The following is a 72,089-nucleotide window of genomic DNA, read 5'->3' on the forward strand; positions in this document are numbered from 1 at the left end:
ATATGAGCTGCATGACATTTGAAAGATTGGGGAGTTGTTTTTATTGTTATTTTACTTCACAAGTGCAATTTAATTTCTATAGCTTTTTTTAATTCACCACATTTCAAATGTCTGCCACCATGTATGAAAGCAGAGAGATATGTGGTGCCTACAAAGGAAGTCTTGGGCCGCCTGCCACTTGGAATGTGAAGACAGGCATAGTGGCTCTTTATTTCAAAGGGGTTTGGGCCACTTTCTGAAGTTTCTCATGAACATCTGCAGGATTGGGAAAAACAAAAGAAAAGAAAAGGAAGGATGAGGGAGGGCATACTGGAGCAAAGAAGGTAGGAAAGCTTGGTAAATCAGAGTGTTTAAAATGGTCAAAGTATTAAAGAGCTAAAGAATTTTGAACATTTGAGACTTTTTTTTTTTGTTTTTTTAGTTACTTAAGATGAGAGAGAATTCAAAACCTAGTGATTTTTACTAGACAGCTCATCACTTTTTTCTTCCAAATGACATCTGTTAGGCAGCTAGCATTCAGCACTGGAAGGAGTGATTAGCTTGGGCTTACTTCACTGTCATACAACTTTACCCATGGCTGGCATAACACCTATCAGGGAAACAGCAGCAGCAGCCCTGTCATCTCACTGAGGAAGGAGGAATGGTATTGGCTGATAAGTGACAGAAAGCTTGACATCTGGCCATTTATCATTTGAAAAACTCCAACAAACAAAAGAAAGTGCAATCCTAGGATAGGTGAAATAAACCATTAAACCTCCCCCTCCATATTCTATAGATGCACCCAGAACAATAGACCAGACACTACATTCTTCTGTGGTTTTCTCTTCCACACTGGAATCCTCCAAATGTCCTTATGGGCATGACTCACTTTTGCTGTGTCCTGGTAGTTAGGTGAATGGGCTTGCTCTCTCTTTTCCCACTCTCCTTTAAAGCTATGGCTTTACTTCAGGAGGCAGGAGAAACATCAGTCAAGAAATAGCTTTTCTATTAATCAAAATGTCTGTACATACAGGAAAATTCACCAGAATCCAAGGTAGTGTAGAAACAAGTGGTGAATATTTTTGGGAGAAAATTATCCATGGAATCTCACATTTCTGTAAAACTTACAAGCAGAGGCACTGGCAGTTTTTTTTGTTTTGGTTTGTTTGTTTGTTTTTAGATTATCTTTTTTAACAGGGTCTACAAAGTAAAGAGCCTTGGAAGATAAAGTTAATTTCTCTTTCTAGAGCAAAGGTAGGTTTGTCTACTGTCCACTATAATACAAATAATCTCTCCTCTGGGAAAAAGGTTGGGTGGGACTATTCACAGCCTAGTTATAAAAAATTTGGATTTCCTAATCTTGGAGTTATTCAGCTGTGACAAAATCCCATTGGTTGCTTTGCATTCCTTTGGCCCTTCTGCATAACCTCTGTGAGACTTGGATGGAAAGGGGAACCAATGCCAGCATGAAGTTGATAGTGTTTGTACAGCCATGAAAGTAAATTTCTTTGTTTCTGACCCAGTAATCTTGTGTTTTCTGCTTGTCTCCATGAAACTAATGCAGGATAACTTGTTGGGTTGCCAGTAGGGTAAAACTAAATCCTTCACAGTCTTGACAACCATCTCTCTGTAGTTTTGTTACAACTTAATTCAGATTGATCCCCAAAAGATTTTATTTTTCGAGGGAGGAGTCAAGATGGCGGAGAAGTAGCAAGCTGAGACTGCTTCAGCTAGCCGGAGATCAGCTAGATAGCTTATCTAAAGATTGCAAACACCTGAAAATCCATCGGCAGATCGAAGAGAAGAAGAACAGCAATTCTGGAAACAGAAAATCAGCCACTTTCTGAAAGGTAGGACCGGCGGAGAAGTGAATCCAAAGCGACGGGAAGATAGACCCCGGGGGGAGGGGCCGGCTCCCGGCAAGCGGCGGAGCAACCGCGCACAAAATCAGGACTTTTAAAAGTCTGTTCCGCTGAGGGACATCGCTCCAGAGGCTAAACCGGGGCGAAGCCCACGCGGGGTCAGCGTGGCCTCAGGTCCCGCAGGGTCACAGAAGGATCGGGGGTGTCTGAGTGTCGCAGAGCTTGCGGGTATTGGAACGGGAAAGCCGGCTACAGAGACAGAGCCGACAGTAATCTCGCAGCTCGGTGTTACCTTGAACCGGTCGCAGGCTCGGTGAGCTCGGAGCGCGGCCGGAGGACAGGCAGACGGGAGTAACTGGGCGCTGTTCTCTGAGGGCGCACTGAGGAGTGGGGCCCTGGGCTCTCGGCTCCTCCGGGCCGGAGACCAGGAGGCCGCCATTTGTATTCCCGTCCTCTGGAACTCTACGGAAAGCGCTCAGGGAACAAAAGCTCCTGAAAGCAAACCCGAGCGGATTACTCACCCCGGCCCCGGGTAAGGGCGGTGTAATTCCGCCTGGGGCAAAGACACTTGAGAATCACTACAACAGGCCCCTCCCCCAGAAGATCAACAAGAAATCCAGCCGAGACCAAGTTCACCTACCAAGGAGTGCGGTTTCAATACCAAGGAGAGCAGCAGAATTCCAGAGGAGGAGAAAGCCAAGCACGGAACTCATGGCTTTTTTCCTGTGATTTTTTTTTAGTCTTGCAGTTAATTTAATTTTTTCTTTTTCATTTTTTTTTTTTTTCTCGCCTTCGGGTAAAATTTTTTTTTTTTTTAACTGTTACCTTTTTCTTTTTTAACGATTTTTTACTAGTTTATCTAATATATATATATATATTTTTTTACATTTTTCTTAGGTGTTTTCTTTTTTAAAAATTCTTTTCTTTTCTTTTCTTTTTTTTTTTTTTTTTTTTTTTTCTTTTTTCTCTCTCTCCTTTTTGAACCTCTTTTTTATCCCCTTTCTCCCCACTCACGATTTTGGATCTCTTCTAATTTGGTTAAAGCATATTTTCCTGGGGTTGTTGCCACCCTTTTAGTATTTTACTTGCCCCTTCATTTACTCTTATCTGGACAAAATGACAAGACGTAAAAATTCAACACAAAAAAAAGAACAAGAGGCAGTACCGAAGGCTAGGGACCTAATCAATACAGACATCGGTAATATGTCAGATCTAGAGTTCAGAATGACAATTCTCAAGGTTCTAGCCGGGCTCGAAAAAGGCATGGAAGATATTAGAGAAACCCTCTCGAGAGATATAAAAGCCCTCTCTGGAGAAATAAAAGAACTAAAATCTAACCAAGTTGAAATCAAAAAAGCTATTAATGAGGTGCAATCAAAAATGGAGGCTCTCGCTGCTAGGATAAATGAGGCAGAAGAAAGAATTAGTGATATAGAAGACCAAATGACAGAGAATAAAGAAGCTGATCAAAAGAGGGACAAACAGCTACTGGACCACGAGGGGAGAATTCGAGAGATAAGTGACACCATAAGACGAAACAACATTAGAATAATTGGGATTCCAGAAAGAAGAAGAAAGTGAGAGGGGAGCAGAAGGTATACTGGAGAGAATTATTGGGGAGAATTTCCCCAATATGGCAAAGGGAACGAGCATCAAAATTCAGGAGGTTCAGAGAATGCCCCTCAAAATCAATAAGAATAGGCCCACACCCCGTCACCTAATAGTAAAATTTACAAGTCTCAATGACAAAGAGAAAATCCTGAAAGCAGCCCGGGAAAAGAAGTCTGTAACATACAATGGTAAAAATATTAGATTGGCAGCTGACTTATCCACAGAGACCTGGCAGGCCAGAAAGAGCTGGCATGATATTTTCAGAGCACTAAACGAGAAAAAACATGCAGCCCAGAATACTATATCCAGCTAGGCTATCATTGAAAATAGAAGGAGAGATTAAAAGCTTCCAGGACAAAACAACAACTGAAAGAATTTGCAAATACCAAACCAGCTCTACAGGAAATCTTGAAAGGGGTCCTCTAAGCAAAGAGAGAGCCTACAAGTGGTAGATCAGAAAGGAACAGAGACCATATACAGTAACAGTCACCTTACAGGCAATACAATGGCACTAAATTCATATCTCTCAATAGTTACCCTGAATGTGAATGGGCTAAATGCCCCTGTCAAAAGACACAGGGTATCAGAATGGATAAAAAAACAAAACCCATCTATATGTTGCCTCCAAGAAACACATTTTAAGCCCGAAGACACCTCCAGATTTAAAGTGAGAGGGGGTGGAAAAGAATTTACCATGCTAATGGACATCAGAAGAAAGCAGGAGTGGCAATCCTTATATCAGATCAATTAGATTTTAAGCCAAAGACTATAATAAGAGATGAGGAAGGACACTATATCATACTCAAAGGGTCTGTCCAACAAGAATATTTAACAATTTTAAATATCTATGCCCCCAATGTGGGAGCAGCCAACTATATAAACCAATTAATAACAAAATCAAAGAAACACATCAACAATAATACAATGATAGTAGGGGACTTTAACACTCCCCTCACTGAAATGGACAGGTCATCCAAGCAAAAGATCAGCAAGGATATAAAGGCCTTAAATGACACACTGGACCAGATGGACATCACAGATATATTCAGAATATTTCATCCCAAAGCAACAGAATACACATTCTTCTCTAGTGCACATGGAACATTCTCCAGAATAGATCACATCCTCGGTCCTAAATCAGGACTCAACCGGTATCAAAAGATTGGGATCATTCCCTGCATATTTTTCAGACCACAATGCTCTAAAGCTAGAACTCAACCACAAAAGGAAGTTTGGAAAGAACCCAAATACATGGAGTTTTAAACAGTATCCTTCTAAAGAATGAATGGGTCAACCGGGAAATTAAAGAAGAATTGAAAAAAATCATGGAAACAAATGATAATGAAAATACAACGGTTCAAAATCTGTGGGACACAACAAAGGCAGTCCTGAGAGGAAAAATATATAGCGGTACAAGCCTTTCTCAAGAAACAAGAAAGGTCTCAGGTACACAACCTAACCCTACACCTAAAGGAGCTGGAGAAAGAACAAGAAAGAAACCCTAAGCCCAGCAGGAGAAGAGAAATCATAAAGATCAGAGCAGAAATCAATGAAATAGAAACCAAAAAAACAATAGAACAAATCAACGAAACTAGGAGCTGGTTCTTTGAAAGAATTAATAAAATTGATAAAAACCCCTGGCCCGACTTATCAAAAAGAAAAGAGAAAGGACCCAAATAAATAAAATCATGAATGAAAGAGGAGAGATCACAACTAACACCAAAGAAATACAAACTATTATAAGAACATACTATGAGCAACTCTACGGCAATAAATTTGACAATCTGGAAGAAATGGATGCATTCCTAGAAACATATAAACTACCACAACTGAACCAGGAAGAAATAGAAAGCCTGAACAGACCCATAACCAGTAAGGAGATTGAAACAGTCATTAAAAATCTCCAAACAAACAAAAGCCCAGGGCCAGACGGCTTCCCGGGGGAATTCTACCAAACATTTAAAGAAGAACTAATTCCTATTCTCCTGAAACTGTTCCAAAAAATAGAAATGGAAGGAAAACTTCCAAACTCATTTTATGAGGCCAGCATCACCTTGATCCCAAAACCAGACAAGGATCCCACCAAAAAAGAGAGCTATAGACCGATATCCTTGATGAACACAGATGCGAAAATACTCAACAAAATACTAGCCAATAGGATTCAACAGTACATTTAAAAAGATTATTCACCATGACCAAGTGGGATTTATTCCAGGGCTGCAAGGTTGGTTCAACATCCGCAAATCAGTCAATGTGATACAACACATCAATAAAAGTAAGAACAAGAACCATATGATACTCTCAATAGATGCTGAAAAAGCATTTGACAAAGTACAACATCCCTTCTTGATCAAAACTCTTCAAAGTGTAGGGATAGAGGGCACATACCTCAATATCATCAAAGCCATCTATGAAAAACCCACCGCAAATATCATTCTCAATGGAGAAAAACTGAAAGCTTTTCCGCTAAGGTCAGGAACACGGCAGGGATGTCCATTATCACCACTGCTATTCAACATCGTACTAGAGGTCCTAGCCTCAGCAATCAGACAACAAAAGGAAATTAAAGGCATCCAAATCGGCAAAGAAGAAGTCAAATTATCACTCTTCGCAGATGATATGATACTATATGTGGAAAACCCAAAAGAATGCACTCCAAAACTGCTAGAACTTATACAGGAATTCAGTAAAGTGTCAGGATATAAAATCAATGCACAGAAATCAGTTGCATTTCTCTACACCAACAGCAAGACAGAAGAAAGGGAAATTAAGGAGTCCATCCCATTTACAATTGCACCCAAAACCATAAGATACCTAGGAATAAACCTAACCAAAGAGACACAGAATCTATACTCAGAAAACTATAAAGTACTCATGAAAGAAAATTGAGGAAGACACAAAGAAATGGAAAAATGTTCCATGCTCCTGGATTGGAAGAATAAATATTGTGAAAATGTCTATGCTACCTAAAGCAATCTACACATTTAATGCAATTCCTATCAAAGTACCATCCATCTTTTTCAAAGAAATGGAACAAATAATTCTAAAATTTATATGGAACCAGAAAAGACCTCGAATAGCCAAAGGGATATTGAAAAAGAAAGCCAACGTTGGTGGGCATCACAATTCCGGACTTCAAGCTCTATTACAAAGCTGTCATCATCAAGACAGCATGGTACTGGCACAAAAACAGACACATAGATCAATGGAACAGAATAGAGAGCCCAGAAATAGACCCTCAAATCTATGGTCAACTAATCTTCGACAAAGCAGGAAAGAATGTCCAATGGAAAAAAAGACAGCCTTTTCAATAAATGGTGCTGGGAAAATTGGACAGCCACATGCAGAAAAATGAAATTGGACCATTTCCTTACACCCACACACAAAAATAGACTCAAATGGATGAAGGACCTCAATGTACGAAAGGAATCCATCAAAATCCTTGAGGAGAACACGGGCAGCAACCTCTTCGACCTCTGCCGCAGCAACATCTTCCTAGGAACAACGCAAAAGGCAAGGGAAGCAAGGGAAAAAAATGAACTACTGGGATTTCATCAAGATCAAAAGCTTTTGCACAGCAAAGGAAACAGTTAACAAAATCAAAAGACAACTGACAGAATGGGAGAAGATATTTGCAAACGACATATCAGATAAAGGACTAGTGTCCAGAATCTATAAAGAACTTAGCAAACTCAACACCCAAAGAACAAATAATCCAATCAAGAAATGGGCAGAAGACATGAACAGACATTTCTGCAAAGAAGACATCCAGATGGCCAACAGACACATGAAAAAGTGCTCCATATCACTCGGCATCAGGGAAATACAAATCAAAACCACAATGAGATATCACCTCACACCAGTCAGAATGGCTAAAATCAACAAGTCAGGAAATGACAGATGCTGGCGAGGATGCGGAGAAAGGGGAACCCTCCTACACTGTTGGTGGGAATGCAAGCTGGTGCAGCCACTCTGGAAAACAGCATGGAGGTTCCTCAAAATGTTGAAAATAGAACTGCCCTATGACCCAGCAATTGCACTACTGGGTATTTACCCTAAAGATACAAATGTAGTGATCCAAAGGGACACATGCACCCGAATGTTTATAGCAGCAATGTCCACAATAGCCAAACTATGGAAAGAACCTAGATGTCCATCAACAGATGAATGGATCAAGAAGATGTGGTATATATACACAATGGAATACTATGCAGCCATCAAAAGAAATGAAATCTTGCCATTTGCAACAACATGGATGGAACTAGAGCGTATCATGCTTAGCGAAATAAGTCAAGCAGAGAAAGACAACTATCATATGATCTCCCTGATATGAGGAAGTGGTGATGCAACATGGAGGCTTAAGTGGGTAGAAGAAGAATAAATGAAACAAGATGGGATTGGGAGGGAGACAAACCATAAGTGACTCTTAATCTCACAAAACAAACTGAGGGTTGCCGGGGGGAGGGGGTTTGGGAGAAGGGGGTGGGATTATGGACATTGGGGAGGGTATGTGATTTGGTGAGTGCTGTGAAGTGTGTAAACCTGGTGATTCACAGACCTGTACCCCTGGGGATAAAAATATATGTTTATAAAAATAAAAAATTATAAAAAAAAAAAAAAAAAAAAAAAAAAAATAAAATAAAATAGCATATTCTGTGAATATGCTATAAATGGAAAAAAAAAAAAAAAAAAAAAAAAAGATTTTATTTTTCTTTCATCTATGTAGTCTTGATGTTTATACAAACCCTATTATGACACTTCTTGAAGGTTATTAGTCAAATAAATATCTTTCTCTCACTTGGCTTTGTGCCCCAAAGACAAAGGCCTTTGTCTTACTCATCTTTGAAACTTCAACTGCTAGTACAAAACAGATGCTTAATAAATTAATCAAAAAGGGTATTTGAAATAGCCAAATTGAATCCTTCAGATATTATTTGTCTTCTTGGCATGGTAAATTCTCCATCTGGTTCCTGTTTATAGATTCAGCCATCATGGTAATCTACCACAACCACTCAAGTACCCACAACTTCATCTGGTGATGGCAGTGCTATGAGAGTCATCTATGTCTGAGAGGCATAAAGAGGCTATTGCAGTGATCCTGATTGTTGGCAAATCCCCACAAAAAGTCCTGCCATAGTTGGTATTTTTCCAAACATCTTTGCCATCTTTACCTGGGGAAAATAAAGTCTGGGAACAAAAGGTTACCAAGAATACAGCATCTTTTCCAAGACTCAAATGTCCCTACCACAGGGAAGGTGAGTACCATAATTTCAAAGACAAATTGTATTTCTCCATAACTTTCCCAAGAGCTACAAATTCATTTTATTTTTTTAACTCTCCCATAGCTCTTGATTTTCCTCAGCAACTCCTTCCTCCAGCTAATGCATACATTTGAATGATAGATGTTCAAAAAGGCAATGGTGGTTCCCACTATTCCCACTAATAAAATGTGGTGTCATTTTCTAAAAGGGGAACTTAAGTATAAACAAATCTCTATGGGAAGAGATTTATAGCTAGAGTGAAATAGGATCCTTTTCCTTTCTCAAAATCTTTTTTTTTTTAAGGAAATAAAAATTCCCTCTATGCAAGCATAGTTTGATCATAACTGTTGTATTTGGCACAATTCAAAAACTCATTTTCCACAAAAGTGAAGAATATATTTGAAACAGCTTCCCCCTTCCTCGCACTCTCACTCTCAAGGAAAAGCAAAGGATATAAAATTTTGCAGCCTCTACAATATTCTTTAGTTTAGAGAAACTGGACACATGTGTAAAACAGATTTTTAAAGATGTATAGATAAGTGTTACAAAAATGAAATCAAAGAGTCCCGATAGCCTGTAAAAAATATTGATAAGTACTGAAGAAAGAGCATGTTTTTACTTCTACCTTTCAAGAGAGATTATGATTATGTTTTAATTAAGCAGCTCAACCCAGATTGCCATATTTTAAGAATTAATAATTCACCTTTATTGCTTCTTCTGTTCCTTACCTCTCACTGATAACACTATGTGATTTAAAGTAATTTGGGACACTGCTTTCTAATGTAAAAGAAGGAAGGAATAAAGAATATGCTATAATAACATAGAAGCCTATACTTGACTTTCTACTCAGCCACTTACTAGACTGAAGCAAGTTACTTAAGTTTAATTGGACTCACTCTCCTCATCTGCAAAGTTTAAAATATAATATGTCATCTTGAAGGGTTTTGTAAGGGTTAAATAAAACAATATAAAAGTGTTTTCATAGTCCTTGTTACAAGGTAGATGTTCAAAGATTAATACCAGTCACCACTTCGTGAAACTTGTGACATGCCAGGCACAATGCCAAACACTTTACTATATAATAGCTTATTTAATAAAATAGGTACTATTAAAAGTCTTATTTGGCTAATGAGGACTCTGGGCTCAGAGAAATTACATATCTTACTTGAGGCCATAAAACTAGTAATTAACAGCACAAGGAATATAAGCCCAGAAATAACTTCTGGCTCTGGGTCCAGTACTCTTTCCTGGATAACTGGGAACAGATATGAACTGGATCCTTTTCACACTCCAGTCTAGCTACACACAAACTGTCACTTGCTTTCCCACAAACATACCATCTTTAACAACAACAAAAAAAATTCATGAGTAAGTTTGAAATGCAATTATTTCTGCCAGGGGCTATTTATTGGTCTCTGCAGCCACTTTTGTTTCCTGGGGCAGAAGTTGATCAACAGTACCTATGATAATAGGAGATAATAACTATCCTTAGATATGACTTCAATAAAGCATCAAACCCCGCAAGGAAACCCCTTATCCTCAGCTCTCTGCCCTTGAGTCTTAGGAAGCGTCCAATGTGGACTTACTTTTCCCATTCACAGCATTAGCATAGTGAATCTTTTGTCCTCATAGTCACTCCTCTGAACACATTTCATGCTTCTTAAACATAAATGATGCTCTTCACAGTGGTTTTATGGCTCACGCTAATGCCATCCTAGTACCCTATCCCTTACTTGGGGCTCTATATTTTCACTGATGCTTATATCCAGCATCTAAACTCCAGCCTGATACCCCCATAACTGTGTGCATGTTCATATTCATATTTTTGCAGGTATTAAAATTGTTTAAAGGATTATTTACAGCAAAAATAATATATACTTCTTGGGATTTTTTTCAAACTGTACATATACAAAAATGGAAGTCTCCCTCCTGATCCTATTCTACTTCTTGAAGGTGAATACTATGAACAATTTAGTATGCATCCTTCTAGATGCTTCTGTATATAAAATCTATACAATTGTAAGCAAATATGTATATTGTATATGTGCGTGTATATATATATATATAAAATACATTGTATATGTATGTATGGTATATATAGTTATGCATACTATACAATATATTGTTCACATATATAATATCTTTAATTAAATGGAATCTTAGATTTTTAACTGTTTTGGTAAGCAATATATCATAGATACCTGTCCAATACATATTGATATATCTAATTTTTTTTGCCAACAGTATGATATTTACTATATTAGTGTACTATATTTAACCAATTTCTTTCCTATTGATGAATATTTTCCTTTCTAATCTCTAAAAGGCTCAAGTTATAGCCATGTGGCAATATGTCACATGGCCATATGGCAATATATCATATGCTAATACCACAATATGGAATCATGCTTATTCAAGGTCAACAGGAATATCTCTCTTAACCTACTATGGCAGTAATATGTAACATAAGGTAATCGTGAGAATGACCGTCACCTTTGTCCTATCATGTAACCTAAACAAAGGAGTGACTGCCCAGTCATATTCACAATTCCCATCCACATTCAAGGGGTTTATACAGAACATGAAATCCTGGCTGTGGAAATCTTGAGGATCATCTTAGAATTCTTCCTGCCACACAAATGTAGCAGATAGAAACTCAAAGTGACTCTGGTGAAATACACATGTTAATAGGCTCCATCTCATTAGCAATGTAGGAAATGGGAACCATAGGGCTACAAGTTGGAAAGATTTTTAAGAAGGGAGGAATATGATTAGAAAAGTTTGAATACATTTTCTGGTTTGAAGATGATCATCTATGTGTTGAAAATTCAGATTTTTCAAAATGTCAAATAATTTTTCTATTACATCAACATTAGTCTCAGCATTTAGTTACTTATATTATATAAATAAATATTATATATTTATTTAAATATTATTTAATTATTAATTAATTAATGATTAATTAATAATTATAATTATATTATTATTCAAAGTATATAAATAAATATCAGAATAGTAAAAACCAATATTGAAATTATGAAATGTCTCCTGAACTTGGGGAAACAAATCAACATCAAACTTTATAAATTATTCTTCTAGGAAAATGTTACCTAAGTATTAAATAAACTTACTCATTTTCTAAATATATGGGCCTTTTCATACCGATGAAAACTCTGGCCTATTTTCTTTACTTTTTTTTTTTTTTAGATTTTATTTATGTATCTATTTTGGAGAAAGAGAGAGAGAGTGAGCACACATGAGCAGGGGGAAAGGAAGAGAGAGAATTTCAAGCCAACTCTGTGCTCAGCATGGAGCCCAATGTGGGGCTTGATCTCAAAACCCTGAGATCATGACCTGAGCCAAAATCAGGAGTTGGATGTTTAACCAACTCAGCCACCCAGGTGCTTCTGGCCTATTTCCTAGTTAACATTCTTCTACAATTGACAATGGAACATTTCTTTTTGTTTTCTTTACTTTTTTTTTCCTTTTTCTGTTCTTCTACATCTCATTAAATCTGTACACTCCATTCTCCTTTCTTTGGTTTTTAATGAAGTCAGCCCTTCCCCTTTTCAGTTAATCTTTTAAATAGAATTTCACTGATGCTGAAACACCCAATGCCTGCTGTTACCTACAGGCAAAATCCTTGCCACCCATGGGAAATGAATGAATTGAATATTTCAAACAAATAGACATAAGCAGTTTAACCTTTTTTTTTTTTTAAGCAGCTTAACTTTAGACACATTCTGACTTTGAGTTACTAATTCATTAGTTCTGATACATTCTTGATTAGGCTGAGTGGAACTTAATTACTTAAACCTGTTGACCAGCAGAATAGAAATGGTAGTAGATGGTTTTGTAAGGCAAAATTAAGAGCTGCCAAAGATTGTTCCTTTATTTCCTTTTCCTCAAATTATGTCTTCTTATGGGGTATAAAAACATTCACCACTCATTTTTGTGAATTTTATTTTAAACTTTTATTATTGAGGTTTCAACTGTAAATACTAGTGGTAGCAATAGCAATATAAACTCAGTGTACCCATTTCATCACCCAGCTTCAACAACATTAATTATTTGGTTGCTGAGGTATAGTTATATAAGAATAGAAGACAAACTCTCAATTCTTTCTTTTTAGGAGTTTTCAAAAATAAGTAAATAAACAAATAAACAAATAAATGAATATCACCAAAGTCCTCTATGATGTGTTTTTAGTATCACTATAAACTCATGAAATTAAACATACTTGATGGGATTAACTCCATTATAGCTTTTGTCTTAACTGATGCTCAAATTATTTCATCTTTGACCAGTGGACTCTTATTCAGGTTGTTTCCTGAGTATTTTTGGCTTTTTTAAAGATTTTATTTATTTTCCTGACAGAGATCACAAGTAGGCAGAGAGGCAGGCAGAGAGAGAGAGGGAAGCAGGCTTCCTGCCGAGCCGAGAGCCGATGTGGGGCTTGATCCCAGGACTCCGGGATCATGACCGGAGCCGAAGGCAGAGGCTTTAACCCAGTGAACCACCCAGCCACCCCTCCTGAGTATTTTTTGACATGACTCAGTAGTCTTTGATAGTTACTTTCTTTTCCAGTACTAAATGATGTTTCAAGCTCACTTTACACATTTCTTGTCCTATATCGAGAGCCAGCCATTTCTTAAAAAAACACAATATCCTTTTAATGTAAGTGGAAGAGATCATAATCTGGGCATTAAGGGTAGACTTTGCTATTGGGCTAGTCATTATTTTAAAACATTTGCAGTGTACAAAGATAGGAAAAAGATTCTAAAGATAAAATACATCCCTGATTCATATTGGTAATTATAATTCAAACTGAAGTTTATAAAGTTTTGTATTTTTTTTAATAACAGCATTGTTAAGATCTAATTCACATCCATACAATTTATTCTTTTAAAGTGTACAATTCAATGTTTTGTTTAGTGTGTTCATAGTTGCATAATTTCACCATAATTTTAGAACATTGTCATTACCACACAAGAAATCCTGTACACCTCCCATATCTCCACACTTCTTCCCCTGCTCTAAGCAACAATCAATCTACTTTCTGTCACTATATATTTGTCTATCTTGGATATTTTATATAAGTGGAATTATAAAAAAATGTGGTCTTCTGTGGCTGGATTCTGTTACATAGTATCAGAATTTCAAGGCTCAACCATGTTACAGCACAATTGGTGCCTCATTCCTTTTTATGGTTGAATAACATTCCATTGTATGGGTATACTACGATTTGTTTATTCATCAGTTGATGAATATTTGTATTATTTCCTCTGTTGGGCTATCAGGAATAATGTTGCTATGAATATTCATATACAGGTTTTATTTGAACATATGTTTTCATTTCTCTTAGATATATACCTAGAAGTACAATTACTATATTAAATGGTAACTCTATATTTAACTTTCTGAATCACTATCAGATAGTTTTCCAAACAACTGCAGTAATTTACATTCCTACCCACAGTGTTCGAGGTACTTGACAACGTTTATTACTATCTGACTTTTTTGCTACATCTAACCTGATGAGTGTGAAATGGCTTCCCATTTGGATTTGCACTTCATTGATGACTAATGATGGTGATCATCTTTCCATATGCATATTGACCTATTTTATATGCTCCCTGGTAAAAATCTATTTATATTCCTTAACTTTTTTTTTTATAATTGGGTTATTTGTCTTTGTATAATTCAGTTTTAAGAAGTCTCTGTAGATTTTAAATATATATTCTTTATCAAATATATGATTGGCAAATATTTTCTCCTATTCTGTGGTTCATCTACAATCAGACCCAAACCTAAGTGCCAGATTTTCCTGCCTCTACTATGGTGAACTCTATGGTCTAGCGCATGGCTCACTTTCTGGTCTTCTATTTAGAGTCCATAAATTCTAACTGAAATTTCCCCTCTACTTCACAACTCTAACTAAACTTTCAAAACAATGAAACCTTTTCTGGATGACCTCTGGACAAAATCATCTTTCACATATGTATCTCCTGTATATCTAACCTGGTCTTTGTATGTAGTTGACACAAGTAAAACTTACCTAATTATGGAATATTTTGCATGCTATTGACTCTGAGGACAATGAAAGTTCTGAAAAAGATCATATAAATGTGGCTTATGGGAGTCAGAGAAAATATCATGCTGAAAGATGTAAAACTTGAGCTAGAATCCTATATAAATTAGAGGTTACATCTTTTTAAATGTATTTACACATTCCAATGGTGAGCAGTATGCATCCTCCTGCCAACCTCATTTAGAGTGTAAATGTATTTTCTGAAGTATAGTCTTAAAAAGAATAAATACATAGCCTGTTTATATAAAACCTTATTAAATTACTTGCAGTCAATGTCTTTACTCCAGGTTCAGGCTTACTTCTCCAATTCTCAATCATGTTTTTTAAAGAGCCTACTTGGATGTTCCTGCACCTGATCCTATAACACTTAATCACCCTAGGAATATTGAATTATGCTTAGATTATCTAAGAATTGAAAATAGCCATCTAACTAAACCTTGTCCATTTACAAAGGGGAGATAATATAGCATGATCATTCTTTGGAGTGTGTTATCAGATTTGTCAGGCTTTCCAGAATCTTATCTTTTCCAATTTCCATTTTTGAAATAACTATTGCTCATTAAGACTTATCCCAAACTGATTCTGAATTTATATCTGCAAAATCTTTCAAGGTCCTGATATGTAATTTTTACAATTCAAAAGAAATACACTAATTTATGGCATCTAAGTTCTCTCCCACATCTAATCTTGCTTGAACTTCAAATACCCTTTACCATGTCTGTTCTACTCCTTCCAGAGTTGAAAAAGGAAATGAAGGGATCTGTCATTAGTAAAAAGATCAGTTACCTTTTTTAGGCTTCTTTTGGGAAGATGGTGGAGTAGGAGGACCCTAAACTCACCTTGCCCCATGGATCCAACTACATAACACTCACAGCTGTGTAAATAATCCAGAAAATGACTGAAAGACTGGTGAAATAAACTCCACAACTAAATATAAAGAAGAGGCCACATTGAACAGTGTCAGAGCTGTAAGTTTGGCCACTGGAGGGAAAGAGTTGCAGGCAGAGAATGATGAGAAACAGACTCTCATACTAGGAAGTCTGCAGGGGGAAGATAAATCCCCATAGCATTTGTCTTTGGAAATCAAATTTTGTGAGTTCTTACAGCCAGCAGGACTTGAAGCTTGGAAGTTTAAAAATCAGTAGTTTCAACTCTGGAGGGCAATAAGAAGTGGAGTCCCTGCCCCTAAAGAGATAGTACAACAAACAGCCCATGAAGATAAAGCTTAAATGCTGCAGTTTGAAAAATGCCTGAGGCATACAGGAGGGAGAGTTAGTTACTAATCTCAGAGTTCACTGAACTCTCCATGAACAAAGGCATTTGTTCTCCATGAACAAAGGCTTGGCAGATGCCATTTCCCCACCCTGAACCCAGCAAAATCAAAGAACCACCTGTGAGAACCACCAAGGCATAGTTATTCATTACCCAACTTTCTTACACTGTGCCCCACCCCACCCAGATGGACCTGTCTCAGTCCCAGCACTACAGGTCATCTCTCCCAGAAGAATGACACAAATCTTGCTGATCCTGCATCTCCTGACCTCCTTCAGAGAACATGCACACTTTCTTAAAACTGCACCTTACCCACACAAGCTTAGCAAAGCAGCCCTGGCTGACCATAGTCTCTTCAGCATCTGTGAGCCCCCCTCAGTAGCTGTATTATCCACAGACAGCTTGTGAGCATGACACCCACACTGATGAGTGGTTTGCAGAGCAGCCAGCCAACTTAGTCTCAGCAGCAGCAGCATGTCCCTTGTGGAAGAGGACCAACATGAACTTGTTAAAAGTATGCACCTCACCCACTATTTTCAAGAACAAGAGACATAGAGGATTTTCCTAAAGAAAGAACAGGCACAGAGTTGAAAAAAAAAAAAAAAATGAGGTGAGAGAGGAATATGTCCCAAATGAAAGAATAGGCTGAAATCACAGCAAGAGACCTAAGTGAAACAGAGATAGTTAATATGCCTGATAGAGAATTTAAAGAAATGATCATAAAGATACTCACTGGGCCTGAGAAAAGAAGGGAAGACATCAATGAAACATTTAACAAAGAGATAAAAAAGAACCAATCAATGATGAAGTACAGAATACTTGAAATTTAAAAAAAAAAAAAAACAGAGGGAATAAATAACAGGCTACATAAAGCAGAAAAACAAATTAGTCATCTGGAAGACAGAGTAATGGAAAGTAATCAAGCCAAACAAGTGAGAGGAAAAAAATTATGCAAAATGAGAATAGACTTAGGGAACTCAGCGATTCTTCAAGGGAAATAAATAATGCATTATAGGGAATCCAGAAGAAGAGAAAGAAAATTTATTTGAACACACAATAGCTGAAAACTTCCTGAATCCAAGGAAGGAAACAGATATCCAGTCCAAGAGGCACAGAGCTACGTCAACAAAATCAACCCAAGGAGTTCCATACCAAGACACAAAGTAAATAAAATGGCAAAAAATAGAGATAAAAATAAAATTTAAAAACAGCAAAACAAAAGGAGACAGTTATAGCAAAGGGAAACCCCCATTAGGTTATCAGCAGATTTTTTTGCAGAAACTTTGCAGACCAGAGAGAGTGCCATGATATAGTCAAAGTGAAAAAAGGGGAAAATATGCAGCCAAGAATATTCTAACCAACAAGGCTATCATTCAAAATAGAAAGAGAGATAAAGAGTTTCTCACCAAACAAAAACTAAATGAGTTCATAACCATTAAGCCAACCATGCAAAAATATTAGGGAGGATATTTTGAGTAGAACAGAAAGACCATAAGTGAAAGTATGAAAAGTAGGAAACAGAATCAGTAAAATAAATATATTTATAAAAATCAGTCAAGGAATCCACAAAAATAAAAGAATTTTTAATATGACATCATATACCAAAAATATATACAAGGAAGAGGAGTAAAGATTGGTTTCAGTTGTAAGCAGCAATCAATTTCACATGCACAGCCATCTGCAGAAGATATTGTATTCAAACTTAGTGATAACCACAAATCAAAAACAAATAATAGATATGCAAAGAATAAAGAGAAAGAAATCCAAGTATATCACTAAAGAAAGCCAGCAAACCATGAAAAAGTGAAAGAGAAGACAGGATCAGAGAAAAGCTACAAAAACAACCACAAAACAAGTAACAAAATGTCAATAAATACACTTCTATCAATAATTACTTTGAATGTAAATGGAACAGATACTCCAATCAAAAGACATAAGGATAGACATAGTGGATTAATAAAAGACCATGCTTATGATGCTTATGAGATTTATTTAATACCTAAAGACATCTACAGACTGAAAGTGATGGAGAAACATTTGTTATGGAAATGGATGTTAAAAGAAAACCAAGGTAGCAATAATTTAATTAAACAAAATTAATTTTAAAACAAAGACTGTAATAAAAGATAAATAAAGGCACCATATTATAATAAAGGGGAAAATCCAACAAAAAGATATAACAAGTGTAAATATTTATGCACCAAAACATGGGAAGACCCAAATACATAAATAGTTATTAATAAATGTAAAGGAACTAATCAGTTGTAATACCATAATAGTGGGGAACACTCCACTTACATCAACAGACAGATCATCCAAACAGAGAACCAATAAAGAAACGGTGGCCGTGGATGGCACACTGAACAAGGTGGATTTCAAAGATATATTCAGGGTTCATGGCTGGCTCAGTCGGTTAATTGTCTGCCTTCAGCTCAGGTCATAAACCCAGGGTCTGGGAATTGAGTACCACAATGAGCTCCCTGCTTAGCAGGGAGTCTGCTTCTTTCAGTCCCTCTGCCCTTCCCTCCCACTCATGCTATCTGTCACTTGCTCACTATCTGTCAAAAATAAATAAAAAAATAAATCTTTAAAGACTAAGTAAAATATATTTGGAACATTTCTTCCTAAAATAGCAGAATACGAATTATTTTCAAGTGCACGTAGAGCAGTTTCCAGGATCAATCACAGATTAGGCCACAAGTCTCAACAAATAAAAAAAAATATATTAACTTTTGAGCTCATACCATGCATCTTTTCTGAATACAGTGCTATGAAACTAGAAATCAACCACAGGAAAAATCTGGAAAGAGCACAAATACATTAAGATTAAATAACATGCTATTAAACAATGAGTGGGTCAACCAAGAAAACAAAGATCAAAAACTTTATGGAAGCAAATGAAAATGAAAACACAATTATCCAAAATCTTTGGGATGCAACAAAAGTGTTTCTAAGAGGGAAGTTTATAGCAATACAGGTCTACCTCAAGAAGCAAGAAAAATCTCAAATGAACAATTTAACCTTATACCTAAAGGAGCTAGAAAAAGAACAACAAACAAAACTCCAAACCAGCAGAAGAAAGGAAATTGTAATAAAGTTTACAGCAGAAATAAATGATATAGAAACTAAAAAACAGGGGTGCCTGGGTGGCTCAGTGGGTTAAGCCGCTGTCTTCGGCTCAGGTCATGATCTCAGGGTCCTGGGATCGAGGCCCACATCGGGCTCTCTGCTCAGCAGGGAGCCTGCTTCCCTCTCTCTCTCTCTCCACCTGCCTCTCTGTCTACTGTGATCTCCCTCTGTCAAATAAATAAACAAAATCTTTAAAAAATAAAGAAAGAAAGAAAAAGAAAGAAAGAAAGAAAGAAAGAAAGAAAGAAAGAAAGAAACTAAAAAACAAGCAATAAAACAGATCAATGAAACCAGGAGCACATGTTTTGAAATCATCAACAAAGTTGATAAACTTTTAGTCAGCCTCATTAAAAAAGTGAGAGAGAGAGAGGACTCAAACAAACAAAATCACAAATGGGAGAGGAGAAATAACAAACAACATTGCAGAAATACAAATGATTATAGGATAATATTATGAAAAAATACACCAACAAAATAGACAATATAGAAGAAATGCACAAATTCCTAGAAACATATAACCTCCCAAAACTGAGTAAGGAAGAAATATAGTATTTGCACAGACCAATAATCAACAATGAAATTGAATCAGTAATCAAAAACCTCCCAACAAACAAAAGTCCAGGACTAGACAGCTTCACAGGCAAATTCTCCAAAGTATTTAAGGAAGAATTAATGCCTATTTTTCTCAAAGTAGTCCAAAAATTAGAGGAAGAAGGAAAACTTTCAAGTTGGTTCTATGAGACCAGCCTTACCCTAATACCCAAAACAGATATAGAAACCAACAAACAGAAACTACAGGCTGCTATCTCCGAAGAACATAGGTGCAAAAATCCTCAACAAAAATACTAGCAAACAGGATCTGACAATACATTAAAAAAAAAAATCATTGACCATATTCAAGTGAGATTTATTCCCAGGAGCGTTTCAATATTTATGAATAAATCAACCTGTTCATCATACAAATGAGAGAAAGGATAAAAAACATGATCATTTCAATAGCTGCAGAAAATGCATTTCACAAAGTACAACATCTATTCATAATAAAAATCCTCAACAAAGAACGTTTAGAGGGAACATACCTCAACATAATAAAGGTCTTATATAAAAAACCCACAGGTAATGTTAGCCTAAAGAAGAAAAACTGAGATCTTTTCTCATAAAGTCAGGAACAAGACAAGATATCCACTCTTTCCACTTTTATTCAATATGGTACTGGAGGTCTAAGACATAGCAATCAGACAAGAAAAGAAATAAAATCCATTCAAACTGGCAGGGAGAAATAAAACTTTCACTATTTGCAGATGACATAGTACTATATATAGAAAGCCTGAAAGACCACCAAAAAACTACTAGAACTGTTAAGTAAATTCAGTAAGGTCACAGGATACAAAATCAATGTACAGAACTCTGCTGCATTTCTATATATTAACAATGAAGCAGCAGAAAGAGAAATTAAGAAAACAATTCCATTTACAATTGCACCCAAGATAACAAATACTTAGGAATAAACTTAACCAAAGAAGAGAATGACCTGTACTCTGAAAACTACAATACATTGATGTGCAAAATTAAAGATGACCCAAAGAAAAGGAAAGAGATTCTATTTAATGGATCAGAAGAACAAATATTGTTAAAAATTTTATATTTCTCAAAGAGATCTTAGATTTAAGGCAATCTCCATCAAAACACCAATAGAATTTTTCACAGAATTAGAACAAATAGTCCTAAAGTTTGTATGGAACCACAGATGACTCCAAATTGAAATCTTGAAAAAGAAAAATAAAACTGGAGGGATAACAATTCCAGACTTCAAGTTTTATTACAAATCTGTATTAATTAAAACAGTATGGTACTGGCACAAAGATAAACACATAGATCAAGAGAATAGACTAGAAAGCCCAGAAATAAACCCACAATTATATGGTCAACTGATCTTCAATAAAGTAGGAAAGAATATGCAATGGGAAAAAGTCTATTCAACAAATAGTGTTGGGAAAACTGGGCAGCTACATGGAAAATAATAAAACTACACCACTTTCTTGCACTATACATAAAAATAAACTCAAAGTGGATTAAGGACCTAAATGTGAGACCTGAAATAATAAAATCCTAGAAGAGAGCACAAGCAGTAATATCTACCACACCCACCATAGCAATGTCTTTCTTGATGTGTCTCCTGAGTCAAGGAAAACAAAAGCCAAAATAAGATATTGGGGCTATATCAAAATCAAAAGCTTCTGCACATCAAGGGAAACAATCAACAAAACTAAAAGATAGTATACTGAATGGAAAAAGAAATTTGAAAATGACATATCGGATAAAGGGTTAATATCCAAAATATATAAAGACTTTATACAACTTAACACACAAAAAGCAAGTATTCCAACTAAAAATGAGCAGAAGACTTTTTTTTTTTTCCCAAAGAAGACATACAGATGGCAACAGATACATGAAATCATGCTCCAGATCACTCATCACCAGGGAAATCCAAATCAAAACCACAATGAAATATCACCTCACATTTGTCAGAAAGGCTAAAATCAAAAACTCAAGAAACAACAAGTGTTGGTAAGGATGTGGAAAAAAAGGAAATCTCAGGCCGTGTCGGTAGGAATGCAAACTGGTGCAGCCATTGTGGAAAATAGTATGGAGTTTTCTCACAAAGTTAAAAATACAACCACTCTACCATCCAGTAGTCTCTCTCCTGAATATTTATCTCCAAAAGACAAAAACACCAATTCAATGGGATACATGCACCTCTATGTTTACTGCACTGTTTATAATAGCAAAATTATGGAAGCAGTTCAAGTGTTCATCAACAGAAGAATAGATAGAGAAATGACATATACACAATGGACATAAAAAAGAATGAAATCTTGCCATTTGCAACAACATGGATGGAGCTAGATAGTATAATACTAAAGTAAGTCAGTCAGAGAAAGACAAATACCATAATACTTTCCTCATATGTAGAATTTAATAAAGAAAACAAATGAACAAAGGAATAAAAAAGAGAGAGATGCAAACCAAGACACAGACTCTAAACTGTAGAGAATAAACTGTGCTCACCAGAAGGGAGGTGGGTGAGGATAAGAGTGAAATAGGTAATGGGGAATAAAGAGTAAAAGCATTGAATCACTGTGTTGTACACCTGAACTGTATGTTAACTAACTGGAATTAAAATAAATCTTGATTTAAAAAAAAGAGCAGTTAAAAAAGCATATAGTTGAGAACCGGATAAACGAGGGGTGTGTGTGTGTGTGTGTGTGTGTGTGTGTGTGTGTTGTTTGTTTTTGTTTTGTTAATTCAGGCAGTCCCACCATGTAACTAACTTTAGGCAAAGCTCACAATCAGTATTGACTATTTCCTGATGTATATAAAGAGTCAGGAATAGGCAGCTCATAGATCCTTCTTCCATGTTTGTCCTCAGAAAATGTACTTCCCACTTTCCAGTTTAGTCACATCCCTTTTTTTTTAAATTTTTTTAAAGATTTTATTTATTTGACAGAGATCACAAGTAGGCAGAGAGGCAGGCAGAGAGAGAGAGAGGAGGAAGCAGGCTCCCTGCTGAGCAGAGAGCCCAATGCGGGACTCGATCCCAGGACCCTGAGATCATGACCTGAGCCGAAGGCAGCGGCTTAACCCACTGAGCCACCCAGGCACCCACGTTAGACATTTCTAAATCAAAAAGATTCAAGGCACTACAAAGCGTGCCATTTCTTGAACAAAAGCCAAGCTATTTATTCTTCATCTAATCAATACCAGTATCCAGACCAAAGGAAATATACTGCTTAATAGGCCATATACAACTCCTTGAACTTGACAAATGTAAACAGTAGTAGTAGTAGAGTGGATTCATCTTCTAAGAAGAGAATTTACTTGAACAACATTTTGAGTGACATGTTTAATTTTCGATTCTGGTGAAGTGAGATGCCGCAAGGAGTCAATGTCAGTAGATGGAAGCAATGTGGAGAATGTACTCGCTGCCATTTTGTATGATATAAACATCCTAGATATAGGTATACAATCATAAGTTAAGAAGGAATCAGTGGGAAATTGTCAAAATTTTTAGTAAACCCCAATTTTAACGCCTTTAACACTCACTACTATTCAGGTTTTAGTTATATAAACCATCTGTGAATAATAATACACCATATGAATAATATATGTAACAGCACTCTTTAACTGAAAACATTTTACCAACGTTAGTTACTATACCTCTTAACCTCCTAGGACAATGGAATCCGTGATATTTACATATCAATCCATGGTCCACACATTAAGCTGCTTGTCAGCCTCAACTTAAAGTATTTTTCCTCCTAACTTTAATTTGCCTCCATCCAATTAGAAACAATCTTATTTTTTGTACATTCCTTCTAAACTCATCATGGTCTCTGTTCTAATATTTGCCACAGTCTACAGGTATTTGATTTGTTTATGTATATGTTCACTTTCCATATAAGACTCATAAAACCTGGAAGGCAGTTCCTATATCCTGCTCATCTTTGTGTAAGCTTCCCAGCTACTTCTCTATACTGGGAGTTTTCACCTAGCTGGTATTTAACTAATTTTTTTAATGATTAAAAAAAATGTTGCTCATTATGTCAGTTATATTTTCTGATGGTGCTACTTATTTTCTGATCCTTAAAGTGAGAAAATTATGCAACCCACCCTTCTCCCTATAAAACATATGGTTATCTACGAGGTGGACACATGCAACCAGATTTATTTTGTGCCTTTTTCTCAGCTACACAGGACATTCCCTCCTGCAGTTCTTAGGGTGATACTTTCTCTCCATGCTGCCTGTGGTAAGTGGCAAGCAGCGCTTTTCCCTAGTGAGAAGGAAGTCAATAGGCTGTATTTTACTGTGACAGGTAGGCCATTTGACTTGAGTCTTATTACACTTGATGGCTACCTTTAGGGAATGTCTTTTTCAATTGTTTATTTTCCAAGCCTCTTGTCAGTTCAAACTATAGAAAACAAAAGGGGTACCCACATTTCACTAATCTTCACATATCTGTACAGTATGGAATTTATGGAATTCACTTCATCAATCCTGGGCCCAAGAAGATACTTCAGTCAAATAAAATCTAGAGATATTTACTGAGTACCAATAACTTTATGAAAATGATATAAAAATTAATAAGCTCTAACAGCCCACTCATGGATATTATATTTAGGAGATAATAAGTACATACAGAAAAATTTAAAATTATCTGAAAAAAAAATAGAAGATTTAAAAAAGCCAAAAAATATCCAGTTTGGGTAAGGTTTTAGTAATGGGCACTCATTTCAGGAAGGCAATTTGGCTGTACTTGTCAAGCCATTTACTGAGTTTTTCAAAGGGGAAACTATTGACATTTCAGCAAAGCAAACATTATTGCAAAGAACTGTTGCAAACATTACCAGAGGTTTAGTATCCCTGCCCTTTGGAAGCTGTCATTGTGACATCCAGAAGTGCCCTCCTTATATTTCCAAATGCCCTGGAATAGCACCCCCAGTTGTGAACAAACTGTATCAGTCAAAATAGGCTAGGTTTTGCTATGTGACAAATAGCCTCATATCTCAGAAGCTTTATACAACAAAGGTTTATTTCTCTTTTATCCTACATATACATATGCATATACAAAGCAGGTCAAGAAGAATGTTCTGCTCATTATAATGACCAGGGACCAAAGCTGATGAGGCTCATACAATACGTACATGGGCAATAACTATGACAGTAGTGACCATGCAAGGGTGGGTATGTTGCAGAGAAGGGAGAGTGGAGTACAGGTATTGCAGGTGCAGATGTCAGAAGGAGTCAACAAAGTGCAATTCTTTAATGGTGTTGGCAGAGCTTAAATCCCTGCATTCTATGGACCTTCTTTTGCTACATGAAAAAAAGAAGGTTAAGTGACATAAAGAAAACCACCAAAAAGCCATGTATGTAGGAAGCACCCTGCCAATCAATATAGGTTTAAAAAAATACTCTGAATTAAAAAAGAAACCTCCAAAGTTGTCTATTCCATTTGATGAAGGAAAAGAAGGGTACATGAACTCTTAAAAGATTTCTTGAGCTAAGACAATAATCCCAACTGGTCTATAACTCAGTTTTGGCTTGGTCCTGATGTAAACTGATCTTATTATAAATGGGAAAACCCACCCTTTCAAAGATGCTTAATAAACAGGAGATCAAAACAGGATGTTCAAGATACACTAAAGAAAAAAGGGGAAAGAATGGAAGACACAAGAAAAATAAATGGTACATTCATGATAACATCTGGAAATATATTATCATGGGGCATATAAAAGTCATGACCAAATATTGCTTGACAAATTTTAAAAATTTAAAAAACAGTCAATTCTATCAAGTAGGAGCTCAAAACACAAATAAAAGAATTTGCATGCAAGATAACTAAACAGTAGGAAAAGATAAAATATAAGTTGTCAGAACTCAACTGAAGCAATGAGAGAAGAAAACGAGAGTATCAAAGGATTTTAAGTACAAAAGTAGAGGAATACAAGAGAGAACAGACATTGCAATAAATACATTAAGGAGCAAAGCTAAAATAAATAAGAAAACAAATGGAAAGAATTTGTAAGAAAGTTAAAGAAGATTCAACAGGGTATATATTTGGAATCCTTGAGAAAAAAAAAAAAAACAACAAATACTAAAGAACAGGTCCATATTGGCAATGGCACAAGAGGAAGTCCTGTAATGGTTACTTTGCTGACCCCACACCAGACTCCTAGGGCACAGGTGAGGTGTTACAGGCAGCATGTCACGCTGCCTTGTCATTCTCCACGTGTCGATGCTACAGCCCATTGCTCTCTTGTCACTGCCCTTCCCAAGGTCTATGGAAGTAATGACAACATCAATAAAGAGAGCCCATTGCTAGCTGCAGAAAAATATGTGGAGTCTATTTCTCGTCATGAAAAGGCAAACATAGCTTTCTAAATCCCTGAGCTGACATGGCCTGGATAGGTCCATTTATCATTGGAATTGCAAATGGACTATAGCACAAAGCAGCTACTGCTCATTCTAGAGAGAGGGAAAAGAGAGAAACACGTGAAAGTATGAAATTCCAGCAGAATATGGACGAAGGTGTTACTCCTCAGGCATCTCCAACTCTCTACAGTGGAATTCAAAAGCCCAGGTCCTTTTTATTTTTATATTTTCCAGGAATAGAATGGAGGCTTCCCACAAAGACATACCTCCAGAAACTAAGGGGGAGGGTGGTTATACAAACCTATTTTTTAGATGTAGCAATAGAGTAAGCCAACAGAGGCAAGCTTTAGAAACAAAGTTCCAAAAGATGATCAAACACTTACAAATAAGCAGATAACCAAAATTGTATATCTAAAGAGGCATGTGGCATTCCTTGAGGTTAAAACTAAAAAATGGTCAGTCCTCAAAAAGGCCCAATAAAAAAGGAACCATAGATGTTGATTTTCTAGGGAAAAATCAGAGGTATGGAGCTTGTAATAACATGTAAAAACACATCATCAATCTAGCAGAAGTGTGAAGCAAATATAGGGGTTATCCAAGGACATGCTGATACCCAGTCTTATTTAATTTTCCATCTCTAAAACTTCCTTAGAGGAACATTCCTCTTTTGATACAGAGAGAGAGAGAGAGCGAGAGAGAGCGCACAAAAATGCAGAGTGGCAGGCAGAGGGAGTGCTCCCACTGAACAAGAAGCCAGTCATGGCACAGGATCTCAGGATTCTGAAATCATAACCTGAGCCAAAGGCAGATGCTTAACTGACTGAGCCACCCAGGCACCACAAGAATGTTCTTCTTGAGGTGTTCTGAAAGGACTTATATTTAAGTAAAATAGAAGAGCACATAAAGGAGGAAAAGAAGGGAAATAATGTAGTTCACACACAATAACAAAGTTGCCTTGCCAAGGTACTCCCCAGAAGTGTTAGTATTTCAGAAGAAAAAGCAGACCCCTGCTTTATATTCACACATATTTTCAGTGTATTTGAAAATATATTCATATATTCAGTGTATCTGATTTGGTAAAAACTAAAGTCTTAGCAGTTCAGTTTATCCTATTGTAAACCAAATAGCTACTAGGAGATCTTTAAAAAAAAAAATTCTTTTCTTAGGGTTAAAATGTATTAAAATGTATTTTATGTACTAATCTATAATATCATAAAGGGTCATTCAACATCCAATTTTTAATGAAAGCCTAGGGCTATCTGTAATCATTTTGTTATGCAAATTTCATTCATTCATGTGATATGTTTAAATTGCATACATTTCTAGATTAAACTGCATGTACCACTCTTTGAGATTCGTTAACCATAAAGATTACATTAAGACTAACAGAACTCTTTATATTTCTATTTTATAAAGAAAGAAACAAATGATTAGTTTTTTTCTTAATTATCAGTTCACATAATTAATCAGGATGCCTTGGTAAATTTAACTTTTTTGGTTGTGTAGTGCATTATTTTGGAAAATATGCAATGAATTATCCTTTTGTCTTCAATGATGAATGAGTGAAAGTAACATTAATTGACTGTATTTGGTGGCAAGAAAACAATAAAATAATTAATTGTACCTTAAAAGGCATAATTCAGATAAACATTCTTGAAACAAAAATAAGTGTGTTTGTGTATGTGTGTGTGTGTGTGCATGTGTGTGCACACATATGTATATCTGTCTCTAAAATATGGTCTTACATAATATATAATAAATTATATACAACAACACAAGTATATAATAGTATGTATATCATTGTTTATGCCTGGAAAACTGAACTAGAATAGTCAACAAATATATATATCCTGGTAAAATGTTATTGGATTTCAACAACTTGGAAGAGATAGAAAGGGAAGGAAGGAGAAAAATCACACGGGCATCTAGGCAAAAAATCTAGTCACTTATGCAAGAGATTAAATTGATCTGGCCTCAGAATATTCCACAACAATATTCAATGTCAGAAAATTGTGGAGGACATAAACTTCTTAAGGAAAAAAAAGTGCTGGAGTGCCTGGGTGGTTCAGTCAGTTAAGCACCTGACTCAATTTTGGCTCAGGTCATGATTTCAGGGTCAGGTTATCAAGCCCTGGGTCAGGCTCCATATTCAGCAGAGAATCTGCTTGGGATTCTCTCTTCCTTTGCCCACACCCCCCTCACAGTGCATGCCCTCATAAATGCACTCTCTCCTGAATAAATAAATCTTAAAAAAATAAAAAAAAGAAGAAGAGGAAGAAGTAGAAAAGAACATATTTCTAAAATACAAATAAAGAAATGTGTCAAAGTACCTCCTTCCCCACATCCTGTCCTTCCCCTACCAAAATAATAACGTCCCTGAATTAGACAATTTCTCAGGGAAATTCTAACAAAACTTTTTATTTTGTTTTATTTTATTTTTTTAAAGATTTTATTTATTTGTCAGAGACAGAGGGAGAGAGAGCGAGCGAGCACAGGCAGACAGGCAGGCAGGCAGAGGCAGAGGGAGAAGCAGGCTCCCTGCCGAGCAAGGAGCCCGATGTGGGACTCGATTCCAGGACCCTGGGATGATGACCTGAGCAGAAGGCAGCTGCTTCACCAACTGAGCCACCCAGGCATCCCAACAAAACTTTTTAAAAACAGATAATCTCAAAGGTATTTTAATTGTTCTAGAATACAAAGAAGGAATGCTTCCAAATTATGTTTATGAAATGGGTATAAAATGGTCCCCAAAGTCAATAAGAATTGCACAAAAAGAAAACCATCAATCACATTTGAAAAGTTCACCAGAAAGCACTAATAATTCAGTGTTGGGCTATATGGAAATTAATAGTCTTCTTGTTTTCTAACAACCACAGGTCAGAAGATACAACAGAAAGAAAAATTCCTTATTTTCAATAACAGCACAAAAGATAAAGTGTCTGAGAGGAAATGTGTGAGATCATTATAAAAAAGACTTTAAAATATTACAAAGGAACACAAAATAAGACACGAACAAAAGAAAAAGCATTCCATGTCCTTGCGTAGGATGACTCAACATCATAAAGCTGTCAATTCTCCCTAAATTAATCTACAATTTTCACACAAGTCTAATAAAAACGTCAGCATCATTTTGTCAGAATAATCAAGCTAAGTCAAAAGTTCATGGGGAAAAATAAACATGTAAAAATAACCAAGAAAATCTGGAACAGGGGGGAACCTGTCTCCAAGTATTAACACATTACAAAGCTTTAGTAATTAAAATATTATGATACTGGCACATAAATATATAGACAAATCATGGAGCAGAACATGAAGTCCAGGAATAGATACGCATCTATACATGGTATTTTAGAAAGCGGGGCATTTCTAACAGGTGGGGAAAGATGGATCATCTAAAAAATACAGTTGAGAAAAATGGATTGGGGGAAAGAAAATGGGAAAAAAAAGCTGATTCCATTCTAACATCTAATAATAGGATAAATTCCAAATATATTAAAATTTTAAGTGTTTAAAGAAAGATCAAAGTACCAGTAGAAGCCATGAAAGTAGAAGGTCTTTCTAACTATGATGTGAATCTCAGAAGCTATAGAAAGAAATATAGCTAAGTTCAATTAAATGTTTTTAAAATGTTCATGGTAAAAAATGTAATCTAAGTTAAAAGGTAAATACCAAATTATGAATTTAAAACACAGACTAAAAGTTAATCTCTCTAGGGTATAAAAAATTCTTAGAAGCCAATGAGAAAAAGACAATTCAATTCAAAAAATGAGCAAAAAATGGGGACAGTTCATAGAAAAAGAAGTATGGATTGTCCCTGAGCATATATTAAGATCACTAATAATAAGAAAAAGTAAATTAAACCACTTTTACCTATCACATTAGCAGAGATCAAAGTTATTAAATTCATTGTTTGAGGGAATAGGATAGAGAAAGAGATCTCACGCTTGTTGATGAGAGTGTAAGTTGGTACATCTGTGAAGGGCAATTCAGTAATGTCTATCAAGTTGATAAACACTATAGTCTTTCAGATATATATTCGAAGATACATGTTTGAGATATGACGTATGTACAAGGTTATTTACTGTAACACTATTTGTAATACCAAAAGACCGGAAGCAGCCTAAATGTCTATTAATGTTCATGAATATGAGACCACTTAAATCCAGTATAGTACAGTCATACAATGGAATATTACAGAGCCCTAGAAACACATAGAGAAGCTCTTTACATATTGGCTGAAATGGAATGACCTTTCAAGTCACTGGAGGAAAGAATATACACATAAACATGGACATCTCTGAAAAGAGATACAAAAAGTTGATAGAAAAGTTGATAAAACTGATTGTGAAAAAAGTTGATAAAACTGTCTGTGTTAGGGAAGGAGAAGTGGGTGCCTGGGGGACAAGTGCCTGGGGGACACTTTTTAAGACTTTTGCATTTTTAAAATTTATAAATAAATAGGAGCGGTCATAAGGCTTTGTTCATAAGTGCCAAAATGATCTAAAGAGATTATATGTAGTTTAAAATATAATTAATTAATTAATTAATTAATTACAGTAGACAGAATGAAATAAAGTTATCTGTTGACCTTCCCCTACTATCTTTCCAGCAAAATGCACATGCCTTCCCACAATTATACTTTTGCCTGTTTTTATTAACCTCTATCCATATCCTCAGATCCTACTATTTCATTTATCTAAGATGAGTCAACATTTATAATAATTTTCCAATCAAAGTTATATCTCAATCTCATTTCAACAACTCAATTTCAACATGTGCTATATGCAGTAACAAACCTGAAATCATTTACTTCAGGCAATCATAAGCAAAGAAGCACATCTTTTGGAAAGTACTTTAAAAAAAGTAGTTAAAATCTTGCCTATTGTTTGGAAAATGTGTCATAGGCCATTTTAATAATGCTTGTTTAGAGAATTAAATATGCCCTCTCCTGGCATCTTTAACTGTAATATGCACAATGAAGAAGGTAAGCTTTTAGATAAAAGATTACTTAATAAAGTCACACGTTAGATAGTCATGCTGTCCATAGAGATGCACAAGTCTATATATCAAGATATGAGAAAATATTAAAATTTATATTTTTATCATTTTTATCCTCATAATGTATAAAGTAATGTGTAATTTATAAATAATAAGTAGGCATGCATAAATGTTATTGTGTGCTTAAACATTTTTTGTGTGTGTGCTCAACCTTTTTATCCATGAAAGTGTATAATTAAAATATTTGGTAATGCTGTCAAATTATCTTTTTTTTTTTTTCACATAAATAAGGAGAAATCACATGCACTATAGAATGCTGAATCAAGGGGTGCCTGGATGGCTCAGTGGGTTAAAGTCTCTGCCTTTGGCTTAGGTCATGATTCCAGGGTCCTGGGAACGAGCTCCACATTGGGCTCTCTTCTCAGCAGGGAGCCTGCTTCCCCCTCTCTCTCTACCTGCTTCTCTGCCTACTTGTGATCTTCGTCTGTCAAATAAATTAATAAAATCTTAAAAAAAAATGAATGCTGAATCAAGCATAGTGAACAGCAACAACTACAAATTGTGAATTTCTAAGTGAAATGCTATTAAATTCACTTGGCACAGTGCTAACGGAAAAGAGATATATAGTAAATAACAGAACTTTACAGTTAGGAAAAAGTGTTAGGTATCACCTATTCCAAATATCTTAATTACAAGCATGAGATAAATACAGGCTAGAGAGAATAAATAATGTTCTCTATGTCATATGACTGACTCATTGTGAAAAAGCCTGTTATAGAACCCAAATTTTCAAACCCTCTGTCTTACTGGAAAACGCATAGAAAGAAAGAGAGAGAGAAAATGAAATGGACAGTGTCTTTGAAATTAAACAGCAGGCCAATCTATGTTCTCATTATTGTATTTTTTTCCCATTATTTTCTTTTCACCTATTTATCCATACCTTTATTTTTATCTTTTTGTAAGCTTTCCCAAAATCACATCCCATTGTAGAAAATGGAAAGGTGAGTTTATTTTTTATCATGCTAATTTTTAAGCCACTCTAAAGGAGAAAAATTAAAATCTGAAGTTAATCTTGTTCTCACCCATCTCCTCTAACAGAAATGACGTCTGAACTCTATGCGTTTTTTTTTTTACCAGTAATCCTCTAAGTACACCCCCCCACACACACACACATGCAACTCTACCCAAAAGAAATGAAAAAGTGAAATGGGTTAGGAATGGAGGCTATAGAAGTTGAATTGTAAAGAAGCAATCAAAATTTTTAAGTCTCTTCTTTAGGAATGGTAATAATGTAAACCTGCAAGAACAGATCCTATATTAACTCTTTGAGTCCATTAGCCTGATTCTGAGTTTATCTCCCAGGCTCTCAGAGTCGAAACAATACCATGAGCATGACAAAATTGAGATCATGATGTTAGGGGGAGAAAATTAAAAAATAAAACTTAAGAGAAATGAAAAGTATTTATCCAGGTAATTCAAACCCATTTTTAATACCTTGATTATATTTATGTACTCCCCTCTCAATATTGATAAAGGAAATTTCCAACTTTGAATGTTTCCTGGTCTTGAGCTTCCAGGGAAGCTATACTTGGTTCATTTTGCATGGACGATATGTATAGGTGGCATAAAAAAACTTTGCATTGACACAGGCATTGGTTTCAACTATGGCAATGCCACTGTAAAGTTTTATTATTTATTGGGAAACTAATATCTCATTGGTTTGGGAAGATTAAATGGTATACTGCAGATAATTGCTTTAGCATATACTTAGGCACATATAAAACTTAGCTGAGTTAAACCCCTCCAGACAGGTCAAGTAACGTGCTCAAGGTCTCACTTTTTGTGTTAGGAAAGAAACTTAGCAATCCAGATTCCTCTAAGAACACTAAGAATTGAGACATTTAGGGGACTGGCTGAATCATAATCCTGAAAGTGATTGCAGCCAGATGTAGGGATACTCGGCCTGCACTGTCTATCAGGCCCACCACCATCTTTTTCCGTTGGAGGCAGGCTGGAACTACATTTCCCAGAGACCCTCAAGCTGCTTCCGGTGCAGCGCGCCGGGGCTCTGCTTTCCGGCTGTATCTTTTACGTCAGTTCTTCCAAAGAACTCCCACAGCAGAGGCCGAGCGTCTGAACATGGGTTCTTTAGTGACTAAGCCTCTGGAGCCAATTAAGGTCGCCGCGCCTCCTAAGGCCACCAGCTCCGTCGAGCCCGCGCCCGTCGCTGCACCTGGAGCGCCGACCTCTCCAGCGGAAGCCCCTGTATTTAATAACTGCTGGAGCTGTCGCGTGCTTTCAGGGGCGGGGCTGATAGGGGCGGGCGGGTACGTCTACTGGGTGGCGCGGAAGCCCATGAAGCTGGGATACCCCCCGGGCCCAGGGACCATTACGCAGATGGTCATCGGCATCAGTGAGAGTCGGGGCAATGCGGGGCCTTTGGGCAGTGGGAGAGGGAGGGGCGGGTGGCAGCCGCGTGGGCGGGTTGCGGGCTGGTCACGTGGCGGAGGTACGCCAACCGAGAAGCAGGGGCGGGGAGGAAGTTGTTGGGAAGCTGCTCTCGTTTCAGACTGATGAATCACAGTATTGAGAACTCTTACTAGCTTCACTCTTTTTAATCCTAACAATAGTTATTAAAGATAAGTACGATCATAGCCATACTTTTATCACCGCTGAGCACACTAAGGCTTAAAGACTAAGAAATACTGTGTTCAAGGTCAGATAATCAGGATGTGGTACAGCGAGCACCAGACCCAATTTTTTTTTCCTCCCCGCTCCAGATCCTGGAGAAAGTCTGAGTGAGGGTACATAATTTTGGTTTAAGAAATAGGGCTTTGAAGTCTCATTTTAGACATGAATTGTGAGCCCACATTCTGTGTGTACCACAGGTAAAGTGGCCCACAGTCCTTATCTGTACAATAATAATGTATTATTATTATAAATGATTGTTAAACTGTCTTACAGTAAAATGCAGTAATTCATTTTACTCTTCAAGCCAGTTGAATGGGTTTTCAGATCCCTTACTTCTTAATTAGATTTCCCAAATCAATTCTCCTTAAGAAACTCTTGCTTGGGGAGGTAACCGATTTTTTTTTTTCCTCTTAACTTTCTTTTCTTTTTCTGAGTTTCACTCTTAAGAGAGAAATGTAATGGCAGTGTATCTCGGAGTGTTGTGAGAATTAAATAAGATGGCATTTACAGAAGCACCTAGTAAACTGAGGTGTAATGTGCATGTAAGGTACAGTTTGTTTTTGTTTTCTTTTTCTTTCTTAGGCATTGCTTGTTGGGGTGTAGTCATCCTTTCAGACCCCAAAGGAAAGGCCTTCCGTGTTGATTGAAAGTACTACCAGTGAATTTCTCATCTGTCCATGTCCCAGGACGCCAGAACAAGTATGGGACTTAGGGATATACTGGACAAATGGACATTGACAGACTTTATTCCTGAGGATACCACAAGACTGAAGAAAGGAGGAAATGATAAACCAAGTTGGAAAATGAACTAAACTATTATTTTAAATAGTTCTCTTTACTTTTTCTATAATTGGGTCAATGCCTGTTAATAATCTAACACTGGATTGGCATCATGCAATGTGCAGAAGTACATAAAACTTTTTTATCTGTGTACTGCTCATAATTTTTTCATTGGTGGTAAGTGAAACTTTAAAAATAGTCCTGGTGGTTTGCCCAGGGTCATTCAGCAAGTCCTTGGTGCATCTAGGATTGTTCAGTTCTCGTTCTAATCTTTCAGAACTAGGATGATTTCAAACAGGCAAGAATTACCTTTATGAAATAAAAATCAGTAAGTAATTAAAAGTACCAAAAAATTTGAGAGCAATTCACATTTATCATTAAAAACAATAACATTTGGTTCTTTGTCTACAACTGCTGGAAGTGATTCTGTGATGAAATTGACATGCATTTGAGATAATGACTTAAAATTTGACAGTTCATTTCTGTGCTTCCTACCAGTCTTTTTCACTTCTGATATATACCCCAGCTTTTTCATAAAATTATACTTAACAGTTTTTCAGAGCAGAAAGATAGTTAAGTTCAGCTGCCAATCACAGTGTGTAAGTTTTCAAAGATTGGTTGAGCAACTCCCATCAGACCTGTTGCTCTCTAGTATGTAGAAGTGCCTGGATCTAATGCAGAGTGACTATTCCCAACATTTTCTTAGGTTAAAACAAAGTACATGAATCTAACTTTTGGTCTTGGATTGACCTAATGGGTAAATATAAATATTAATATTATATTATAAATATTAATATTATATAAATATATAATATTATATATTATATAAATATTAATATAATTTTAATATCTCAGAATTTGTACTAGTGTGTAAGCAAATAAGAGCCTTTTCCAAATATACTTGTCTGTTCACTAGAATATTGCCAACATATATTTGGTTCTTCCCAACCTGGGGCTGTTTAACTAGGTTTGAGTAAAATAATTCTTTACTATGTCTATGGGAAGTTTAGTGGGAATAACACCCTCCCCACCCCCAAAAAAATAACGCTTGTTATGTTAAATTTGAAACTAACAGTTTTATTTCTTTTTCTTTTTTTTTAAACTTTGGAAAAGTTGCTTTGACTTCTGCAAGTGCAAAGTCAGAAATCTAGTTTGTTTTAGAGATTTAGTTTCATCTTCAGAGACAAAAGGGATATGCCACTTTAGTCCTGCAGTACGGGAAGTACACACAGTACTCCTATTATCTTCCCTTTTGTTGTGGTTGAAGTGGGGTGAGTAGGGTAAATAGGCTCAAAAATCAGTGGATTATAACTCACTAATTAAGAACACCTTTTTAATTATGGTTCATGGGCTTCAGAATCTCTTTATCATATGGAAATAAATTTGCAAAGGCTCATAATTACTTCTAGCAAAGGAGAGGGGATAAAGTACAAATAAGGGTAATTTAAAATGACCTTACAGTTCTCCTTAAAACACAAACCAAAATGTGAACATATATGTGGACACTAACAATGTGCATGATGTCCAAGGTATCTATTAACTAAACGTCTACATAGTACAGACTTAAGTATTGCAATGCAAGAAATTATTACACTGGGGCACTTAAGTGGCTCAGTTGGTTAAGTGGCCAACTCTTGATTTTGGCTCAGGTCATGATCCTCAGGATCACTAGCCCTGAGACTTGAGATTCTTTCCCTTTCCCCTTTCCCCAGCTCACACATGCTCTCATTCTCTAAATAAATAAAATCTTCAAAACAAAAGAAAACCATTGCAACATCTCTTGGTCCCTTTTTTTTTCCTTTCCTTCCTTTTTAGGTTTTATTCATTCATGAGATAGTGTGAGAATGAGAGCGGGGAGAGGAAGAAGCAGGCTCCCTCCTGAGCAGGGATCCTGATGTGGGGCTCAATCCTGGGACCTCAGGATCATGACCTGAGCCAAAGGCAGATGCTTAACCAATTGAGCCAGCCAGGTGCCCTCTTGTTCCTTTTGTGTATTGCATTAACTAGCCTGGAATCCTGTGACCAGCTACTACCAGTATGTCTTGAACATATGAAAGGACCCAAATAGAGATTGAGCCTCAGGATCTTGCTATATGTTAGGAAGGAGAGGTGAGGGCTTCTCTCTTCCCAAGCCAGTTGTTGAGACTGTTATTGCTGGGAGCACTGCAGTGTTCCAAGTCCAGATCAATCTAAAAAGTTACAGAGTTTCACCTGACTGAGACCAATTCTAAAGACCATACTTACAGGTTAAGCATCTCAGCGGTGATATGCACTTCAGCCTCAGCATTTGCTCCTTGTTCCTTTTTATTAGTGGCTTCTCAGCATGGTTGTGTCTGAATTAGGGGCCTCTTGAATGAAGCCAGCTGATTGGGTAACAAAATAAATTGCTCCTAAATTAAATATATGTTCAGGGCAAGCGTATGTTCAAGTACCCCCCCCCCCCTCACCAAACCAGCCTTGGCCTCAACTGATTTATTGCTGGGACTACATTGATCAAACCAACACTTCTCAAATCTTGCTCAGGAATAGTAAGCAATTTTGAGTCGAAAAGCCACTTTTATTTTCAATGGCAAATAAATCCTTGCCTTCACCCAATGGTTATATAGTTGTTAGGGGCACAGAGTCAGAGGTGAAAGACATAATTACACATCATTTATAAGTATCCTAAGAGTATGGCGAGGAAATATGTCACTCTTCTAAATTGGCCTTTCAGATACTCAGCAACATGTTCATTTGTAGGAGTGTAGAGAAATAACCCAAAGGGCAAATGTTAAGCAGCAATGCTGCTAAAAATCACTGCCCAGTCTTGTGACTGAAATTGCATGTGCTTCGGCAATGTGGTAGGCAAGATTGTTAAGATGGACTAGAAACGTGGTGTACACACACTTTCTCCCAGTTACTCAAATACCATTCTAGGTGCTGCTCTGAGGGAAATTTGTAGATGTAATTAAGGTCCCACATCAGCTGATCTGAAGACAGGGAGGTTATCTGGATGGGCTAATCACATAAGCTCATCAAATCTTGTTCTAGAGGTCAGAGATGGGAGAAGTTAGAGATTAGAAACAAGAGGAAGATTCAGTGTAAGGCCAAGATACTGTAGGACTAGAAGAAAGCAAACATCCCTGTGAGCTGCCACTGGGGGCCATGTGACTAGGAAGTGCAGGCCTCCTGGAGCTGTTGAGAGTGATAGCTACAAAGGAAACTGCGACCTCAGTTCTACAACTACAAGGAAATAAATGCTTCCAACAACTGTAAGCTGGGAAGAAGGTCTTATGAGACCAAAGAACAGACCCAACACCACCTTGGTTTCAACCCAAGGAGACTCCAAGCAGAGTATCTGGTCATGCTGTGAGATTGTGAAATAATACATTTGTTTCATTTAAAGTCTCCAGGTTTGTGGCAATTTATTACACAGCAATAAAAAACAAATACAATGAGTCAGGTGTGTTTTATGGTATCATAGTCATAGTAGATGGAATGCCAGACCAAATATGCACCCCCTATTCTGGATATTCAGGAATTAGCAAAAAAAATTCATCTAATAGCATTTGTCTTTACAATTACTGTCTTTACTTGTTCTTTTACTGGCAGCTTTCTTGGATAGTTTTTTCTTCTGTTTTCTAGCTAAATTGTTCCAAATTGTTCCACTGTTGAATACACATAGGCACGCAAGTGTGCACGCGCGCGCGCACACACACACACACACACACACACACACAATTACAGCACCCTTTTTATGTGCCAAGCGTTATGCTAAGTGCTTTGTAGGAATTGTTAAATACTCACAGCAAGCCCTGTTTTACAGTTGAGCTAACCAAGGCCTGGAGCAGGTAAGAAATTTCCCAAAGCCTCAGGAAACGAAGCAGTAGCGTCTTGGTGAAGAGCCTGAACTGGGAACTGGGGATTCATGTTGTTATAATTACTTTCTTAGCATTCATTCTCAAAATGTTCAGATGTCAAAACTGGAAATTTTGAACTCTGATTTTCCATTTTTAACTTGGTTATCTCTTAGTTTAACATGGATCATTAATCTCTTAGTTTCCTCTTTATAATTGAAATTCCATCATTTGTCACTCTGATAGCAATTTGAATATTAATCCAGGACAAGAAATTCACATCTCCCTGAGCAGGCTCATACATTTCCATGACTTTACCCTAATCTCTCTCCTGACTTTGGACGATTCTCCCTAACTTCACACTCTATTCTCCAGCCACAGTAGGGCATCGACTTGCCTGTCTACAGACACCAGCATCCCAACTCGACCCGGATGAATTTACTTCACCCCAACCTACTACTCCTATTTGCTATCTCTGTTCATGGCATTTCCACTTCATCAGCTGACCATGCTAGAAACTATAGAATAATGTATGGCTCTATTTACTCTCATTCTTCACCTCTGATCTGTTAGCAAGTCCTCCTTATTTAAACCATTTAATGCTCTTCCCTGGGCATTCCCATTGCTATTGTTTTGGATGCCTTATCATCATTCCTAATGTAGATTACTAGGATAGATTCTTAATTTATACTTGTTTCCAGGAAACCCCTCTCATCCTCCCTCACACACTAGTCAGAGTAACTTTAAAGCACATCCCACCTAAAAACCTTTCAGTATCCCTGCTGCACACAAGGGGAATTCCATCCAGACTCCTTCCCAGGAGAAGGAATGCCCTTCATTAGTTCACTTTCCATATCTTTCCACCTTCATCTTCTACTCCTTGACTTGTTCCGGCCCATGTTCCTGCCACTCTCATTTAGCCAACTCTTCCTAAAGATGTCACTCTCCATGCCTTTGCACCTTCTGTTCCTTCAACTGAAAAGGATATCCTTTTGTCTCTGATCCATTTGGAAAAATCCCACTTGCCCTTCCAAGCCCAGCCCAAATGTCACCTCTCCCGCAAAGCCATCCCTGAAAAGTCTTTTTGTCGTTATTTTCAGGACAGTGCAACCATTATACTTTGTATAAACTTCTAACACTACAATTAAAAGTTTGCTCAGTAATTATTTATGCATCTGTCCCTCCCCACTGTGAACTCAAAAAGAGGATTGAACTTTGTCATTTTCACGTTTCTGGTCTCCAGCACCAAACATTGTCAGGTACGTGGTTCATATACAGTAAATATTGATTAATAAAAAAGGATTGAGGGGCGCCTGGGTGGCTCAGTGGGTTAAAGCCTCTGCCTTCGGTTCAGGTCATAATCCCAGGGTCCTGAGATTGAGCCCCACATCGAGCTCTCTGCTCAGCAGTGAACCTGCTTCTCCCTCTCTCTCTGCCTGCCTCTCTGCCAGCTTGTGATCTCTTGCCTGTCAAATAAATAAAATTTAAATAATAATAAAAAAAATTAAAAAGGGTTGAAAAAACTAATGAGGAAGAAAAGGGCAATGTTTGTTCCATTTGACAACTTCAGTATATCTCAGGTATGATTCCAGACCCAGCAGCATGAGTGTCACCCATGATCTCGTTAGAAATGCACATTCTTAGCCCTGTGCCAGATCTACCACTCAATCAGAAACCCTGGGGGTGGATTCCCAATCTATATTTTAACAAGCCCTCAGGCTGATTCAAATGAATGTTAAATTTGAGAACTCCTGGTGTATTTGAACCTGACTGATGTGTACAGCAGATCTCAGATGTAATGTAATGAAAACAAACAAAACATCTAATGGAAGCCATGAGACCCAGGTTCTAATGTCAGTTCTGCCACCAGCTCCTAATTAGCTCTTGAGCAAGCCACTTAAACTTTTAGAACATGTTTCCCTCTGTGAAGGCAGAAGACTAGGCAATCTCTAAATTCCTTTTCCATCATGAAGTTTCTCTCGTTGTGTGGAAGAGATATACTCTCTGATGCTAAAGGACAGAGATGGCAGTAGAGAACAGAGAAAACTGAAATAGCACTCTCTGCTGTGATGGTGTGAGCCTGCCACAGAAGCTCAGACCTTTGGTCCTACAGGTTCACTCTCTAGTAATCTGAAGCAGCAAACGCTTCATGCTTCGCAGGAATTTAGTAGTCCCTCGCCTCAAGTAACGCACCAGCCAACCAAACAATTCTACAGGGAGGAACAGGGTGTTTTCTGACCCTCTTATGATCAGATCATTCTTGGAAGCATGACACATGTTTACCCTCTCCTCTTGTGTGTAAGTGCTCAAACATTCAAAATATGGGAAATCAGGAAGAGTTGGGGTTGGTCGTGGTGTGGTAGTATATGTGTGTGTGGTCTCTATTTCCCATGAACCCAAATAGGAAAATCCCTCCTTCAGTTTCACTCTGCATAATACTGGTTTAGTGATGTGAATTAAATTAAACATGTTATGTTATCCAGGCTGTGTCTAGAATAACAATAAGCCTCAGCAAAGGAAAATATTCTGTCAGTGAGTGGGCAAAGCAGACCAATAAAAAATGCATATTCTGCCCCATAGAGGCCAGAGACCAGAGGTACCAGATTTTATATATATATATATATTTGATATTGTTTAAAGAAATACATATTTCATAAATGTCATATATATGTATTTATTGTTTAAAGAAATATATATTCATAAATATATTATATCTATTTGACCATTATATATTAATTATTAAAAGAAATATGTTTTATAAATATGTATATAAACATATATATATGTGTATATATATATATGTTTTAAAGAATGTCCACCTATATGTGAAAGTAAGTGGACACAGTAAGTCCAACAAGTGATTTTATCACTCTAATGGCCAACTATAAAAATAGTCCTTTAGGCCTGGGACCTTAAGCCAGTACTGGTGAAAATGCTAGATATCAAAAACGTTTCAATAACTAGAAGAAATATGTCTTCATTTCCTTCAGCGGGATTATCATTTTCAGGTACCTCAGATACATTAGATTAAGATTCAGTCCAATATGCATTTCTTAGTCTTTGTTATATGCCAGAAACTCTGCTTGGTGTGTTAGGAATATTACAGGGTTCCTGTTCCTAGAAGTTGAGTATAGTTGGAGACACAGACACTTTAAAAAGTGATTATTATATAAGTAAGGATTATACACTGGGTACATGGGAGCAAGACAGAAGGATATTTTAGATCTTACTAAAGATATACAGAAATCAAGTCTGATATCTTACCTGGAGCAAAGCCCAATCAAGAGTCAGACATATTCTGGATCACCAGGAGGATGAATAAAGCAGACACATGTCAGGAGGAAGGACTACGAACACTCCTATCTAGGCATGTCATCGGCATCTACTCTAAGGGGAAATTCTCAAAGTTCCTTGACTTGGGGTTGCTTTGAGCAGCATGCTGTGCAGCCGTGCTTAGAACTGTGTGACAGGGAACTGCAAAATGCCTGTCAAAACCCTTGACAAGTGAAAGACAGGCAAACTAGGGAGGAAGCTTTATCTCCCTCCTCACCAGCCTGTGAACACCTGTTACTAACCGAGGAAGCTGAGACACACATTTGGCACATGTTGGCAGCACCATCAGAGTCAGCCCCTCCTCACAATTGAGTGAAAACGTGATCCTTTTTCTGTGGGTTCTGCTGCACAAAACCCAAGTTCCTTTTGCTGTATAGTTATCAGAAATGAGAGCAAGAGATGATAAAACTCAAGCTGGTTTTACCATGGCTGAATATGGGCTGGCCAAAAATTTTGGCAGCATTCTTTCTGAGAAAAATCACGCTAACACCATTTGCAGGGAGTTTTTCAATTGACAAACACCTTAATGAATTTATACAGTTGGCTCTATAACAACCTGAGAGAATGGGTACACCATCTCCTATAGTCCCCATTTTATAGAAAAAGAAATGAGGGTGGCTTCAGGCGTGTGAGGGACTGTACAATCACCAGTAAGAAGCAGATTTGATTGTGTGAGTACAGGTCTTTGGCATGTTTGCTGGACATTGGTTCTCAAAGAATTCAGAAAGATGTGTCTACTTGAATTCTAGCCTTCTGGGTAGAAAGTAGTTCAGGTTGCATCTTTCAAAGCAACAGAAATTCAATCGTCTCCCTCAAAGTGCAATAACTGTTTTTGGAAGCCTTGAGGCTCACAAGGACTGGAAAGATGCCAGCAGAAGGTGTGCTGTTAGCCAGTTGGGAGCCGTCTGCCCCTTATACAAGCTTATGAAATGTGAAAAGTCATTCTGACCAAGTTTTGTGAGGACTGAATACTTCATGAACATGATGCACCAGACAGTCAATGAAGATCAGTATCTTAGTTTTATAAAATACAAATAATATATGACTATTCCGCTTGCCTGCTGATTGAGGACTCTGGGTCTGGATGTAGGGAAGAGACTTCTCTCCTAGTGTTTGTGAAATTGAGTGTTTTTGGCCATATCATGGATTACAGACAGATGCCAGAAAGGCAGAATTTAAAAGCAAAACAAAACAAAACTTGATAACCTGCACATTGCACAAGGCATATTTGTACTTGCAATTGGGCTCAGTTCATTCCAATTTTTTTTTTTTTTACTTTAGAGTGTTTCATTTAATTAGAAATGTAATTTAAAATAAACAGCAAATTGAAAATAAAAAAAAAAGAAAAATGACAAATTCTTTCCAGAAAAAGTTCTTTTCAGAGAGGGCTCTAGAGTTGGCTCTACAAAATACCAGCTGCTGGTTTGTTTTATTATTACTTGGTTTAAATATATCCATGGCTGAGGGGGAGGAGGGCAACTGAGAGCAGCTTTGGCTTCCTGTGATGCTTGATGCTTATTTCACCAAGTTGTTTGTGGGACTGACAACATTTTCCATGAGGAAAATTTTCTATGAGGAAACCCCATTAGACATGAGGTCTAAATGAATATGTAGGTTGAGTTATTTCTCCAGCACCTATAGACAGTCTCACTTCCTTATTTGGAAAATAGGTATGATCTTACCCATCTTACCCATCTATGACTTTTTCACATAGATCAAATAAAATAAAGGGATATGCAAGTCTTTGAAACTGTGCATAGGACTGTACTAATTTTATTCGCATCTCTCATTCAGTTGTACTTTTTCAAAAATAGGCAGTGCAGCTCTTCAGAGTGGTGCTACCAGGCATTCTGAATTTAAAACCTTCCAAGCTATCCTATTCCTGTGCAATATTAGCTATTCTCCTTTGGAACCAATTTAGCTGTTCAAAAACACCACTCTGATACTGATTCTTGCATAAATAACATTATTTCTTGGAACTTGCTTTCTGAGAGATAATCTTACTAAGACTTGTAGCTTTGACTCCCTCAAATTAGAAGATGAAACATCATGTTTGCTCCTTCCTTCTCCAAATAGTTCACATACTGTCCTATGATGCCTCTTCCCTTTCCTCTGGTTTTTGATGTGAAATATAGCATTTCTTTCCACGAGGATGCCATTCAGAGTCCCAGCTGTTCAGGGCTATGGCCACTTCGTCTTAAAAATTGGAGTAAAGGGGCACCTGGGTGGCTCAGTCATTTGCCTCTTGGTTTCAGCTCAGGTCATATTTCATGGGTTGTGGGATCGGGCCCTAGGTCAGACTCCATGCTCAGCAGGGAGTCTACTTGAAGATTCACTCCCTCTTTTCCTTCCCCCACTCATGCACTTGTTCTCTCTCTCTCAAATAAATACAGATCTTAAAAAACCAAAACCAAAACAAAACGAACAAACAAAAACTAAAGCTCATTAATAAGATAACTTCATCTTAAAAAAATTGGAGTCAAATGGAACATCCCACCTGGGCCACTCTACTCCTAGTGCACTTTCATGAAGTTTTACTTACTAAAAAGCCTTATGTGGTATTTAGACCAGTTAACACTGATATTATTTCTTGAACTCAACTCTCTCCTAGGGTTTTGGCTGAGGAGCTCCATGTTGTACTCTCTCTCTATATATGAACTTTATCTGAAACATCATGTCTAGTTGAGGGCTTTTCTTTTGAGGTTTAGAAAACTCTGCTGATCTTTAAAGATTATTATAAGATCTTTGTACTCAGGGTTTTCTCTTACTGAATGTGGCTTTCACTTGTTTTCTTAAATGCAGATTATATATGTATGAGAAATATATATTACATATACTTTATAAAAGATATATATTTTTAATTAAAATAATACTCAAATAAGATGCCAGTTTCTAACAAGTCTGTTTTGTTTCATTTAGATATAACCGGTATGGAACAAAGAAGGAGGTCAAGGTTATTTTCTTTGTTTGGATTCCAGTTAACATACAGTGTAATATTAGCTTCAGGTGTACAATACTGTAATTCAACACTTCTGTACATCACTCAGTTCTCATCATAATAAGTGCACTCCTTAATCCCCACCACCCATTTAACCCACCCCGCAACCCCCTCCCCTCTGGTAACCATCAATATGTTCTCTATACTAAAGAGTCTGTTTCTTGGTTTGTCTTCCTCTGTCTCTTTTTTTCCTTTGCTTGTTTGTTTTATTTCTTAAATTCCACATATGACTCAAATCGTATGGTATTTGTCTTTCTCCGACTGATTTTGCTTAGCATCGTACTCTCTAGCTCCATCAATGTCGTTGCAAAAGGCAAGATTTCATTCTTTTTATGACTGAGTAATAATAGTCCATTGTGTGTACCACCTCTCTTTATCCATTCATCAGTCCCTGGACACTTGTGATGTTTCCATAATTGGGCTATTGTATATAATGCTGGGCTATTGCAGATAATGCTGGTAAAAACATCCAGGTGCATGTATCCTTTGAATTTGTTTATCCTCTGAGTAAATACCTAGAAGTGCAGTTGCTGGATTGTAGGATAGTTCTATTTTTAACTTGTTGAGGAAACTCCATACTATTTTCCAGTGTGGCTATGCCAGTTTGCATTCCTACCAACAGTGCAAGAGGGTTCTCTTTTTCCCACATCCACGCCAACACCTGTTGTTTTTTATGTTGCTGATTTTAGCCATTCTGACTGGTGTGAGGTAATATCTCCTTGTGTATTTTTTTGTTTTGTTTTTGTTTTTTTCATGCCCAGCAATGAAGCCAATCATGGGGCTTGAATTCATGACCTGAGTTAAAATCAAGAGTTGGATGCTTAACCTAATAGGCCACCCAAGTGCCCCATCTCACTGCAGTTTTGATTTGTACTTCCCTGATGATCACTGATGTTGAGCATCTTTTCATGTATCTATTGGCTATCTGGATGTCTTCTTTGGAAAAATATATATTTATGTCTTCTGTTCACTTTTAATTGGATTATTCATTTTTGGGGTGTTGAATTTTAGAAGTTCTTTATAAATTTTGGATACTAACCCTTTATTGGGTATGTCACTTACAAATATCTTCTCCTATTCTGTAGGTTGCCTTTATTTTTAATGACTGTTTCCTTCACTGTGCAGAAGCTTTTAATTTTGGCATAATCCCAATAGTTTATTTTTATGTATGATTCCCTTGCCTCAAGAGACATATCAAGAAGAAGTTGCTATGGCTGATGTCAAATAGATTACTGCCCATGTTACCTAGGATTTTTACAGTTTCATGTCTCATGTTTAGGCCTTTAATACATTTTGAATTTATTTTTGTGTGTGGTGTAAGGAAGTGGTCTGGTTTCATTAATTTGCATGTTGCCATCCAGTTTTCCCCACAACACGTTTTAAAAAGACTATCTCTCTTCCATGGATATTCTTTACTGCTTTGTTGAACAGTAATTGAACATATAGTTGTGAGTTCATTTCGAGGTTCTCTATTCTGGTCCATTGATTTATATGTCTCTTTTTGTACCAGTACCATACTGTTTTGATCAATACAGCTTTGTAATATAACTTGAAGTTCGGAATTATGATACCACATGCTTTGCTTTTCTTTTTCAAGGTTGCTTTCGCTATTTGGGGTCCTTTGTTGTTTTATACAAGTTTTAGGATTCTTTATTCTAATTCTGTGAAAAATGCAATTAGTATTTTGTTAGGGATTATATTAAGTATGTAGATTGCTTTGGGTAGTATAGACATTTTACATTATTTTTGTTTTTCCAACCCATGAGCATGAATGTCCTTCCATTTCTTGGTGTCATCTTTAATTTGTTCCATCAGTGTTTCATAGTTTTCAGAGGAAAGATCTTTCACCTCTTTGGTTAGGTTTATTCCTAAGCATTTTGGCACAGTTAAAAATGAGATTGATTCCCTAATTTCTTATTGGTGTATGGAAATGCAAGATTTCTGTACATTGATTTTGTATCCTGTAACTTTACTGAATTTGTGTATCAGTTCTTGCAATTTTGTGAAGTCTTTTCCAGGTTTGTATATAGCATATCATGTCATCTGCAAACAATAAAAGGTTTATTTCTTCCTTGCCAATAAGATGTCTTTTAAAAATTATTTTTATTAACATATAATGTATTATTTGCCCCAGGGGTACAGGTCTGTGAATCATCAGGCTTACACATTTCACAGCACTAGCCATAGCACATGCCCTCCCCAACGTCCATAACCCAACCACCCTCTCTCTCCCCCTACCCCCCAGCAACCCTCAGTTTGTTTTGTGAGATTAAGAGTCTCTTAGGGTTTGTCTCCCTCCAAATGTCCATCAACAGATGGATGGATAGAGAAGATGTGAAATTACATGTGTATGTGTGTGTGTGTGTAAAATTTCATATATGTATATATGTATGTAATCTCATACACACGCATACACACACACTCAGACACACACAATGGAATACTATGTACCCATCAAAAGAAATGAAATCTTTCCATTCGCAATGATGTGGATGGAACTAGAGGGTATCATGCTGAGTGAAATAAGTCAATCAGAGAAAGACAATTATGATATGATCTCCCTGAGGAATTTGAGAAGCAGAGTGGGGGGGTTGCCAATAAGATATCTTTTATTTCTTTTTGTTGTCTGATTGCTGTGGCTAAGACTTCCAGTATAATGTTAAATAACAGTAGCTAGAGTGGTCATCCTTGTCTTCTTCCTGACAGTAGAGGAAAAGCTCTCAACTTTTCCCCATTGAGGATAATATTAGCTGTGAGTTTTTCATATATGGCCTTTATTATGTTGAAGTTTGTTCTCTCTAAACCTGCTTTGTTGAGGGTTTTTATCATGAATGGGTGTTGTACTTTGTCAAATGCCTTTTCTGCATCTATTGAAATGATCATATTATTTGTGTCCTTTCTTTTATTAATGTAGTGTATAATGTGAATACTGAACCACCCTTGCAACACAGGAATAAATCCCATTTGATCATGATGAATGATTTTTTTAATGTATTGTTGAATTCAGTTTGCTAGCATTTTATTGAGAAATTTTGCATCCATATTCATCATGGTTATTGGCCCATAGTTCGTTGCCTTTTTTAGTGGAGTCTTTATCTGGTTTTGGTATCAGAGTGATACTGGCCTCATAGAATAAGTTTGGAAGCTTTTCTTCCCTTTCTATTTTTTAGAATAGTTTAAGAGGAATAGGTATTAAGTCTTCTTAAAATGCCTAATAGAATACATCTGTGAAAACATCTGCCCTGGATTTTGTTTGTTGGGAGTTTTTTTGATTACTGATTCAGTTTCTTTGCTGGTTATCAGTCTGTTCAAGTTTTCTATTTCTTCCTGTTTCAACTTTAGTAGTTATGTTTCTAGGAATCTGTCCATTTCTTCCATGTTGTCCAATTTGTTGGCCTATAGTTTTTCATAATATTCTCTTATATTTGTTTGTATTTCTATAGTGATGGTTGTTTTTTCTCCTCTCTCATTTGGGATTTTATTTGTTTGGATCCTCTCTCTCTCTCTCTCTCTCTTTTCTTTCTTTTTTCTTTTTCTTTTTTTTTTTTTTTGATAAGTCTGGCTAGAGGTCTATAAATATTATGAATCTTTCCAAAGAAACAGCTCCTGGTTTCATTTATCTGTTCTATTGCTTTTTTTTTTTTTTTTTTTTTTTTTCGTTTCTATATCTTGTATTTGTGCTCTGATTTTTATTATTTTCTTCATTCTGCTGGCTTTAGGTTTCATTTGTTTTTCTTTTCTAGGTCCTTTAGGTATAAGGTTAGGTTGTTTATTTGAGATTTTTCTTGATTCTTGAGGTGGACCTGTATTGCTATATATTTCCCTCTTTGGACTGCTCTACTGTATCCATCCCAAAGGTTTTGGACCATTGTGTTCTCATTTTCATTTGTTTCTATTTTTTTAAATTTCTTCTTTGATTTCCTGCATAACCCATTGATTGTTTAGTAATATACCACCTAACCTCCATGTATTTGTGGTCTTTCCAATTTTTTCTTTTTGGTTAACTTCTATTTCATAGTGTTATGGTCAGAAAAGTTGTATCCTATGGTTTTATTCTTTTTGTATCTGTTGAGGCCTGATTTGTGACCTAATATGTGATCTATTCTGGAGAATGATCCATTCTGGAGAATGTGCACTTGAAAACACTGTGTCTTTTGCTGTTTTTGAAAGGAATGTTTTGAATATATATTTTAAGTACATCTGGTTCAGTGTGTCATTCAAAATCATTGTTCTCTTACTGATGTTCTGTTTAGATGATCTGACCATTGATGCAAGTGGGGTGTTAAAGTCTCCCACTATTATTGTATTACTATCAATTCGTTCCTTTATGTTTGTTATTGTTTTATATATTTGGGATCTCCCATATTGGTGCATATTACTATTGTCATATCTTCTTGTTGGATTATCCCCTTCATTATGATATAGAGCTTTTCATTATCTCTTATTATAGTTTTTATTTTTCTTTCAAATTTTTATTTAAATTCTAGTGAACATATAGTGTAATATTGGTTTCAGGAGTCAAATTTAGTGATCCATCACTTACATATAACATCCAGTGCTCATCATAAGTGCCCTCTTTAATAACCACCCATCTAGCCCATCCCCCAACCCACCTCTTTTCATCAACCTTCAGTTTGTTCTCCATCATTAAGAGTCTCTTATGGTTTGCTTCCTTCTCTCTTTTTTTCCCTTCCCACATCTGTTTTGTTTCTTAAATTCCACATATAAGTGAAATCAGATGGTATTTTTTCTTTCTCTCACTGAATTATTTCACTGAGGTTAATGTACTTTAGCTCCATCCAGGTCATTGCAAATGGCAAGATTTTATTCTTTTTGTTGGCTGATCTATATCTATCTATCTATCTATCTATCTATCTATATATTTATATCTGCGTCTTCTTTATATCCATTCATCAGTCGATGAACATTTGGGCTCTTTCCATAGATTGACTATTGTTGATAGTCTCTGTTTTAAAGTCTAGTTTGTCCAATATAGGTGATGCTACTCTGGCTTTCTTGTGACATCCATTTACATGACAAATGTTTCTCCATACCCTCAATTTCAATCTGGAGGTGTTTTTAGGTCTAAAATGAATCATCTATAGGCAGCATATAGATGGGTCTCATTTTTTTATTCATTCTGATACCTGAGTCTTTTGGTTGAATCATTTAGTTCATTTCCATTCAAAGTAATTATTGATAGCTATGTATTTATTACCTCTTAAGCTATGTATTTATTACCTCTTATTACTTCTTTTGTTATTGTTTCTGGAGATTTTCTCTGATCCTGTCTTATCTTTGTCACTTTGGGTCTTTCTCACTCAAAGAGTTCCCTTTAATATTCTTGCATGGCTGATTTAGTGTTCACACATTCCTTTAATTTTTTTTTGTTTCCTATTTTTTTTTTTTCCTGGAAAACTCATCTCTCCTTCCATTCTGAATGATAAACTTAATGGATAGGGTATTCTCAGCTGCAGATTTTTCCCATTCAGCACATTGAATATATAATGTCACTTGCTTCTAGCCTGCAAAATTTCTGTTAAAAAAATCTCCAGCTAGACTTATGAGTCTTCTCTTATAAGTTAAGAACTTTTGTCTTGCTGCTCAAGATTTTTTCTTTATCACTATATTTTGTAAATTTAATTACAGTATGTCTTGGTGTTGGCTTGCTTTTGTAGATTTTAATGGGAGTTCTCTGTGCCTCATAGGATTAGGGAAGTTTTTACCTATTATCTCCTTAAATAAATTTTCTGCCCCCTTCTCTCTCTCTTTTTCTTCTGGGACTCTTATGATAAAAATGTCATCATATTTGATGGAGTCACTGATGTTCACTAAGTCTAGTCTCATGTTCCATAATTCTTCTTTCTCAGATCTTTGGTCAGTTTCATGGATTTCCTTTACTTTGCCTTCTAGGTCACTGATTCATTCCTGTTTTTCCGGCCTGCTGTTCATTGTATCAAACATGCTTCCAATCTCATTTATTGTATTCTTCATCTCTGATTCCTTTTTTAACTCATTTATCTTGGTGGTAAGAGTCTCCCTGATGTTTTCTATTCTTTTCTCAAGCCTAGTGACTGTCCTTGATTGGTGCTTTAAATTCTCCATCAGGCATGTTACTTATATCTGTTTTGCTTAGATCTCTTACCATGGCCTTATCTTATTCTTTCATTTGGGATAAATTCCTCCATTATGGCATTTTGTCTAAGTCTCTGCCTTCTTCTCTGTGTTGAGAGAGCAAGTTACGATTCCTGTTCCTGAAGGTAACAACTTTATGAAGAAGAGGTCATGTAGTGTTCAGGACCTGGCACTTCAGAAAATATCTCTGGCATGTCCTTCATGTGTTTTGCTTTTATTCTGGCTCCTCTATCCTTCAGGCCAGTCATCTGCAAAAGTTCTCCTTGCCTGTTGTGGGCAGTATTTGCTCTTTGCCCTTAATGTGGTGAGTTTTAACTAGGTGTGTTCTGGTCTCTTTGTAATGAGACCTGATACTACTTCCATGAGAACTGAGGCCCTGTAGAAGTCTCTGGTCAGGAGACATGTTGTGGGCAGTGGTTTGTCCTGGTCTTCTGGGGGAGGGGCCTGCCATGCTGGTACTGAGAAAAGCGTGACTGAGAGGGGCAGTCCCAACAGAGCACAAGGGTGTTGGGCTTGATGTAAGCAGTTAGGCAGGCAGTGTCAGCTCTGTGCTGCTCCCTGCAGGTGGCTCTGTGTTTATGCTGAGGGGTAGAAGAGGGAAGTGGTGTCAGCCAACTCCTTTGTTCCTGGAAAGGCATCTCCTTGAATGCAGCCTCTTAGGGAAGCCCTCTGAGAAGAGTGAATAAATCTCCCCTCTGTGTGCTCCAGGCATTCTTCAAATTGTTCTTTCCATGCTGCCTGCCCCCAGGAGCAGGACAGTGACCTCGGGCTCTATCCCAGCTAAGTCTGCTGACTTTTAAAACTCAAGGCTTTAAGCCCCATTGGTTGCAAGAACTCACAAAATTCAGCCCCCCTCAGTTTCCAGGCCAATGGCTTTGCGGAAGTGTTCTTGTGCATTTCCTTGTGTGCTCCTCTTTCTCTCCCTCTACTCCACAATCACAGTTCTCTCCCCTCTACAGCACCTGTGATCCCTTTCTCCTCTAAACCACTCCATTTGCACTTCCTACTTTCTTTCATGGGGCCTCTCCTCTCCCTTTAGTTGTGGAGTTTGTTCTGTACTTCTTCAGGTTGACTTCTGGGGTATTTAGGATGTTAGGATAATTATGTTTGTGGGACAAGACAAGACATGGGTCCTCCTACTCCACCACCATCTTTCTGCTGACCAACCAGGAAGTACAAGTTTAGACTAATTCTCAGTGATCTTAGATAAACCAATGGTAATGATTCTCAACTTTACACGTCTTGACCCAAAGTCTTCCTGAGCTCCAGATTCATATATTCAGTTGCCTTTTGACATAGCTGCTTGGATGACTAATAGGTGTCTTGAATTTAATACTCCCAAAACCGAACCAAAATCAAGAAATTCTCGATTTCTCCTTTTACTTTTCAAATTTGCTTTATCTCTTTGTCCCTTTCTTAAGAAGTGCATCACCATCCTCTCAGTGTTCATAACAAAAACCTAGAGATCATCTCTGACTCTTCCTTTTCTCTTTTATTACATACTTAAGAAGTTAATTAACAAAGAGATCATTCTACTGAGGTTGCTCTAATGTCATGGTAGCCTTCATAAACAAACGAAAATGTAAACTTGTAAGTGCCTCAAGGTAATGAAATCAAAATATGAAGGACAACCAGTCACAAGAAGCCAAATATGCTTTAAGCTATAGCCAATCAATAATTTCCTCTTTCTTCCCACACTTTCTATTATATGGATCTTCTCCCTGGCTTCTGTCCAGAGTGCTCCTAATCACTTCTGGTTTAGCGCTGCCTGATTCAAATAAATTTTTACTCAAATAAACTCTTAAAAATTTTAATAGGCCACAACTTATCTTTTAATACACTCAACCCACAGCAAATCCTGTTAGTTCTATCTTCAGAATATTCCTAAAGTTTGACCCCTATACCTACATCATCCTGCTTCAGGTCACCACAGCTGTTACCTGGCCTATTATAATCCTCTCCTGACTGATTTTCCTTCTTGTCTTCTACCTCCTACACTTTCACCCCACATAGCAGGCAGAATGACCAATTCAAATGTAAATTGGATCATGTCATATTCTTCCTTAAAAACCGCTAATCACCGATCTTTTCATATCACACTTAGAATAGATTCTGAGTTCTTTTGTTTAGTGGGTTTTTTTTTTCTTTTCTTTTGAGATATTCTATGATTGAGCCCTGGATAGTTGTGTGATCTCTTAAAAGCCCAGGATTCCTTGTTTTATTTTTGGGTTTAGATCTTGCTGTATTATGCACAGAAAGTCAACTGTGCCAAAAAAACAGTAGCATAGGGCACCTGGATGGCTCAATGGGTTACGCTTCTGCCTTCTGCTCAGGTCATGTTCTCAGGGTCCTGGAATGGAGTCTTGCATTGGGCTTTCTGCTCAGCAGGGAGCCTGCTTCCTCTTTCCTCTCTCTCTCTGCCTGCCTCTCTGCCTACTTGTGATCTCTCTCTGTCAAATAAATAAATAAAATCTTAAAAAAAAAGTAGCATAGGAGGCAATGAGCTAGCTATCATCTTACAATAACCCTTAAGAACTTGCTCTTAAATTTTCTTCTGATTAAATGTCTCATTCCTTAGAATTTATGTTTATGGAGTATAAATTAGTATAGCTAATACCATGGGTACAAATAATCTAAATGTCCTCAATTAAGCAAACCAAAATGTTGGTGAGGTCTGGAGGCTTAGGGCCAACCTTCCCATTTCCAGAGGGCTTTACACATGTAGCCACAGAGGCAAGGACAACCTCAAATCATTCTGTTTGAGTTCCTAATTTTCAGGTACTTCCCAAGCCATGTATTATAATCAAATGATCAGTCTGATTCTGATTACCTGTTCCAACATATCCTGTAGGTGTAGTCAAATCATAAATTATCTATTGAATGGATTGTAATGAAATAGATTCATGCAGAAATGAATCTGTGTATTTAAGGTGGGGAAATAGACGGACAGACCTCTTTCATAATGTTCATGACAGCCATCTCTTTTTGGCTTCCATTCAACATGAAGAGTTTTGAAGTTAATTTATTTTTTTAAATTTTTAAAAACATTTTACTTATTTATTTGACAGACAAAGATCACAAGTAGGCAGACAGGTAGGCAGAGAGAGAGAGGAAGGGAAGCAGGCTCCCTGTGGAGCAGATTCTAACACGGGGCTCCATCCCAGAACCCTGGGATCATGACCTGAGCCAAAGGCAGAGGCTTTAACCCACTGAGCCACCCAGGTACCCTGAAATCAATTTAGAATAATCCCAGTACTGTTCTTTACTAATGAATAAAAAGGGTGGCACCTTTCACTTTTAAATACCCTTACTTACTTACATACTTACTTAAGTCAAGTGCTCACAGAGAACACAGAGGATGTAAAAATTGTCCTTTACTCTGATACACAACTTTCACCCTATAATCATCCCGAAGACAGAGTAGCTTCTTACATTTCAGAGTTGTCTACCCAGCCTACCTTCAGAGTCTTTAGAAAGCAAACCCATCTCTCTATGATTGATGTCTATTTGACCCCTCTGCCTTTCTTTCTGGAGGCCTTCCTCTTCTTCTCATGTATTTGATATAAGTTAACAATTATTTGTGAATGGGAATGTGTGTAGTGGGGAGGATAGTACTTAGGATGCTGCAAGGATTCTGCCAGAGGAGAATGAGTAAAACAATAGAATAGTTCTAGCCTACCAAAACAATCTCTGCATAGGTAGAGTTTCTGTTTCTTTCCTCACTTGATATGCACTACCAAATTCTTCTTTTTGCAATCCTGATTTTAATGTGTCTATTCCCTGTAAAGGAGGAAGAATGGGAGAGAGAAATAAATTTATCATATCACAATTAGCAAAATCAGAAGAGGAGGGTTTGGAGGAGACTTACTCATGACATTTTTTTTAGAGAAAACCAATGCAAGGGTGTCAAGAAATAGTAGCAACAACAACAAAAAAAGTTGGAAAAGATAAAAAGACAAGGTTTTAGAACCCAGCATGTTTTTTCTTATATTATGAAACAATACAATACTTGTGTACATTCTACACATTTGCTCAGAATCCCACCTGAGAATGTCCCATAGATCTGGTTCTGCTTTGGCAAGTTATAAGTGAGAGCGAAGAACAGAAATTGCAATGGTTAGATTAGCTCTTGACTGGCAGCTTTGTTGCCAGAATTACAGCCAACTTTAAACCCAGGGTTCATGAGGCGTATTACCTATGAACTGAAAAGAAAAATCCACAACACATCGGGCACCTGAGATTAGAAAGTGCAAACCATTGTGCTCAGCATTCCAACTATAGTCCTGAAATACGTCAGACAGAGTGGGGAGCCATAAAATGTGAAGTCCAAAGGCTGACTGAGTTGTCACTGGAAGGTTCATTACTAACTCTGATGTGCTCCTTGGCATTTACCCAGACAATCTGAGGCTATGACATTAACATGCAGTTCTTTATGTGAATCCAACAGCTTTGCTGTTTCCCTAGAAAGAAATGTGAGAGGGGCAAACCTAAAATATTTTAATTTCTTTTGCAGTTTCGCTAAAAGCCCAGAAAGCTTTGGATATATATAAAAGATGTCATTAAAAATAGAAGTGTAAGCCTTTTTGTGATTTCATTCATATATTTTTAATGATAAATGCTATCCTTGTTTCAGATACTTTTCAAATAAATCTGCATGTGCATCTTCAAAAATATTTAAATGACTGTAGAAAAGTGAACTATTCCTTCATACCACCAAAGATTATTAAATTTAAAAGAAAAGATAGAGAAAATGGCCTTTCTGCTTTTTATAACAAAGCAATCCAAAGGTCTTTTCCAATTGAGAAGAGTAGCTTCCAAACATGTATCTAAACATATATCTGCGTCCAAGGTTTGGACTGCTTTTTGACAACACATGACATAAATCCTGCTTAGGGAATAATTGCCTGGGATTGTGCAGAGTTACCAGGTCATTTAAATCGATGCTATGTGCTATTGCACACTTAAAATTATTTATACTGCTCTTATCCTAGCTACAATCTGTTCTCTCTCACTAATGCAGTGGAGAGCAATTTACTCCAGAATACCAAAGTCCTTCTGATTTCATTTTTGCTCCCACATCTGCTGCTGTGAGCGCAAGTCCTAGAAATAAAACCAAATAAAGAAGCACATGGAAGCTTTGGGGAAAAGTGGGTTTTAGAGTAAATATCAATGAAATCTTCAAAGTTCTGTTTCTGACACTTGGTTCTAATTAACTTTAATGGTTGCTTGCAGTTGTTCATTTGAGTGGTTTGGAGATCTTTCTTTCCTCTATGTCCTTCCCTCTTTCCCTCCCCTTTTTGTTGTTTTTGTTGACACAGACATTTTGACGCAGGATTGAGGCAGAGGGTACACTTTGGTGTTTTTCATTTGAAATGAGGCTGAGGTCTGTGACTCATGTTACTTGCTCCATTAAAGCTGTTGGCTGTTTGTGAAAAGTGAGAGTTAGTGATCAGCAGAACTCAAACTCTAGAAGATATCAAACATGAACATTAATTTAAATCTCAGTTGTTTTATTCTTAAACCTTCATGTTAATTATACCCACCTGCAAAGCTGTTGGATTTCTTAATTTTGTTTTTTTTTGTTTTTTATTTTTTAGTTTAGTTTTTGTTTTGTTTTGTTTGCTGAAGAAAAAGTCAGAATCTAGTTAGAAATGAATTGAAAAATCAGACGCTATAGTTTCTGGATAGTTAGTGGAAAATCAAATTATTAAATTAAATTAAGAGGCACTTGGGTGGCTCAGTCGTTAAGCGGCTGCCTTTGGCCAGGTCACGATCCCGGGGTCCTGTGATTGAGCCCCACATCGGGCTCTCTGCTCAGCGAGAAGACTGCTTCTTCCTCTCCCACTCTCCCTGCTTGTGTTCCCCCCCTTCTCTCTCTCTCTCTCTGTCAAATAAATAAAATCTTTAAGAAATTAATTAATTAAATTAAATGAACCTCCTTATTACTGTAAACTAAAATCAGATGTGCTTCTGACTATTCTGTGGTTCCACAGTGGGAATCTAGGAATTGCAAACATGCTAGAGATTAGAATATGAACAATTCCATTAGTTTTCCAGAGCTTTTCATCATGAATGACCAAGAATCTTTTAGTAGTTGGTTGCCTATCCCAAACCCACGTCTTTCTTCTCTGCTAATAACATGATAACTCTATTCATATGTCTAGCCCATAGGGAGGAAATATTGAATATTCTAGCAACAAACAAACAAAAACCTCACAAGATTAACTTTTTTCCCTTGACAGTGATTGGTTTAAGAGTGAGCATGTGATCCAGTTCTTTCCAAGAGATTAGAGGTCAGCTTGATGAGAATCTTGTGAGAAGGGTTTCCTCAGTATTAAAACAGACATACAGAATGAGATGGACCCTCCTTTTCTTTTGATTTTTGGGTATTTGATGCCTGGCACTGCTGTAGCTGTCCTGTGACCATGGAGAGAACCAGTGTGAGGACAAGGCAACAAGCTATTTATGGCACAGCAGGATGACAGAAAGCTATGTCCTTGATGACATTGTTAACTCAATGAAAACATCTTATTTAAACCTCCTATGGCAAAAAAGTAAAATAAAATAAAAGCCTATCAGAGAGGATTTTGAGGTGAACAAGTTTGATATGAAGTTGAAGCAACTTTGTGGAAAAAAAAATCAAATTAAGTGTTATTAGCTCAATACCCAACCTCCTAAACTCCACCGTAAGAGATTTCTGGCCAATTTCTGTGCATATGCACAAGAAGATATGACCAAATAAGAAGCACATTACTCCACTCTCTGGCAAGACACAGAATCTAGAAGTTGAATCCATTTAAAACTTTGGAAGCAGAAGACAACATAGAGCTAGATGAAGAAAGTATTCTTCACTGACAGTGTAACCTGTTGAAACTAGAAATAGAAAATGGGGCCAAACTGAGCTCCCGGATTTGGGAAGTTGAGAGCAGAAAACCACAGCAGCCTCAAAGGTGCTTCCATCAGTAGCAGAGTAGTACAGAGCCAGGACACACCAAGGATAGTTTCAGAGCAATATTAATACAAACTTTAAGATCAAGAAAGAAGATGAGACCCTCTAGGGACCACATGAAAGCATATTTGAAATAACCTCTGGGGACTTCCTGGATGCCTTGGGAGGCATTTGAGAATGGTGTTGCTAGGTGTCCAGCCAGAGAGCTATTCTTTTGTTAACTTTATTACATCCCCAGATCTTTGTGACAAGGAAAAAGAGAGTTCTCTGTTATCAAGCCAGTAGTCACTTAGATTTGGGTTAGAACAGAAATCTGATGTGTGCAGAGACTTCCTTTACCAGGCCAAACTCTGACTAATGGTATATTGGTGGTTTGTCCTTGCTGTTTTTTAATGGAGCTCATTAATGTTGCCTATTCATAACACAATGAATGAATACATTCCAAAGTAATGGAATGGTTACCTATTTGAGATCTCACACAACGTAAATTCTGAAGTATTATTTCTGAAACATTAGTGCACCTAAGTCTCACCTAGTGTTCTCATTTGAACTGCTGAATTCTGAAGTCTCATTATGAAGGTCTGGGGTGAGGCCCAGGAATCTGCATTTATAACAGGTTCCATATGTGTCTCTAATACAGGTGATCTGTGGAACACACTTTAGGAAATTCTGCTCTAAGAATTCTGCATTAAAGCACGGATGTTATAAATAAAAACATGTAGTTTCCCCTCTAAGAGGGCTTTGCATTTGAAATATTGTTCGACAGTTAGGAATGAAGTGGATACTGAATAGTCCTCTTGGGATCCACAAATAGTCCATGAGTTGTGATTTAGCCACCCAAGAGCTATTATATAGCAGTTATTTTTTTCTTCATAGAGGTTCCTTAAACTTTACAGAAGGAATTACTTGTTATTGTTGAGGGAGGGTAGGATGAGAAATATGGAAGACAATGTTCACTACATAGTTCCTCCCTCACTACACATAGAAGCATAAGAGGAGGTCAAAAGCCCACCATCCTTGAGACTAAGAAGCAAAGTATTGATTTGTGATTTTCTGAGAGCAGAGTTTGCTATCCATCTTTGCATTCCCAGCACCTTGCACATAATAGGAACTTCCTAAATATCTGCCAAATGTTAGTGGACTTGGGCCACAGTTTCTGGTATGAACTTATAATAACCCTGAGATAGCAATAGATACACCCTAAATTCTTATCTCCAGGAGGGAAGTGAAATGCTTTTTGTTTATTTGCCCACAAATAAACAAATGTTTGTTGAATAAATGAAAGAATGTGTGAGGGTGTACAGACCCTAAAATTTTATAATCACCTTTTACACGACATTAGATTTCCAAACTAATTTTTCTAGTAATGGGACCCTCCTTCCAAATAAAAACTCATGCAGGATGCCTTCAGATAAGACAGACAAAAGCAAAATTGGGAGATTGAAGTTGAAGATTCTTCCTTTCTGTATCATTACCATCTCTCAGCAATAAATAGTCTTTGAACCAATTCCTCTTAATCTAGTTTAAAATTTTGATCTGTATAATCTTCACAAGGTACATGTGCAGCTTTCTGCACTTCTATATTTTTTGCTTTTGTGTCATAGGTTATTAGAAAACTAATTTTTGCATGGTCCATCTTTGCAACAATAAGCAGGAAAGATTTTTTTTTTTCCCTCATGGGTGACAAACATTTAAATCTCCTAACTATAAGATGTACACATCGTGTGCTTTCTTCCTCTATAAAATCTAAAATAAAATATTATATATAATAGGAAACAAAGTTATACTAAACATTTATTTTTAATTCATTTTACAGAGTACTTCTATCATAAATCCTATTTATTCATAATCAGCTATAGTAGCTATAATTTTTACTTTCTTTACACAATTTCCCACCAGATTTCTTCTGGCTTCTATGGTGAGCTGATAGGACTAAAATTCATGGTGTGTCTGACTCCAGCCCCACCCACTACCACTAACTACCACCATTAATACTGTCATTTAAAGGTACAAACATCAACCAAGCCAGCCTATCAAAGTATTCACCTCCGTAAGTGAGATGGCTCAGGAATGAGCATGTGACTTGAGATTGATAGGTAGGTTCTGGGAGGGAACATCTTCTTTCTATTCTAATGCTATGCTATAAATGTGGGGGTTTGGGTATACTGGTGACCATGTTGCTCACCACATAGGGGGGAGCAGAACAAGATGAAAAATTAACTCCTGGAATCTCTGTCACATGCTATTCCACCCCTGAATCATCAGTTGTTTGAAGTTAAGCGTTCACTTTTATCTTAAAATAGATTGACTTGGTTTCTGTCACGGCCAAATGATACCTTTTAAATAAAACATTAATTGTATTCAGAAGAACAAGAGGCATTTAAGAACATCTAGACAACCGAAGAACATTTACAATATTGAAAAGAACTTGCTCCTAATTTCCTCCTTATTCATTTATAATCTCAAAAGGACCATGTAACTAAATATGAGATTATACTATAAAAAAAAACTTAGTAGTTAATAAAAATTTTTTCAAATAGCCTCAATTATCTATGGAACTACAAGGATTCTATATTTTATTTTAACAAATCTCGCTGCATGTTTTGTATTATATGTACTATTCTAGATAAGAGGTTTGGAGACAAGTTAGAAATGGGTATTTTTATTTATTTAACATTTCTCTAGGGGTTTTTTTTTGCATTTTCCAAACTTTAAACAGAAATTATGCATTAACATTTAAATTGATTTTAATAATTTAATATTAATAACAATTAATTGAAACTTAAACTGTGCTTGATACATGCCAGCCTAAGTACTTATGTGCATTAGTTATTCCTAACAATAAACCAGTAGGGTTGGTGTGGTCCAGCCACCAAGATGGCTTCAGTGGTCCTTGCCTTATGATATTCACACTCTTATATAGTCACCACCCACACTGAATAGAACTGACTTACATAAAGAGTAGGATAGTGTGGAAAGGATGATATAGGACTTCTGAGACTAAGTCATAAAATACAATGCAGATTCTACCTTCATCTTTCTTGGATTACTCACTTTGGAGGATGCTGACTGCCATATTGTGCGGGCACTTATGTAGCCCTGGAAAGAAGTCTGCACAGTGGAGAGTTGAGACATCCTGCTAATAGCCAGCACCAACTCATTATGAATGCAAGTGAACAGATACTTCAGCTTCAGTCTAGTCTTAAGATGACTGAAACTCCAGTCAACACCTTGACTACAACCTCACGAGATGAAGTGAACCAGAACCATCCAGGTAAGCTGCTTCCAAATTCCTGACCCACAGAAGCTATGAATAATGTTTGTGTGTGTGTGTGTGTGTGTGTGTGTTTTAAACTCCACTAAGATCTGGGGAAGTTTGTTATGCAGCAAGAGACAACTAATACAGTTGTTACCACTGCTATCCTCATTTTATAGGTGAAATAATTAAGTTTTATGGAGGCTATAAAATAAGCCCCAGGTCACAAAGAAAGTAATTGAGGGCACTGGGATTAAAACTAAAGCCTTTTACAGACACCTGGGTGGCTCAGTCAGTTAAACTTCTGCCTTCTGCTCAGGTCATGATTCAAGGGTCCTGAGATGGATACCCTTCCTGACTCCCTGCTCAGCAGGAATCTGCTTCTTCCTCTCCCACTCATGCTCTCTCTCTTGTTCACTCTCTCCCAAATAAATAAATAAATAAATAAATAAATAAAGTATTTAAAAAAATCAAAACAACAACAATAACACAATCTGAAGCCTTGGAACCCTTTTAGATTTCAAAGCCTTGTGCTACATATTCTGGAAGAGGAACAATAGAAATAAAAGTCGTTTTTAAATGGCTCCCCATATAGCAACCACTTCAGGTGTTGTCTATATCTCACTAACTCCAAACAAACAAAAGGAAAACAATTTTATAGTTTTAAAAAGTTGAATATTGGTGATTTCATACTTATTTACAAACTTATAGAAAATATACCCGCAGCAAGTGCCTCCTTTTCCTGTAGTACAAGTCTGTGACATCTTTTATAGTTTATACAAGGTTTTGAGGTAGAAGCAAAGTGTTTCACATGTAACATTGCTCAGTAAGGTTTAAATTAATAAACACCCTATGTATTAACTCACAAATAATAATGGAATTTTTAAAAAGAGTTTACTCAGAAGAATGATTCACAGTAAATGAGAGGGTATGTAGGTATGTATGTATACGTATAACAGAGGCAGCTATGTGCAAGGAAATCTGTTGTCTTCTCTACTCTCCCTGTTCTTTGCTACCATTTCTGTCATTGCACTTCCCAAACCTTTGCCTTAAATACTACAGACAGATTGAACCCCAGCTGCCATCCTCAGGGTTCCCACCTTTCTCTATTCCAGCTACATATGCCAACATATCTCAGTTGTCCTCTACACACACACTGCCTGCCACAAAAGGACCGACACCCTGTACTGCAATAAAAGTGAGGCTACGTATGTGTGTATGTGTGAGTCACTCTGTACTGTCTATGACCTGGCATTATCTACCCAGCTGCCTTTTCAGCAGCTGCAGTTAATTCTGCCATAACAACTCATCCTTCCTTTTACTAACTCCCAGCACAACCCACTTAAAATTATCCCTGCATTTTTCTTATTTCAAGAATGTTTAAAGCAGAACCCTGCTGGCTGGAACAGAACCATATAAGCTACACAAAACATGAAAATGAAATCAAAATGAACCAGCAGGACAGATAACAAACAGAAATAGGCACTGGGACACCACTAATCCTGTGGGAAAACTTCAGGGAAACTAGAAGCCCCCAGCAGCTTTGCCTTGAAAGCAATGAGATATGGGGCATTCAGAAAGCAAATATTTTGCAAGAAAGACTGGTTTAAAGTAATAGTTTCTTAATTTTTTTAACTACCACAGTCATAAAATGAATGTATATGAGGAGAGGGGAAATAACATTAAATTGAGTATTCAAAATGTACTATTGGCAAATTTTCCCATTTTTCTGAGTTCTATATTTTCCTTTATGAAAAATGACTATAAGGTTCTTAATTTATTTCTGCTCTAACATTTTAAAAATATTAATTGAGGAAGGAGCCACAATTTTAATGAAAGTTGAAGAAAATGAGTTCATTATGGAAAATTCAAAATAATTATATTTTAGAAACAGTTAAAAGTGAATAAACAATGGTCTTTATTTTAATAAAGGAGTTTTTTTTTAAGATGAAGATCACCTGAACTTAATCTTAACTTTGGTCAGCATGGGAGGAAATATTCTCTATTTGCTGAGATAGTTTTAACAGGGACTGTGTTGGATGCCAAAGTTGCAATAAGCAATGGAAAAGACAACTTTCAAAGAGCATATGTAATTATCTCTTAAATGGCCTATTCCAAACACACACACACACACACACACACATGCAGGTGGTTTTTCATGATTTGATTTGATTTCACATTTGATTTCATAAGTTACATGAACAGAGTATTTGATGTAAGAGATTAAAATCCTTACTTTTAGCCCTTATTCCCTTCTTTTTCCAGCATCCATCTGCCTTCTGTCTCACCTACTCCCAGTGTTTGAGAGCAGAAGACAGATGATTAAAATTCAATGGTAAAACAAGTGCCATAGGCAGTGGTTTGCTAGTAAATGTTTAACGACTGACTCTGGGGAGAGGCGGGTGGTTTGATTTGTAGTGCTTGCCAATTTACATGGTGTAAATACTCCCAGTGTTGTTGATTTCAAGCAGACAATATGGTATCAACTAGTTGAAAAATTTCTAAACACTTAAAAGTCAGCTCTTAGGAGGAGTGTAAGTCGCTCTAGCACACCACTGAATAGGTATTAGGAAAGTGATTTAGAAGGGCACTACTAGGGCACCTGGGTGGCTCAGTGGGTTAAGCCACTGCCTTCGGCTCAGGTCATGATCTCAGGGTCCTGGGATCGAGTCCTGCATAGGGCTGTCTGCTCGGCAGGGAGCCTGCTTCCTCCTCTCTCTCTCTCTGCCTGCTTGTGATCGCTCTCTGTCAAATAAATAAATAAATAAAATCTTTAAAAAAGGGGGGGGGCACTACCAATTTCCAGAGGAAATCTGTTGTCAGGGGCTGGCATAGCAACCTGCAGAAGTTGTGAAAGCATGATGAATTAGGACACAAGTAGTTTGTTAGGGCAGGGTGCTAGGTTTGTGGTGGGTAATTCAAATAGGAAAGCAGAATAGGAAATCTTGTGAGGGGCCAGGTAAATTATACTAAGGAGTTAGGGTTTCATCTTGAGAACAGAAAGAAACCTGAGACACAGGTGGGGGTTCAATGCAGAATAATGATAAAAAAAAAATAATTTATTTTAGAAAAATAACTCCAGTGTGAATTATAGACACATTCTGAATTCAGCTTGAATTGTTTTAAGCAAAAATGGGGAAATTACTGTAATGATTACAACTTTAAAGCAATGCATATGAGTCAATGAAACCCAAAAGCCACTTGGACTATACCCAGCACTGGAAGGCTGCTAGGAATCCAACACATGTTTTCTCTCTCTCTGCTTTCTGAGTTTTTTGTTTGTTTGTTTGTTTGTTTGTCTGCTTTTTGCCTCTATCCATCTCCCTCTCTTTCTCAGAAAAATGGTTTTCTCTGCAACTTCATTTATATGGTAAGAAGACAAATGTTCCAAACATCCAATTTAAAAAGGAGGAGGAAAGGGGGAAGAAAGTGAAGGAGAAGGAGGAAGCAGAGGAGGAAAGAATAATTTTTTTACCTAGTTCTGAACAGGTATCTACTTTTTATCAAATCATTTTTGCCATGGAAAAAGGAAAACCAATAGGAAAACCAATAGGAAAAGAAAACCAAATATGAACTATAGCTTTAGGAACACAAAATGATGGGTGCTTGTGTGGGGAGAAGTTCTCACAGAAAGAGGTCATTAGAAGCTGAGTAGATATTCTCAAAAGAATCTAGTAGAGATTGGAAATGAGAGAGAATAATAACGAAGATCTATGTTTGAATTCAAGTTCTTTAACACATATTCTATGTGACCTTTTAGCAAGTTAGGTTACTTCAAGACATAATTTCCTCATGAATAATATGAAGATAATAGTATCAATCTTAGCAGGTTACTGTGAAGAATTCCTGAGTCAACCCACCTTGAAGGAACTTAGCACAGTACCTGGTATGTACTAGTCTTAATTAAATATTTATTGTCATTATAAATGTTATGAATTTCAAGTAAAGTAATAAATATAGGAAAAAACTAAATAATTTGTAAAACACAAAAAAGCAAAAAGACATATTAGTAAATGAAAGTACCTACATTCCTAATATCCAGAATGAAACACTGTTAACATTCTAGTGGAGAGCTTCTAATGAGAGCCATTTTGCATTTCTAAATGGATATTGAAAAACCCTTCCAACCATTAGAATGTAGTCAGTAAATTCATTAGGGTTATTCTGGAGGTTTAGAGTTTAAGCTAAAATAATCCCCACACAATTATTCTTGCATACAGCAAGTAACTTCTCAATTAAGATTTGAGACATCTCATACACCATTACAATGGATGAGGAATGTCCTCTCTAGGGGGCACAATGATTTTGATCACTAAAAAGTAATACTTAATATAAATAGGTAAGAAATATGTCTTTACAATTTTGCCTCTTATAAGATTGATTAATGTAAATCAGCCCCTGAGTCTATAGCCAAAGTCAAATCCAAAGAAAGATTTATCACGGGTTATACAAGACCTTCAATGAATAATGACTAAATTTAGACCTAATTTTATATGATAAATATTATAATTTTAAAATTACATAATTTTATGACTTTTTCTCTCATAAGTAAGACCTCCATTCTACCCTACCCTCCAACACACACTGAGTAAAGACCAACATTCATATTTATTATAACTATGTCTGTAGAAAGTAAAATAATCATCATCATAGTTAACAAAGTTTACTATATGAAAGTTTTATGTTGAAGGCTTAATAAATAATCTCATATATCACTCATAGTAACTACTGGATATGAGAATTATTGTTATTTCCACTTTTTAGGAGAGAAATCAAAGACTTGAAAAGGTTAAATGTCTTTTCCAAGGTCACACAACTAGTAAGTGATAAAGCCCAAATCTGAACCATGGTGATCCAATTCTAAAGTCTTCTTATAGCCAGACCCCAGAGGTCTGATTCATGCAGTCCCCAATTTGAGCATGACCTTAAGACCTTTATTCAGGAAATAATCAGGATTCAGTTGAGAATCAATACACAAAGAAAAATTTCATTTCTTAGTTGCAAGGGTAATGACCAGCTCTGGCAGAGGCTGGTCTCTATACTGTGACTTTCAAATGCCTTTGTGACCCACAGTAAGAACTATATTTTACACTGCATCCAAGGTCATACACCCACACACCCCTAACAAACAAAACTTCTCAGAAGAGTGTGTGATATGCTCTGATTTTTCTATTCCACTCTATTCCATTCTATTACATCAAGACTCACTAAAATGACTTCCTCACTGCAATTCCTCTAAATGTATGTCTCCAACTACATCTCCCCTTGTTTTCATCCCAACTTAGACTACAATATAATTAATGTATTTTGTGAGACGTGTATTTTAGAAATACTTCTACTGAACATAAAATTTTGTCATTTCTTATTAATGAGGAACATTAATTACTTGCGAATAATAGATATCTCATTCCCTTATATATTTTGTGAGAGACATGTATTTTAGAAATACTTCTACTGAACATAAAATTTTGTCATTTCTTATTAATGAGGAACATTAATTACTTGCCAATAATAGATATCTCATTCCCTTATAATGCCAGATAAATAAGCTTCTATGAATATAAAATTATGCAACAAAATTAAATAACCATGGTTTAAATGATAGTATTTATCACATCTATTGATTATTCTTATTTATTAATATAAACATGAATATAATAACTAAGTTTCCAACTATGTCAAAAGCTTCTGAAAATACTTGGATAAAATTTCACCAAGTTGAGAACATAGGATTTTCTAACCTCAAAAATACGTGGCTCATATAAAATTCAATGTTAAGGTCTCTGGGGAACATGTTGAATAATTAACTGCCAAACTAAAACTGCTTCTTATTACAGACAGAGCTTCCATATTGACGTGTCACAGACAGTGGGTTCAAATATGAATCCCAAGATAAAAATGCAAATCTTAAGGGACAAATGTTGTAATCACAAATGTTTGCTTCTAATTGGAGCTATTTCTCACATGGGCCCTTTTAAGTAGAGCAAATGGCAATAGGAATTTATTGACCATTCTGGACAATAAGGACACCACCTAATGTTTACTAGGATATTTGGGGGCATAGAGATTTTTTTTCTTCTCTGCTACTGAGGGAGAAATAACCAAGAAAATAAGAGAGTAAAGCATAAGCCATATGGAGGAAACCTGAAGCACTATTTTGCAGAAATAACTACAAGATTTTAAGAAAAAAAAATGCTTACTTTAATTTTTATATAGCTTACATTTCTGAAATGTAAATACTCTCCTTTTCCCTAAATATTCTTTTATATATAACCATAAAGTCTTCATAAAGAATTTGTTGTTTTTAATTTTTTTTTTAATTTTTTATTTTTTATAAACATATATTTTTATCCCCAGGGGTACAGGTCTGTGAATCACCAGGTTTACACACTTCACAGCACTCACCAAAGCACATACCCTCCCCAATGTCCATAATCCCACCCCCTTCTCCCAAACCCCCTCTCCCCAGCAACCCTCAGTTTGTTTTGTGAGATTAAGAGTCACTTATGGTTTGTCTCCCTCCCAATCCCATCTTGTTTCATTGATTCTTCTCGTACCCACTTAAGCCCCCATGTTGCATCACCACTTCCTCATATCAGGGAGATCATATGATAGTTGTCTTTCTCTGCTTGATTTATTTCGCTAAGCATGATACGCTCTAGTTCCATCCACGTTGTTGCAAATGGCATGATTTCATTTCTTTTGATGGCTGCATAGTATTCCATTGTGTATATATACCACATCTTCTTGATCCATTCATCTGTTGATGGACATCTAGATTCTTTCCATAGTTTGGCTATTGTGGACATTGCTGCTATAAACATTCGGGTGCATGTGCCCCTTTGGATCACTACGTTTGTATCTTTAGGGTAAATACCCAATAGTGCAATTGCTGGGTCATAAGGCAGTTCTATTTTCAACATTTTGAGGAACCTCCATGCTGTTTTCCAGAGTGGCTGCACCAGCTTGCATTCCCACCAACAGTGGAGGAGGGTTCCCCTTTCTCTGCATCCTCGCCAGCATCTGTCATTTCCTGACTTGTTGATTTTAGCCATTCTGACTGGTGTGAGGTAATATTGCATTGTGGTTTTGATTTGTATTTTCCTGATGCCGAGTGATATGGAGCACTTTTTCATGTGTCTGTTGGCCATCTGGATGTCTTCTTTGCAGAAATGTCTGTTCATGTCCTCTGCCCATTTCTTGATTGGATTATTTGTTCTTTGGGTGTTGAGTTTGCTAAGTTCTTTATAGATTCTGGACACTAGTCCTTTATCTGATATGTCGTTTACAAATATCTTCTCCCATTCTGTCAGTTGTCTTTTGATTTTGTTAACTGTTTCCTTTGCTGTGCAAAAGCTTTTGATCTTGATGAAATCCCAATAGTTCATTTTTTCCCTTGCTTCCCTTGCCTTTGGCATTGTTCCTAGGAAGATGTTGCTGCGGCTGAGGTCGAAGAGGTTGCTGCCTCTGTTCTCCTCAAGGATTTTGATGGATTCCTTTTGCACATTGAGGTCCTTCATCCATTTTGAGTCTATTTTTGTGTGTGGTGTAAGGAAATGGCCCACTTTCATTTTTCTGCATGTGGCTGTCCAATTTTCCCAGCACCATTTATTGAAGAGGCTGTCTTTTTTCCATTGGACATTCTTTCCTGCTTTGTCGAAGATTAGTTGACCATAGAGTTGAGGGTCTATTTCTGGGCTCTCTATTCTGTTCCATTGATCTATGTGTCTGTTTTTGTGCCAGTACCATGCTGTCTTGATGATGACAGCTTTGTAATAGAGCTTGAAGTCCGGGATTGTGATACCACCAACGTTGGCTTTCTTTTTCAATATCCCTTTGGCTATTCGAGGTCTTTTCTGGTTCCATATAAATTTTAGCATTATTTGTTCCATTTCTTTGAAAAAGATGGATGGTACTTTGATAGGAATTGCATTAAATGTGTAGATTGCTTTAGGTAGCATAGACATTTTCACAATATTTATTCTTCCAATACAGGAGCATCTAACATTTTCCCATTTCTTTGTGTTTTCCTCAATTTCTTTCATGAGTACTTTATAGTTTTCTGAGTATATTTTCTGTGTCTCTTTGGTTAGGTTTATTCCTAGGTATCTTATGGTTTTGGGTGCAATTGTAAATGGGATTGACTCCTTAATATCTCTTTCTTCTGTCTTGTTGGTGTAGAGAAATGCAACTGATTTCTGTGCATTAATTATATATCCTGACACTTTACTGAATTCCTGTATAAGTTCTAGCAGTTTTGGAGTGGAGTCTTTTGGGTTTTCCACGTACAGTATCATATCATCTGCAAAGAGTGATAATTTGATTTCTTCTTTGCCAATTTGGATGCCTTTAATTTCCTTTTGTTGTCTGATTGATGAGGCTAGGACCTCTACTACTCTGTTGAATAGCAGTGGTGATAATGGACATCCCTGCTGTGTTCCTGACCTTAGAGGAAAAGCTTTCAGTTTTTCTCCATTGAGAATGATATTTGCAGTGGGTTTTTCATAGATGGCTTTGATGATATTGAGGTATGTGCCCTCTCTCCCTACACTTTGAAGAGTTTTGATCAGGAAGGGATGCTGTACTTTGTCAAATGCTTTTTCAGCATCTATTGAGAGTATCATATGGTTCTTGTTCTTTCTTTTATTGATGTGTTGTATCACATTGACTGATTTGCGGATGTTGAACCAACCTTGCAGCCCTGGAATAACTCCCACTTAGTCGTGGTGAATAATCTTTTTATGTACTGTTGAATCCTATAGGCTAGTATTTTGTTGAGTATTTTCAGATCTGTGTTCATCAAGGATATTGGTCTATAGCTCTCTTTTTTGGTGGGATTCTTGTCTGGTTTTGGGATCAAGGTGATGCTGGCCTCATAAAATGAGTTTGGAAGTTTTCCTTCCATTTCTATTTTTTGGAACAGTTTCAGGAGAATAGGAATTAGTTCTTCTTTAAATGTTTGGTAGAATTCCCCCAGGAAGCCGTCTGGCCCTGGGCTTTTGTTTGTTTGGAGATTTTTAATGACTGTTTCAATCTCCTTACTGGTTATGGGTCTGTTCAGGCTTTCTATTTCTTCCTGGTTCAGTTGTGGTAGTTTATATGTTTCTAGGAATGCATCCATTTCTTCCAGATTGTCAAATTTATTGCGGTAGAGTTGCTCATAGTATGTTCTTATAATAGTTTGTATTGCTTTGGTGTTCGTTGTGATCTCTCCTCTTTCATTCATGATTTTATTTATTTGGGTCCTTTCTCTTTTCTTTTTGATAAGTCGGGCCAGGGGTTCATCAATTTTATTAATTCTTTCAAAGAACCAGCTCCTAGTTTCGTTGATTTGTTCTATTGTTTTTTTTGGTTTCTATTTCATTGATTTCTGCTCTGATCTTTATGATTTCTCTTCTCCTGCTGGGCTTAGGGTTTCTTTCTTGTTCTTTCTCCAGCTCCTTTAGGTGTAGGGTTAGGTTGTGTACCTGAGACCTTTCTTGTTTCTTGAGAAAGGCTTGTACCGCTATATATTTTCCTCTCAGGACTGCCTTTGTTGTGTCCCACAGATTTTGAACCGTTGTATTTTCATTATCATTTGTTTCCATGATTTTTTCAATTCTTTTTTAATTTCCAGGTTGACCCATTCATTCCTTAGAAGGATGCTGTTTAGTCTCCATGTATTTGGGTTCTTTGCAAACTTCCTTTTGTGGTTGAGTACTAGCTTTAGAGCATTGTGGTCTGAAAATATGCAGGGAATGATCCCAATCTTTTGATACTGGTTGAGTCCTGATTTAGGACCGAGGATGTGATCTATTCTGGAGAATGTTCCATGTGCACTAGAGAAGAATGTGTATTCTGTTGCTTTGGGATGAAATGTTCTGAATATACCTGTGATGTCCATCTGGTCCAGTGTGTCCTTTAAGGCCTTTATTTCCTTACTGATCTTTTGCTTGGATGATCTGTCCATTTCAGTGAGGGGAGTGTTAAAGTCCCCTACTATTATTGTATTATTGTTGATGTGTTTCTTTGATTTTGTTATTAATTGGTTTATATAGTTGGCTGCTCCCACGTTGGGGGCATAGATATTTATAATTGTTAAATTCTTGTTGGACAGACCCTTTGAGTATGATATAGTGTCCTTCCTCATCTCTTATTATAGTCTTTGGCTTAAAATCTAATTGATCTGATATAAGGATTGCCACTCCTGCTTTCTTCTGATGTCCATTAGCAGGGTAAATTCTTTTCCACCCCCTCACTTTAAATCTGGAGGTGTCTTCGGGCTTAAAATGAGTTTCTTGGAGGCAACATATAGATGGATTTTGTTTTTTTATCCATTCTGATACCCTGTGTCTTTTGACAGGGGCATTTAGCCCATTAACATTCAGGGTAACTATTGAGAGATATGAATTTAGTGCCATTGTATTGCCTGTAAGGTGACTGTTACTGTATATGGTCTCTGTTCCTTTCTGATCTACCATTTGTAGGCTCTCTTTTTGCTTAGAGGACCCCTTTCAAGATTTCCTGTAGAGCTGGTTTGGTGTTTGCAAATTCTTTCAGTTTTTGTTTGTCCTGGAAGCTTTTAATCTCTCCCGCTATTTTCAATGATAGCCTAGCTGGATATAGTATTCTTGGCTGCATGTTTTTCTCATTTAGTGCTCTGAAAATATCATGCCAGCTCTTTCTGGCCTGCCAGGTCTCTGTGGATAAGTCAGCTTCAATCTAATATTCTTACCATTGTATGTTCCAGACTTCTTTTCCCGGGCTGCTTTCAGGATTTTCTCTTTGTCACTGAGTCTTGTAAATTTTACTATTAGGTGACGGGGTGTGGGCCTATTCTTATTGATTTTGAGGGGAGTTCTCTGAACCTCCTGAATTTTGATGCTCGTTCCCTTTGCCATATTGGGGAAATTCTCCCCAATAATTCTCTCCAGTATACCTTCTGCTCCCCTCTCTCTTTCTTCTTCTTCTGGAATCCCTATTATTCTAATGTTGTTT

The 72,089-nt window shown here is 36.8% G+C and overlaps 1 protein-coding gene across 1 annotated transcript; it reads left to right on the forward strand.

Moving 5' to 3' along the window:
* Positions 1-33,212: 33,212 nt before the first annotated feature.
* Positions 33,213-34,756, forward strand: DMAC1 (distal membrane arm assembly component 1). The gene is made up of 2 exons (XM_004778693.3): positions 33,213-33,547; positions 34,408-34,756. Exons 1-2 carry the CDS (start codon positions 33,274-33,276, stop codon positions 34,470-34,472), a joined length of 339 nt encoding a protein of 112 aa, XP_004778750.1. The 5' UTR covers positions 33,213-33,273; the 3' UTR covers positions 34,473-34,756.
* The last annotated feature ends 37,333 nt before the right edge of the window (positions 34,757-72,089 follow it).

This window comes from Mustela putorius, unplaced genomic scaffold, assembly GCF_011764305.1.
Source record: "Mustela putorius furo isolate JIRA1106 unplaced genomic scaffold, ASM1176430v1.1 tig00003944_pilon_pilon_pilon, whole genome shotgun sequence".
NCBI lineage: Eukaryota > Metazoa > Chordata > Mammalia > Carnivora > Mustelidae > Mustela > Mustela putorius.

Bases quoted from the DNA above. Each gene is read 5' to 3' on its own strand.
- DMAC1 (XM_004778693.3), top strand. From the start codon at position 33,274: ATGGGTTCTTTAGTGACTAAGCCTCTGGAGCCAATTAAGGTCGCCGCG. The intron at 33,548-34,407 runs GTGAGAGTCGGG...TTTCTTTCTTAG, and splicing joins GCAGATGGTCATCGGCATCA to GCATTGCTTGTTGGGGTGTA.